A 72,089-nucleotide genomic window follows, 5' to 3' on the forward strand; every position below is an offset into this window, starting at 1 on the left:
GATGAGTATTTGCACCTCACAACAAGGTAAAGGCAAGCACATGAAGCCCGTGGCTCCTGTATCCGACTGACAAGCCTGTCACAAGCTGGGACTGCGGCTGATTGACAAATTGCTCCCTGCTCCCCCTACGCATGCACATGTGCATCCACCTCTCCCTTCACCCCCTGCCCCAAACAGCAAGGAACAAAATGAGCCTCATCTTTCAGGTTTGTTCACGTTTAACATTGGAAAACCCCTCACGAACGTCACTAATGCTAAATAAAGAGATGTGTTAGCATGAAGGGAGAAAAAAAATCCTTAATCTAGACTAAGTTGCATATTCAAAGAGTCTGATAAATACTTCTCCTCCTAACCAGATCTTAAGTACAGTCCTACCTACCAAAAAGACATTTCAAGAAGTCCTCCTTAACTACCTTTCAACGTGGTTAAAGCACACCTTTTTGCCATCATCATTTGCATTAGCTTTGTTTAAAAAGCATTTTAACTACTCTAAGAACTCAGTATTTTAGATTAAAAGATTTTTCTACCATTTCCATCTCATGTTCTTCTCCATCCAGATCTACACTACACATCCAACTGCCGGATGTAACACACTATGGCCATGCTACTCTCTAAACATTCTACGTATTTGCAGTAATAAAGATAAATAGAAAAGAGTTAATATACACGTTATATTTTACAACGTTTGCATCCAAGCTGTAAACTAATGTTCTTTGAACTATTTACCCTCCATATACAAAAAGAATGAAACAACTTTCAAATACTGTGGGCATGTGATTCAAAATCATTAAACGGAAGGCATTGAAGTTCACTCTACAACACTCCTTTGACCTCTTCAGAAGTAGTTATTAACTCAAAAAAAGAAGATTTCCCTCTTCTTCCCCCCCCATTTCCAGACTTTTCTCAATAGAGAGGGATTTAGCCACTGTAACAAAAAAAACAAAACAAAACAACCCCAAATTCTTCATCTTAATGCAAACCAGCAAAGCCCAGAGAATATGAAAAACAGTTGGTTTAAAAATCGGGATCTCTTAGCTTATCAAGTTTACTGCAGTCCTTGGAAACACGTGTGTTAGTCAAGAGGTCCTTGGAAAATGAGTCTGATGTAGCCTTGCTCACCAGCCAGCTGATGTGCACAGAAGGGACAGGCTGCGTGAAAAGTGTGAGTACCGTGAGGAAGAGGAATTTGGGACCAATATGCAGTTGTCTTTTCTGAGCACACGTGTCCACACGGGCTGAACGCATGAGTTGGAGGTCCTGCATCCACATAAAAACCTGCCTCACATCCAAGCCACAGAGGCACGTAGGGGCCCACTGAGCGGCACATGGGGCACTCGCGATCCTTGCCGTCTCTCTCCTCTTTGTTTCCCCAGTTGTGATAGCCGTGGACGTGGCCACAGTTCAGGTACACCCACGGCTGCTTTTCATCTACTACATCTTTTCTCTTCATGCTGGGAAAAGCCAAGGTGTTAAACCCCACAGGACACTGGGGCCTGGCTGCATTTATTTCCTGTCTTAGGGCCTCCAGGTGCTTGACAGTAGGAGTGCGTGAAAGCCCTTCTGCAGTGCGCCACAGCAGTGTTGCTCCACACAGGTCAATCAGAGAGCCATCCTGGAGCTGGTTCGTTTCATTCTCAACCTTGTGATGGACAAAGAGAAGGAGAGGTGTTACCTGAGGAGTACCTAAGGCACTTCCATAATACAAATCTGCCAGACAAAAAGTTTCAAGCAGCTCTTGACTGTCCTGTACAAGATGCCCATAGAAGAGCCCAGTGGCAGCTTCCCTCTGCCCTCTTTTGAAAAGACAACAAACCAAAGCTTCTTAAGAACAGATTAATGTGTACCTTAAAAAAGTAAGGCAAGAAAAGCTGCTCTCAAACCTTAACGTCTCCCAACTCCATCCCTACAGCAGTCCCAACTATGTTACCTGAAACGCATCAAGGAGGAATAGCACAAGTCTTTAGTCCTCCATCACATTTTAGACTGTTCTTTTTCAAACCCACCTTTCCACATGGCCTTCCTCTCCTCCAGAAAAAGTCATCTGTTAGCATTTCCACTTAAGTGTTCATGTAGTATTTCTTTTTGCTAACAGATCCCAAATCCAACCAATTATCTCCTGGTAATGCTGGCAATGCTTTTGTAACAAGGGGAACACTTGGAATGCCAAGGTGGAAAGGGGTATCCAGGTATATAGGCACATGTCAATAAAATTGTGATTATTCTTTATTATTCTATAAAAAGTGGGAAACCTTAAAAGCATGAACTCAAGAGGGAGAATCAGGAAAATATTCTTTAAACATATACATGACTATGACAGATTGCAAAGAGCACAGTAGACTGGCAACTCAACTTAGGAGACCAGTCTAGAGTTCAGGAGAGATCTGCAATTAAGTACTAGTTTGCAGATAAAACATCAGTTATTCAGGTTGAGCAAGACACTTTCATGTAAGAAGTCAGTGTAATTACAGAGGTGACATCTACAATGAATGAGGCAGATCCCAGGCTTTACCCCTTATGGTTGTACCCATTTTGAACAGGGGTTGCACAAAACACCACTCTTACCATTTTTCCCCTCTGCTGAGCTGATCTGGTTTCACGGAGGCTGAACACATTCCCACACACAGATATCTCTCTCCATACCCCTGGCTTGGAGTCTTCTGTAAATCCATTACGAGGATGCATAACAAGAACTCCATTTGTGGTTAGTCCATCCATTTGCCCATCTGATGTCTTCCACTTCGCAGCTTTCTCCTAGGAGAAATTACATCAATGAAAACTTTTAATTTGGCTGAAGTGGAGCTACGAATCAGTTTAAAAACAAGCCTGCACTGAACACAGGGGTAAAAAGAGCGTTCCCTTACCCCAAGAAAGATGTTTTTTGAGGAGTCAAATCCTGCAGCATATATCCTTGCTGTAAAAGGAGGGTTACGTTCACAGATGATTCTGCAGGCAAACCTTGATATAGTGCTCTGCACGGACTGCGTATCTGAGTTACTCTGACTCCCAGGAACCGTATCTGTCACTACAAAGTCTATAGGGCTTTCCGTTGAGCGACCAATCTGGAAAGGAATTAAAGAAACCAAACATAAACAAACCAAAATGTTTAGAAGTTTGCTTTTAAGTCTAGGAATATTCAAGCTCAAAACTTTTAAAAGTGACCAAGAAAAAAAATGCAAGTTTAAAGGATTCCCCTCCACCAATTTTAATTCAGGTTTCTAAAGCCTAATCTGAATCTAAGTGTTATTCCACCTCCATGTGACCAAAACTATTTTGAAGGCTGAGTACAGCCAACTGAAGGAAGGGGAAATAAAATGATGTAATTAAGTCAATTCTGAGACAACCTCCCATTGAAGGCCTTCTCATCAGAAAGGTTACACTCAGGTCAGCTGGAGCAGCTGCAGCAGCAGTACCAAAACAGCTAGGAAAGAGCAGTTAGATGAAAAGAGGTGTGATACTCAGTCACTCAGAATGCCCAGAACACTCTGAACAATGCCAGACTGTGAGGTGTGGATGCAGGAAAATTAGATTACATGAGCTGACTCTCCAGCTCTGGTGGGGCACTAAGGAGCAGCAAATCTGTCAGGAAAGACCAGGTCCAAGATGTTTGTGATGGGAAGGGGTTACATTAATATGCGCAGAATACAATAAGAACGCAACATCTGACTACAATCACGTTTTTTCTAGTAGCTGTACCCTCTTTTCTGACTGCATGGAAGAATGACTTTTGCAGTCCCACACAACTGGCCTGGGTTTGATAGAACTACATGGGTTTCATTGCTGTTCCAGTCAACTCATGTTGTCCTTTTCCTTATAACGTAGGAAGAGAAGTTACACCCCTCTCCCAAACATCAACATAGCCAGGTTTAAAGCCCACTGTGACATTTCTCGCACTTCCAGAGCTCTCAGCCTCTTCTAAAATAGCTGGTCACATTAAGACTGATTAACTGCTGGGCAGGAGACCCAAAAGCCTGAGGTGCTTTTTGGAGAAGGCTGGAGAGTTTTCATGAGACTGAAACTGCTTTGTCAGAATGTATTTTTCTATTGCTCCTTAGTCAGGATAACCCATCAGTAACACAGGGACTGCCACTGGCAATTTTAGAGCAGCATACATGCCACAGCATGCCTGAAGAGACAACGCTCACACAAACAATAGCTTATGCTGCACTTAGGTCATTACAGCCCTTTTGCTCTGTTGTAGGTTCTTGCAGTTGCAGAGCAGCTTCCTCCACCACTTTCCAACACCTCCCATCTCCTTAGATCCTGCAGTGGTGTCACAGCTAAATGCTGTGACAGCAAAACTCCTTACCATAATTTAGTGACAACAACAAGAAAATCAATGCAAGATAGTCTGGGAATCAGAGGGAACAAAGCTCACACAAAGAAACCCTAAAACAAAACCCTTCCTTTTGAGAAAAACAGGAAACAATTATAAGATATGAGCATGCACCACAGCTGCAGATGTGTTTGTGGTTCCTTCTCATACATACAGGAACTGCAGCAAAGTTGCTATGAACTGCCAGCACATCAGAACTGGGCCTCCTCTTGCCACATTTCCCAGCACGTGAGACTTATTTCTGGGTTTGCTTAAAGGAGTTAGGGGTACTTTTCATATTAGTTGTGTCAAAAGCTTTCCTGTCTTTTCACACTGTATTTCTTCTACCCTGTCTCCAGCTGGCTAATCCCAAATCCCTTCGTAAATGCCAGAAGCAAAGTTCCAAGTGCTTGAAGAGAATTGTGCTCTTTATTCTTCATGTTGCAAAGAGGCACTAGGAGACAGGTTATGCGACTTGTAGATTGGCAATCAAAGGCAGAACCATAATCTCATGCGTTAGTCACAAAAAAAACCCAACTTTCACCTCTGACCAAGCCTAAAAGAGATGCTCAGATATACAGCCTTGTTCATGTGATGGCCTGGGAATGAACAGAGTGAGGTATCTCTGAATAGTAAAGTGCAGAAAGTGACACATGCAAACTTTGGGGTCTGAGGGAGAAGGCATGCAGAGAGGATGTCTCGTTAGAAACCACCAAAAGTGAGAATGCTTTTAAATATACTTCCTTTACATACCTGGAACATATCTGTGTTGCTGTCATGTGTATATTCAACTACTACTGTCTGGGCCCGAGACAAAGTGTAAGATATGCTGTGTTGGTCCTTATTACTTATTGCCTGTGGAAAAAGTACCAAATATTATTGAACCAGCGAACAATAACCTTACTGAATACAACAGCAAAGCAGACTATATATATATATAACCAAGCTCCTGTTCTCCTCAATTAATGCATTAAGACAGATGGTCGTTATGACACACCTGTAGTTAAACTCCACAAAAGCCAGTCCTGGCCATTAAAAAAAAGGTGCAGGATTGGTTCAGCAACAGACCAAACTGGTCTCTTCACCACATGCTGCAACAAAATACACCTAACTGAGACATATCATTAGTCATGCTTCATGTTAAAACAACACTGGCCTTAACACAAAATAACAAACAACTGAGTGCGAAGGCTAAAACCGAGTATCATGGCCTCCCCAGCCTGGATTTCAAAAGCAAAGTGAGGACAAAAGAACCTGAGGGACTTCACTCTAAAATCAGGATCTGAGTTCATACCAAAATCAGTTATTAATAACAAGATATATAGACAAAAAACATAACAAGTAGTAGTGGTAAGCCAGGTAAAATGGAGAAACTCAGCATAGGGTGCAGAAGTTGCAGCAATCTAGTTTACAGTTAGTTGAAATTTTCATTCTGCAACTACCCCCTGGGAACTGAGCAAACACTCTTCTACAAGTGCTTCTAAATACCACTTACTTGAAGGCCATAAAGAATTAGTAAAAATAAATGTTCTTCTCACAGATCTATAGATTTAATTCTATTACAAGAATTTTGGTTAGAAAAATGCTTTTGATTTCAGAGTACTTTATGCCATTCCCTGAATTTAGGGATCAATAATATTTTTAAGTGTCAAGGTATTTAGGGAGTCAAACTTAACACTACTGTATTTGGTTAAGGGCCCTGACACTGGTGATCTCTAAACGACCACTAAGCATTCTCAAATTCCATTGGTTTTAGTAGAAATGTTCCATTTGCTGTTGAACATGATTGCACATACACTTGAATCACCACAACACAGAAGTATTTCATGGTAATACTTCAGCTATAATATATTAGTTTTGACATGAAATACAATTCAACTTCAGGACCTAAGCCCTTCCTTTCCTGCTTCATAAGGGGAACTCTGAAACTGATTACAAGCACTATAAACCATGGCCTGCAAAAACCACCTGTCCTCATCCCTGGGGAACAAACTGTTGGATGGAGTAGCAAGCGCACACAGAGCTTTGGCAAAGGATCATTTAAAAGTGAGCTTCACGTGAGGTGAAGTTAGCCCTAAAGCATGAGGGAGAGCGAAAACAGGAAGTCTAGACCAGATGTCTGCAGTGAGTTTGGAAGGAAAACAAAACAGAAAGTGTTTTACATGACTGGCCTGTGCCCTGAACATTCGTGTTTCAAAAATAAACATTTTTCTTTCTGGACACAGCAAGGATTGGGCATTAGTTTTGTTTTGCTGAACAGTTCCTTGTTATCCCTGATGGGTACCAAGAAAACCTTGGATAAACACAAACTATACTTTTCACAGCCAGAGCTTCATGCTTTTTATACCACTTCATCTCAGCATAACAGCACTGACTTCACTCAACTCAGACAGCACCAGGAGAAATGATATTTAACTAGACAAATTGAGCTTACCTTTGCTGCTTGAGGGGTGCAGGCGATATGCACAGTGCTAGGTTTCACCCCATTTGCCTTGGGCCTTTTAAATAAAGCAAACCTACTTTTTCTTCTTCCTCTATCTCCATTTGGTAGAGACCCATTGTACCTATCAAAAAAAGCACAGAAAAAGAACAAAGTCCATCTTCCTGTGTTACTTAGATTCCCATGAGATATAGATGAGAACTTTCATTCTAAGACAATTAATTAGTATGATATTAATAATTATAGATTTCCCATCAGTCACATTTAAATCTGAGAATTGATAAACACAATATTGAAACATGCCCAAAGGATTACAGCATGTACACACAAAGCTTGTAGGGCAAGGAATGCTACCCAGATCAATCTCAAAGCTACTATTGACATGTGAAAGACTCTGGTCCCAAACATGAGAACAAGTATGGTTATATGCCTATCTGCTGCTTTCTCTCTAAATGGCATCATGCTGTAAATGAAAGATTCCCCATACTCACCAACCCTGGTGGAGAGCTAGTATTTTAGAAAATTTTGATTGAAATAAAGACCCATAAGAAATAGATGTGCTGTCCTCTGAGGCTCCAATTTAATCCATTAGAAAAGCCTCAGAGCCTCACTTTGAACATGTCAACATAAACAGGCCAGCTGGCAAGCTTGCTTTATTAACATCTTCTGTTTGAACCTGGATATTCTAGTCAGCTGCTACAGTTTTTAGGAATATAAATAAAACTCTTTTTTATTTTACTTTAAGTCCTAGGGAACCTCTCCTTCCACATAATCACATTAGTCATCTGTTTCAGCCTAGCCTTGAACCAGCTGGGAAACCCTTCACAAATTGGCTGCCTTTCTCACAAAAACACTTACGTGCAATGAACACAAGACCTGAAAATCACCTTGCATCTACTCAGGTCCTACCTGCATGTTCACACTGTCACAAAACAGTATGCCCACTGCAATGCAATTTTGCAGTGTATAACGCCTGGCTGCCACTGAAAAAGGCAGCCTTCCTTCTACTCCCCTCCTTACATGAGTTCAGCTACTGAAGAAAAGCTAATCAGCTTCACTATTCAGTTGCGTGCTCACTAGATACACTGCAAAAGAGGGAGTTCAAGTGGTAGGTTGTGGGACCATCTCACAGCAACCTGCATTTTACCTGCTGGAAGTGCACCCTGAAATCCTACCTTCATTCTCACTTCCAACCAAGACACACTTACCCTAATACGATCAATTCACCATATTTCACTGGTGCTTTTGATGGATGATTTTCTTGATCAGGAGAAAACATGAGCTTAGCTAATGACTTCTTCTCAAATTTCAGGTCTCTGATCAAGAGTTGTGGCACACTTTGTTCATTATTTCCTGTAAAAAAGAAGGATAAAATTAAATGTAAGAGAAAAGACTCAAATCCCTCAGTTACACAAACCTACCCCCTGATACAGTACAATGCCTTGTGTTTTCTATATTTTGGTTATGCCTGAAATAATTTTTAAAACATACATATAAACCCACAATTAAGATTGAATTGCTTAGAAGAACTACCAGGTCACAAAAAACACAAGTTCACTTAGAAATTGATGGTATGGCCTTGATAAAGCATCCACAGTTGTCTTCCTTCATGCTAGTTTTTTAAATGGTATATTGCCATTTAGAATGTTTGGTTCAACCAGCTAACAAGAAGCAGAGCCAGATAGGGATTAAGTTTAAAGAAAACAACAACAAAGCAAGACATTGGCCATAAAAGTATCTGATTCAGAGCTTTAAGAAACTTCTGGATTTGCAGATGGATGGAAAGTGTGTGACAATTCGATATAGCCTATCATACCAGTTTGAGGTGTGCAATGTGACCTTTCATGTTCAACTATGTGGAATTCCTTCAGGAAATATAATTCTTAATGAGAACAGTCTCTTGAAGTACAATTTTTTGTCATGCTTCTACTCTGAGAAACAGTTCGTGTTAGGATTTTCTACAGCTTCTCATTAGTAACATTTCCAGACACCTCTGGCCTACCCAACCCATCACAACCTACTCAACCCATCACAGCCTACCCAGACAGAGCACTTGCTCAATAAAGACCCAAAGCTAATGCTAGCCAGTTTGAGGTTTTCTTGAAAAGAAATAAGAACATTCCCTTGGTACTTCCAGGTAAGATTCACACCAGCTCAAAGAAGATATTAAGCTTTTATAGTACTGATGGTTAATGTTCTGCCTTCTGTGCAAATACACATTTTGGACTACATTTCTTGAATCTTATCATCACTCTGTGTGACTACAATGCTTTATCTCCATTTTCTTCTACCTAAACTAGACCATAGATATTAGCCAAAAAGATACCGACATGCACATTTTACCTACCCCCATCTTATGTTCTAACCACAGAGAAATGGATATGGCAGTGGTTGACAACCTGCTCACATTCATTCAGAAGCCTATGTGAAGATCCCTTTACTGACCTCATCTATACCCTCTCCCAATCCTCTCTGCTCCTTCACAGAGAAGCTTGGCCTTCCACATCTCAATGTGCCTATTTCTTACTCAGCATGGATTTGCTGATTCCCCACCTGCAATCAGCTCACAGTGCTCTCTGAAAATGCAGAACGCTCCTTCATGTTTTCTTACATGCCATCCCATATATGTGGGAGGGCTTCACATAAGCACATGCAAAGACATCTTGCTGTCCTACAGACTTCTGCTGTGATGCCTGCAGAACACAACCATGGGGGCTATATCAAAACCTTTCTTTTCCTTTTCAGTTATCATTATTTTCCAGATCTCTTCTCCTTTGTTCTCAAGTCTGGGTACTGTGGATTTCACAGTGCTTCAAACAAGAAGTTAGCCGAAGACTGTCTCTGTGGTTAGCACACATATGACGTTATCACAACGGTATCCTAACCCACTGCTAAATGTGTGAGCGTGTTGTAATAGGCCCAATCTGCACAACACTACTGCGAAGTTTCTGTCCTGTCAACACAACGGTTACACCAATATGGTTTTGTTGCATAGGAAGCAGTGTGCATTTTCACTGGGCGCTATCCTCGTTCAAGCCTCAGGGTATCCATCATTTAGCTGGTGCAGAAAGTGCCTTATACTGATCCAACAGTCCCCATCAGTCACACAGGAGAGAGCAAAGCAGTGTAGTTTGCTCCAAAGCATTTCTAGACTGCTGACCCAAGGGTAGCAGTAATGTAACTGCTATGGTGAGGGTTCTTACTGTTGTAGTTTGAGCCCAAGGTGTTTTCGTTCTTTAAATTCTCCATTCTAAAATGAAGAATTTAAAGCAAGCTTATAATATGAAAATGTGACCTCAAATTCCTATCATGCCAGTAAGTCATAACACGTCAAAGTGGAGATTATCGCTGATAAACGCAGCCCCACTACACTGCGGTCACCATTTTAATGTTTGCTATGGCCACCTCTGGTCTTTCTTCCCTTCTGGCATCACAACCCCACCTTGTAGTACCACACCAGCAATTTCCTGAAACCATGTGCCTTTGAAGACTATCACCTTCAGCATTTCTCTTCTTGCTTTATTTTAAAATAATCTTCTCACATCATAGTTGCTTATATACTTATTATGTATCTTCTAAAAACAGCTCCTCATGTTTTCATCTCCTCCCCAACTGATTAACCTATTCCCTACTTGAATACTGACCTCCTCAGCAGCCTCCCCTGCAATTCAGTCTTCTCCACATACAACTAATTTTGTCTTGGCCATTGCATTTTGCATGCAATGCTTCACATTTAGAATCACAGAATCGTTAGGGTTGGAAAGGACCTTAAGATCATCAAGTTCCAACACCCCTGCCGTGGGCAGGGACACCTCACACTAAACCATATCACCCAAGGCCTCATCCAACCTGGTCTTGAACACTGCCAGGGATGGAGCATTCACAACCTCCCTGGGCAACCCATTCCAGTGCCTCACCACCCTAACAGGAAAAAATTTCCTTCTTATATCCAACCTAAACTTCCCCTATTTAAGTTTTAACCCGTTACCCCTTGTCCTGTCACTACAGTCCCTAATGAAGAGTCCCTCCCCAGCATCCCTATAGGCCCCCTTCAGATACTGGAAGGCTGCTATGAGGTCTCCACGCAGCCTTCTCTTCTCCAGGCTGAACAGCCCCAACTTCCTCAGCCTGTCTTCATACAGGAGGTGCTCCAGTCCCCTGATCATCCTCGTGGCCCTCCTCTGGACTTGTTCCAACAGTTCCATGTCCTTTTTATGTTGAGGACACCAGAACTGCACACAATACTCCAAGTGAGGTCTCACAAGAGCAGAGTAAAGGGGCAGGATTACCTCCTTCGACCTGCTGGTCACGCTCCTTTTGATGCAGCCCAGGATACAGTTGGCTTTCTGGGCTGTGAGCACACACTGAAGCCGGCTCATGTTCATTTTCTCATTGACCAGCACCCCCAAGTCCTTCTCCGCAGGGCTGCTCTGAATCTCTTCTCTGCCCAGCCTGTAGCTGTGCCTGGGATTGCTCCGACCCAGGTGTAGGACCTTGTACTTGGCATGGTTAAACTTCATGAGGTTGGCATCAGCCCACCTCACAAGTGTGTCGAGGTCCCTCTGGATGGCATTCCTTCCCTCCAGGGTATCAACCCAACCACACAGCTTGGTGTCAAACTTGCTGAGGGCGCACTCAATCTCACTGTCCATGTCAGCGACGAAGATGTTGAACAAGACCGGTGCCAACACCGATCCCTGAGGGACACCACTCGTTACTGGTCTCCAGCCGGACATTGAGCCATTGACCACAACTCTTTGTGTGCGGCCATCCAGCCAGTTCTTTATCCACCGAGTGGTCCATCCATCAAATTGATGTCGCTCCAATTTAGAGACAAGGATGTCATGTGGGACAGTGGACAGTTCTTTGCTAGACTACATAATGGTTGGCTTTCAAATTGACATTAAACAATTCGGAAGAAATACTGATATGAAATCTATTGCACCACTCATTAGGAAATGGTACAGGACTAGGAAATACCATGACAGGGTACAAAAAGATTTGAATGGTATCCACCTAACACTGTGGTGTTTGTAACACCTCCCTCATTCATTTCCAGAGGGTGGGAAGGCAAGCATTAAAAATAACTTTTAACTTTTGCCATTAGTACACGAGAAGGTTTGGTGTAACTTCTCCTCTGTTCACCCAAAAGAACAACTTCATGGGAAGCTGAAAAAATACATATCCCAGTCAGAGCCAGCTTCTGACTCTCATTAAAAGTAATTATACATGAACAGTTAAAGGAGACTCTGCTTTAAAGAGTTACCTGACCAGGTGGCCACTAACCTCCTCTGAAGAGATAAGTGAGCAGAAACCATAAGAGGGGCAAACAGTTCCAAGCAACAGACTTCAGCAATGCAAGAAGGTAACTAGAAAATCTTAGTATAAGGAAAAGCATCCAACATCTAACTCCCCCTTAACACATGTTTTGTTTCATGTTTAATGAAATCCAGCCAAGTTTATTTTGGGACCAGCACATATGATGGAAGCTTACTACTTATTTGACTTAAGGAAGGTTCAAGAGTTAAGAAATCTAGAGCTATCCTTAGTAAAACATCTTGCCTGTAAATTTGCAAAAGCATGGCTTGAATATTTGAACTTGATTTTTTTTTACTATATCTCAACATTTATGAACTGCACACACCACTTTCACAGCTCCTAACACCCAGTTAACTTCAGCCCAAGCACATACCAAATTCAGCACCCTGAAAAAACAACCTAATCAGTGCAATGTACACGCTACTTCTCACCCACTATGATCTACCTGATGCGCTGTCCCCCAAAGAAGGACTTATTTCAGTCCCAGAAATAACAAAGATTATTTATATTCTTCCAATGAGGCTTCACTGGAGTAGTCTCTGAACAATAGACTGTTCTAAACTCCTCCAAGAACCACCTTCAACTGTAATAAGGAGTAAGCTGTTAATGACAAGATCCTGCCCATTCAACATTCTTCCAAAATCACACAACAGTGGCAAATTTCAGGTCAAGAGCTTGGCTTCTGCTACAGAGAAGAGACCAAAGCCCCAAAACCTCTGCTTGTGCATAGTCCTGTATTCTACAATTGAAAAGATAGTGTGAGTAAAGCAACTTACACACAGGAAAGAAAAAAAAAAGTTTTGAAAAGGCATTGCATGGTTGGGAAAGAGGTTAGCACAAAACCACAATGGGGACCAGTTAGTGTCTTTTAGTCTCAAAAACAGGCAACTGCAACAAGAAGAACTCATTTCTAAACAATACCTTTTTATTCTTAAACAGTTCCTCTTGAAATGGGAGAAAGTTCAGTGAAGGTAACCTGCACAATACTGTGTGTCACAGTTGTGTTATCATAGAATGATTGGGTTGGAAGGGACCTTAAAGCTCATCCGGTTTCAAGCCCCTGTCAGTGCCACAGGCACTGACACCTTCCAGTAGACCAGGTTGCTCAAAGCTCCATCCAACCTGGCCTTGGACACTTCCCAGGGATGGGACTTTGACCCACAGCTACTCTGGGGAGAAGAGGTGACATCTAAACTGAAAAAAAGTATTTGTTTAGGAGTGGAAATCCAGTTTCTTACAAGCCTTCTGGCTCTTCAATATTCACTTGAGTCACAGAAGGCAAAAGACTGCTATGGCAGAAAGCAAGCCACAAATTTCTGATTGCATCTTGAATTCCATCATTCAAGGTGAATAGAAGAAAAGAAGGAAAAGCCATATCAATGTACTCCCTCCTGTCACATTCAAACACCAGAGTCTGAACCTAGAGGCAGACTATTCTCCAGGAAGACCTCACAAACCACACTTCAGAGTAGATGGAAGAGTTTGAGAGCCTGCCCACTTTTGCTGAACATGCCGTTTTCAGTGAGGGACAGAGAGGGAATCAATTTTGGTTGGTTTTGAACTACCATCTTTAGCTTACCAGCCACCCTCAAGTATTCAGCTGCCTTTTTGGCTCTTGAGACTCATACACAACTAGTCTTTGGTGGCTTCTACGTAAAATCTTCAGGGCTTGTTTGTGCTAAGGCACAGCACCTTGTGAGTGAGCTCACTATTCAGTAGATCAAGCACAGCTTTTGGAATTGCAGCAAGAATAGCAGTACCTTAATGGTTAAAATGGGCCAGGGGGAGGAGAGAACATGAATTCAATGAGCCCAAGCAGAGATTCATTAAACACTCGGCTGTGAGCTAAAAATACTAGAATAAAAGTCTCTTTGTAATAAATTACCATCATTTTCTAAACACAGAGCCAGCATTATAGGCTGCTAGCAACTGTAGCTAGTGCCAGACTAGCCCTTTTCTAAAATACTGCATTAAAAACCCACTTTCACAGTATAAAAAGGAGTCCTCTGTCAATGAGTATATTAAAATAAAAATATGCTGATTCAGATGCAAAAATGGCATTTTCCCCCCATTTTTATAATATTATCTTTATTCTCTGTATCTACATATTCAAAGGTTTGGAATTTTTTTGGCTTTTGGAAATAAAGCACAAGACAGCTTGTTTACTGATGTTTGTATTTTTTATACAATTTGTTATTTGTAGTTCTCCAATTGCTATCCTTGCAGTTCTCATACCCAGCTCTTCCCTCTGCAATTCTGTGTTAGATCAGGGAGGATACAGACAAAATCTGCTCCTTCTGACAGGTATTCGGTGACAAGATGAGAGGCAACAAACAAGCTACAACACAGAAAATCCTGATTAGCTATTAGAGAGAAAACAATCCAGAGCTGTGATGGAATCTCCATCCTTGGAGATCTTCAGACCTCAGCTGCACATGGCTCTGAACACCCTGACCGAAGGCCGTCCAGTCCAACTTTGAGTAGGGAGCAGGACCGGAAAACCTCACAAGCTCAATTATTCTAAGAATGCCATTTTATCAACACAATTTTATCAAGCAACTGAAATATACACCACAGCTCTATTACCAATGAAACAAAATTTCATCCTTATCCTCCATAAGATTTACATATTACTGTCTATACCTTCATCTTGATTTAAAACCCCATACTGCTCTTCAAACAAAGAAGTCACATTGAATAGTGCAGTTACGTGACAAAAAAACCAAGCAGGACCCAAGTTTGCCACCATCGATTTACACATTTAAGCTCTTTAGCACTCCAGTTTCCACTCAGCAATCTTGCAGCTGTAAGATCAGAAGCCAGATTCCTCTGAACACATGCACAGTATTTCAGTGCTGCATATTGTTTTCTACGGTTAAGTCTCATCCTTTTAAAGGCAAAGTCTTAACTTACAGATTTAAAGGAACAGAATACCAAAGTTAAAGTCACTTTAAGACACAAAGGATCTGTGCATAGTCTGTCAAGATGAAGATATTTACAAGCATGAAAGAAGGAAGAGGCAATAAATAGTAAAAACAGAAAACCAAACCAAACCCCCCAACAAAGTAATTCCCAGCAGAACAACTTCTTGTTTGATTATGAGTGCCCATCAAGTCCAGGTTGCCCGATTTCACAAGCAATACCAATGATGTTACTGCTGATGTCCACTGGTGCCAGCAACAAGGCATCAGCTCCTTGCATCACTATTGTTTCTGAAAGCTAAGACAAAAGATTGAGAAATCACTTCCTTCTACATAATGGTTGAATCACCACTGGAAAGTTACTCTCCTTTAACTGTTTTTCAAACAATCTTTCTGGAAGCTTTTATTAAAATATGTTTTACTGAAGTGATCACCTGGGTAAAAGAGGATGCAGAAGAGCATTTGTTTATCAACCATAGCTCCCACACTGCTCCCAGTTTCCAGTTAAAAACAAGCTCAGTTTTCCTTCATACATACCTGGCACTTTAAGTTCTGCAGGTTTTATATTCCACTTCTGAGATTAGACAGATTCTGTCTACAGCTTACATCCTTCACTGCAGACGTACAGGAAAGGCATAGGGATTAAGATGTTACGTGTTCAAATTGCATTGTCACTTTAGATCAGTAGCCCTGCTTAACCTTTCTAAGGAAACTAGACCATTTTCTCCTTTCTAGAAAAGGGAGTTTTTCAGTACACACACACACAAAAAGTCTTGGGAGTGTGGAAAATCAGCCTAGCCTTTTGCTTTTGTATAGCTTATTCTTTCCTTAGTATATACTGCTCGCCTTTTCTTTTATAACCTCTGAATAAGCTTAGTCATCCACTATACACACAAGACTGTCTTATGATATGAAAACATCAAAAATAAGACAACAAGGCCAAGCTCAGAAATGAGCAAACAGTCTCTCCTGCACAGGATACCAAGCATGAAATAATGCAAACAACTATCTGCTGCTGTGCCTTGAGAACATCTGTAAGGTCTCAGTAAAGGGGGCTTTCATTCTCATGAACAGAACGAAAGCATCTTTTTACCATGAACATTTGTCATTAGTAGGCTGGTCATCCTGGAAACAAGTCATGCAACAGTCACAGCACACACACCAAAAAACCAGCACATTGCCTGTAGATAACTTTCAAAGGGGCATTAACTTGACACACAGGAGCAAACCTACAGCTAACTTTTTCCAGTCTAAGAAACAGCAGCTTCAGCCTGAAACATCCAGTGTCCTGCTTCAAATTCTGTTTCAGCCCCAGAAGCAAGCCTGAGCAGTTCTCCGCAATTTTAGGAAAGTCAGGAACAGTGCTGCGAGGACAAGCAACCTCGTTCAACGAGCAAGGGAAGTGTTTTAGAACAAGACTTCTATTATAGGCACCTATATGAAAATCTCTTCTTTCTGACAGTACTCAAAAATAGCATTTCTTGTTCAGAACATGGGAAAAAACCACCTAAGCACAGGGGCCTGATTTCAATCAGACCTCTGCTAACTTCAGTCCTGCTATTGTGAACTGCTGTTGATGGGTTGAGAAGGTGGCTGGGTGTATTACACCTGGAAGATTTACGTAACATGTAATGATCCACTCCGACAGACTGACAAAAATCAATTCTGAAAATATTCCCCTGGAAAAAAATAATGAAATCCAGCATTTTTTTTCAGTTACAGAAAGTAACAGCTGATCCTCCCCCAAGGAAACCACGATAGCCTCCTACAGATTATACATGATGTAATTCAGACCGCATGTGGGAAGCTGAAAACATTTGTCTTTTAGCACAAGGTGTCTATTTTAAAACTGTCACTGCAATATTATCTCTAACCTTAATTAGCTGAGAAAGTTCTTCACCAGTTACAGAGCTACATTTACATGCAGCCTACACCCCCTTAACCACCCATGTCCTCCACGTCAGCTTTCAGGTAGTACCAATGACGATGCGCACAGCCGCGCACAAGGCACAGCTCCTCCGTTTGCCACCCCTGCAGCACGAGAGCCAAACCCTACAGGTTGTACTTGCTCCATTGGCTGAACTACCCGTGAGAAGTTACTCACACAAGCTGCTCAAGATTGATACGCAGCTTTCTGCATGGGTTTTTGGCTGTACTCACACTTTGGATGTTACTACAAACTGTACGTTTTGTTAAAAAGGGACACTTTTGATTCCATGCTCAGGTTACAAGATTATTTATATAGCCTGTGATGCATGAAGCCTTAAAACAATACAACAAAGGCATGCAAGAACATTAGGCAGTGCTATTGGCTGATGAACACCTATTTGTGTCTTCAGAGAGTGCCTTGCAAAAGTACAAGTAGGAAAACCAAAAAAAAACCCCTTTGTACAATACTGGTACAATGTGGCGAAAGTACAGGTCTGATACTGAGAACTTTGCAGTCAGGATTCCTTTCAAATTACCCTCTTTACTGCCTTCAGACAAATTACACAGTATTACCTTAAAAATAAGCAGCCTCAACTTTCATTGCAAGCCATTGACAGAAGCACAACTTCCACACACAGATGAAGAGTTTATACCGAAACAGAGGCATTTTATTTTTGAAAGGGCCATTACACAAATAGATGGAGCTTTTTATACTTTGATGACTGAGGCCAGGGAGATCTGCTGTCAGATGCACCTGAACTAGAACACAGAGCGGAGGACCCTGTGCCTGCAGAAAACCACAATGACTTCTTGTTCTACTCATCTGAATGTTACCGTTTTGCTTTTCACAAGCCTCCGACTTCCTGATGAGGCAGTTTCTGTACCAAAGCAGCAGCTAAATAGGTGTTTGTATTACACTAAAACCTTTTCACATAGCATACTACATCATATTGCAAAAATAGGGAATTACAATTACATTTAAAGCCTTTTTTTTGTTTAGGCAACCCAAATGTTTAACGGCTCTATGAGAAATTCCCCTTGGTATGATTCTGTTAGGCAATGGTGATGGCTTCAAGGCATCATGCTCTCCACCCTAAAACACGAGAAGCAACTAACACTTCTTACGAATATGAAGCATTTATTATACTGTGCATTTTGAATGTATCTTCCCATTTTAGATGGAAGAGCAGCCTGCAGACACACTGCCTGTGCTCTGATTCCCTTTCGACCACATCACTGAACTATCTTTCAGCTTCTCGCTGAAAAACACTGCAACCGAGCAAGCTTTCAGAAAAGAGGCTGAAACAAAGCAACACTAGAAGGGGAAAATGATGGCATGCAGAGCACTTACCAGTATCTTTTTGTCCCTCCAGCTTGTCAGCGGAGAAGGAAAAAAGCCACCCCTTCGATCTCGTTTAAAACCAGCCGAAATCCACCAACTCCTTTAAATCCCAGCAACTGCCAGACTGAGTGCCTCTGCTCTGTGTGCTTTTACTTAAGCTGTGGGTAGTGCCTTCTGACTAAAGAGGGGCTGGCTCTGCCTTGCGTAAGCTAGGTAAACACCACTGTGCCATGCACCATTGGCTGGAGTCAGAGCCTGCATCCTGCTCCCCGCTCCATAAATTCTCCATCTCTGGCCCCAAAAAGGAAAAAAGGAAGTGGAGGGTGTGTTGAGAATGATCCTGCAGCCCAATTTCCCGACAGCTCTGTAGATGAGGTTCTCTGAGAAACATCGATCTATTTCCTTCTCCGCTTCCCTTACATAACTGTACCCATGCATGCAATACCTTCATTCTTCTTTTATTTTTAATAATCATCGTTTATTAGCCCAACTTGCTTTCCTCACCTCCCACACAAAAAGTGATTTCTTAATGCAGCGAGAATTAAACCAGCACAAATTCTTCAGGCATTGCTATCCCTGTTTTCACTAACGCCATAGAAATGGGCACATGATACACCTGCAGACACCACCTCTGCATACTGGACTCCCATAGCCAACGATCCTGCTACAGCTCATTCCTGTAGGATGCACATTTGGAGAGGCAAATCTGTATGTGCCAGACCAGGCTCTGAGCTCATTTCTTACTCCACTAACATCAAAAATCACTGCATCAGACCAGTGGGTGGGATAATTTAAATGTCTGAGCCATAAAAAAGTGATCAAGTTGCCACAGCTTCTAAGTTACTGCCTTTTAGAACTGATCATGCAAGCATGATACAACACAGTAGCATAACCTTTACATCAAGCATTACATCACAGTTGTAGTGGTCCAAGAAGGTGCGTGTGGTTATGCTGGATCAAGCAACGTATACGCAGGTTGACAATTGGCATTTCCAAGTTCTATAGGTGACTACTGCTCCTGCTGCTCCTTCCTTGGCTTGCCACCTCCATTATTCAAGCACAACTTTATGGACTGGTGTCCCTGATTTGTCCATGTTTTTAAAAGCTGGTTTACCTGCTTGGCTGTTTTCCAGCAGGATGCATTTTCCAGTTCAGCTCACAGCATAGCCATGCAGTAGCACCAGCAGAACCAAAGGCAGGAAGGGGCAGCCACATCAGCTGGCAGCACTCAAAGCTAAGCACTGTGGAGCAAGGTTTTTGTTCATAATGCCATAACACAGTGTAAGCTGCAACTCCACGTAAGTCAGCTTCACTGCTGAGAACACGGTCAACATACACGTTTTTATCTCTCCTCAACCTGTACTCCGCATCAAACTTCCCCTAAGTAATACAATAAAGACGTCCTCATTCAGGATCTTGTCACCTACCTGAAAAACTGCAGCACACTTTGCCATAGGGTATTCTGGATAATAAAACTATACATAGGCTCAAAGACTCTTTTCTCCCTGCTCCTGTCATAGATTCCTAACCATAAAGATATCACTTTGTTCCACAGAAGTGACTGAGCTATAGCTGCTGAACACTGAGAAGTGCTTGGAGAAACACTGATGTACAGGGGCTCCCTTTTTCCTACTCTTCTTCTGGCTACTTCATACAGAGATCTGGTCATTGTCACGGCTATCAGATTACTAAACTGATAAAGGGTTTAGGGAAAAACCAAAACAACACACAAACCCCAACTATTTTAACCCAAATCATGTTGCTCATTTGTTTGTGGGTTTATTCTGTAAACCCACTAGGGCAATGCAAGTGAAAGGGATGGGAACCTTCTGAACCCATCTCATCCATAAAGCCAAAGATCATCAAGCCACATTTTGAGATTAAAGTTGAGCCCTCCTCCCTGCCACAAATCAGCAGCCTCACACTATCGGCACATTGATCAATCTAGCTTTTCCACTTGTAACTTGCAGAACCTTAAAATGGCACTTTTTACTGGTGTGGAAGAGTCATCCAACTCCACCTGCCCCATCACCTTCAAGTATTTTATACTTTGTCCTGGCCTATACAATGTTGGCAGCTTTAATACTGCTTAATCAGGGATAAGGGTTTGGTTATGCGGTTTGCTTTTCAAACAAAAAAACTCCACACACATCAGGACTGTATTAGTATCACTTAACACACAGATAGGGCAATGAGAGTACAAAAGGTGCTCTGTATTCAGGTATTTAGCTGTAGTGATAAGTTACACTGGCATGACCACTTCTAAGTTGCATTACTTTTCTCACACAAGCTGTAACACTTGAGTTGTACTGTACTTTCAAAAGTGTTCATTCTGAAAAGCAGAACTCAACACCAATTTGCTGCTAGAGTTCCTTTATTTTCTCATGTTACAGATGTCACTGCTCAGAGTCCAGGCTGATAAACTTGTGGCTTACTTTATGCTGCAGCCATGTAAGAATCATAGAATGATTAGATTTGGAAGGGATCTTAAAGCTCATCTAGATCCAATGCTCTGATACAGGCAGGGACACCTTCCACTAGACCAGGATGCTCCAAGCCCCATCCAACCTGGCCTTGAACACTGCCAGGGATGGAGCAGCCACAGCTTCTCTGGGCAACCCGTGCCAGAACCTACAGAGTAAACAACTGCAGGTAGGTATGCCTTCTACTGCCCAACCCAGCCTCATGCAGATAACAGTCCTTATCTCTGCATCCCACCTCCCTTCATGTTAGTGACCCACAGTACTCTGGAGCACAGCCTTCTGCTGTCAGAAAAATATACCACATAATGCCCTTGTCACAACTAATCATGCCCCATCCTAAAGCAGGTTTTTGAGGGTTTATTTTGCCCCTAGCCACAGTGCCTCTGAACCTGCAGAATTTGAACCATTTTGGTTCTCTGCATGTGTTTACTCACAGCCATGTTCTACTCATCTGTTCTTGTGTCAGCATTAAACCTTCCTCATAGTGAAAGAAAAGGACAATGATTTCCACTCCACAAAGTGCTCTGCCTTGAGGACTGGAAGCAAACGCCTCAAGCATGCTGTCACTAGGCAAGATATCTGATTTTTCCTGGAGCAGAGATGCTGCCAACCATGCCAGACTAAAACAATGAAATCTGTAGCTCAAGATATTGCTGCTAATTTCATGAAGTGATGCTTAACTGCAGGGGAGGTTCTTTCCTTGAAGTTGTTAGAGAAATAAAGGGCTGTATCGTCATGTTCTTCTATCTGACTCAGAGCAGATGCTGTACAGTTTGATATAATTACGTGATTTCACATGACATTCAAAACAGGCTTTGAAGAGGAATGCATTTCTAGCTGTATCAATTAAAAAGACTGCTTTGCAGATACGGGCAAAGGGCAATGCTATGTCCTCTAGCATGCAGGCAGCTGAGAAGCCTGAATGACAAGCTCCCCATCCTAGAAGTAACCTCATCAGTATATTACTGCTGAATTTGAGATGGACATTTTAAACACGTCTGTTGATAACTTTATTTACCAAAATAGGCAGGGAGCACAATAAAAACCACACACAGAAGTGCTTGAAATAGCTGCACAAGAGGGTGCTGAGGAGTGCAGAGTAAAGGAAACACTGCGAAGAAAGAGTGAAAACATGGAAGACGAGGATCTGTAACGGTCCCAAGGGGGAAATATATTTGTACACTTGATACTGAAGGCTGAGCATGCACTATACACCACCTTCACTATTTCCCATACAGTCAATGGCTGAATTCTGATCAAAGCCAATGAAAGCCAAAAAAGACAACTATTTCATGAGTTGCAAAGCATGAACATATTAGGGGGTTTCCAGAAGTCTAATCCAGGTGCTAAGGGGGAGAAGAAGGAAGATTACTGACTTGCCCTCCCCATTAATCTTTCACTGTGTTATGTCACATGTAATCTCTGTTCAAGGAGCTCCTGAGTTATACAGTTAATAAAGTCATACTACAGTGTTTTAAAGAGATTGAGGGGTGGGGGGGAAAGCAGCCTAAAGCCAGGAACATGTTATTTAGAGTATACAATAGAAATGCTAATCAAATAATCTGCAGGAAGAGGAGGAGGGAAGGAAATGACTTAATCCCCTGCACTACTGTGTGGTGCCTTGTGGCAAGAAGTAAGAAAACTCTTGTAAGGGCCGAGCTATAACAATGGACCTTTGTTTGCTAACAGCTTTCAGAGAAGAACATTTTTCTGCATCTCAAGTTTCTGTAACATGAAGGGTAGATGGTACTTTATGAGCTCTTCCAAACAGACCACTTCTGGAAGGGGTGGGAGAGGCTTACTAGCTTTGCAGGGCAGCTGAGTAAAAGACACAAGTAGAACCTCATGTTCTTAAGGCACAGCAAATTCTCCTTCAGACGGATTTGCCAACTCTAAGATGTCTGTCATCCAACAGCCATGCTGATCCTTAGGCAACTGTGGAGCAATTTGTCTCTGAAGCTGCAGTAGCCTAGTTACAGAGGCAACAAATCATCACACTGCAGAGGCATTTCCCATGACAAGTCATACTCTGCTATTAGACAAACCTAATGAGCATTTCTTACAGAGCCCTATTCCACCCTCGGATCTCTGTGTGCTTGCATCTTGGGTACAACAGGGAAGCCTTTCTTCTACTCAAGGACAGCATGTTAACATCAATGCATATCCCATCCTGCAGACTGGAAAAAAAAAAACAACCAACTGGCCCTCTGTCTTTAGTTTGATCTCTGCTTTAGTAGGCACATGTGGATTACAGCACTGTACCAGCTAAGTATTTTCAACTTCCTAGGGGACAGACCCCATCAAGAAGAGTGCATGCAAAATTCCCGATCCTTGGACTGAGAACGTACTTCAAAGTTAACCTTACATGAGCTGAAGGAATCTCAGGCAGGAATATAGAAATACTTACAGGGCAGTAGGACTACCAACTCTTATGTGCTTGCATGTTTCCAAGAGATTGAGTCAACCCCTTTCCTCATAAGGGACTTGACAGAATCACAGGGTAATTCAAGAGGTCATTTAGTGCAACCTAATGCTCAAAACAGGAGTTGGCTTCCCAGATATCAAGTTATAATTGCAAGAGACTGGGAGCTTTAAGTACGAAACAGCCTCTCAAGATGCTCATTCCCTAACGAAATAGGAAAAGGATACTGAATGCTGGACAAATGTAGATGACAAGCAGTCTTGCAGACCAGTCAGAAGCTTCATGTTTGTTCACAGCCTCCCTATGACTGATTCAGCATTCACTTAAAATAAAACCATTGGCAAAAATGACTGCAAAGAGCTTGCTGTAGCCACACCAAAGATTGTTTGGGCTGATTAAAACTTGAAGAGTGAGACCCAAAGCATACCCTATGCTTTACAACAGCTTCACAAGAGAGATGTGTCCCAGTAAGCAGCTCAGCACTGGCGCTACAGAACTCTATTCACAGCAATCCTTGCCCAAGACATTTGGGAATTAAACTGCTCTTAAGATGGTGTCATGGTTTAACCCCAGCTAGCAACTAAGTACCATACAGCTGCTCACACAATTCTCTTCCCCTGGTGGGATGGGAAGGAGAACCAGAAAAAAAGATAAAACCTATGGGCTGAGATAAGAACAATAGCTGAAATAAAGACATAATACTAATATAGTAATAATTGTTATGAAAAGGGAAACAACAGAAAAAGAGAGAAATAAAACTCAAAAAAGACAAGTGATGCACGCACTGATCAATGCCCATTCCATCCCTGTGCAGCAATCAGTGCCTCCCAGCCAACTCCCTCCAGTTTATATACTGAGCACGATGTGCTGTGGTATGGAATACCCTTTGGACAGTTTGCGTCAGGTGTCCTGTCTTTGCTCCCTCCTGGCTTCTTGTGCCCCTGTCACTGGCAGAGCACGAGAGACTGAAAAGTCCTTGATCAGGGTAAGTGCTACTGAGCAACATCTAAAATACAAGTGTGTTATCAACATTAAATAAAGGCTACATTCAAAAAAACACAGCACTGTACCAGCTAGTAGGAAGAAAATTAACTCTATCCCAGGCAAAAGCAGGACAGATGGTCCTTCGCCTGGCTTCTCAAGAACAGCCTGAAGCATCAGACATGCTGGATTCAGAAAAATCCGAGACTGAAAGGTTGATAGGTAAGGCATCATTCTGAAGAAAACACACTCGTTTCCGAAAGGTCAAGCTGATGGAAGCCATCTGCTCAGTCAGAAACATGCAGATGTAGTTGCACCAGGCTTCCTTCCAAGACAGTAAACTTGAGTTTCCCTGGTACCTGGAAACAGCTATTGTGAAAGGGTTTATTTCTTATTTTTAAGTTCTCCAGGAACATTTTTGGATCTTGAAAACTCTGCATGCCAAATACCATATCTGCAAGTTCAATTAACCTAGGCTACACACCAGCACCTACTTCCTCAAAGAACTGTTTAGCTGTATTTCTGTGTTATTTGAACAGCACACCTCCTGACTCACTGAGCTTCAGGTATTATGGTTTCCCCTAAATAAAGAAAGGGAGGCCCAATTTGAATGAATTTCTAAGATGTAGTTTTCCTGCTTGCAAAACTTTTAAGGTACCTTCTAGCAGAACTAGCTGAACCTGCGTTACCTGAAAGTTCTCGTTCCCACAAAGCTAGGTCGTTTGGCATGGACTTCTTCAAAGTTAAAACAGTCTCTAGTAGTAACACATCTTTGCTTCACTTTCAGTGATGAAAACATTACACATAGACAAGCAAAAAAAGGACAGAAAAACTATTCAGTTATAGTAATTCAACTCTAAGTGGTTGGCTCCTGTCCTCCACACCCTCACATCCTAGGCAAAAAGATATCTTAAGAGAGACAGCTTTAATACTGTTCAGTACCGTTTCAATTCAACTCCCACATCACACAAATGGCTATCTTAAAATAAGGCAAGTACCTTCTTACTCAGAGAAGTCATGAAGCACAAAAGCCAAGTTTATCCAATAGAGTTTCCCTCTGCTTTATCCTAAATTCTGCACCACGCTGTTACTACACTCTCGACACTCACCATTTCGACTGTAGTTTATTTGCAATTCCAATAAAAAAAGCACTGGATAACCTCTACACTGCTCTCTTCACCTCTGCATGTGAATCTTCCAATTCTATAGTTCAGACCTGAATATCTTCTAAGTCACTGCTAATAAATGCACTAGCTTACTATGTTCCTCCTCACTTCAAACTTTGGATAGTCTTCATATAAGGTACAAAACCTGTCCCTTTCTAAACATATCACCTCCAGCATTTACATATAAAAGCATATGACCTACATACTGTGGGATACCTGTCAGAGGTCTGCCTGCTCTCTGCAAGTCAAGTGTCAGGTTTTTATAGTGGCCTGATAGTATATATTACAGCCCTATACATAAGTTAATATATATTAATAACAAATATTTCTGACATTCAAGCATGTCTTTTGGGGAATATTTTAAATAGTGTTGTATAAGCTCCAGTACAGAACAAAGGTTACTTTAGGTAACAACCCAAGAGAACAAGAACTGATTACTTTGCATAAGCAGCAAGTTTCTAATACAGGTACACTGAAATACCTCCAGATACATTAAAAGCTCTCTCTTAAAGAACCAGCTTTCATGCTAATACAACTTGTATTTATACATAAACAGAAGCCAAACTTTTTTTTGCACACTTAAACCTTCCATGTTCATTGCCTCCTACATCCAGCAATTTAGGCAGGACAAAGTTCAACTATCTCCCCCACCTCTTCATGTTAGATCACTTGCCTATTTCCACTTTGTTACTGCTAAGAGAAAGAAAATCCCATGGTATTCAATTATATCTTTTCTTTATAATCCCATGGGCAATACATGATTTAGCATATCTAGAGAGGAGCAACACTTCCTACACTTTAATCCAATTTGGATAAGAGGTTTGCTGCTTATAAAAATAAACCAGCAGTTGCACTTCACCTCTGCATAGAAACTAACACTCAGCAACATAAAGGTCATTCCCAAAGATGATCTAGTTGAAGATGTCCTGCTCATTGCATGGGGGCTGGAACTAGGTGCACCCTTTGAAAGTCCCTTCCAACACAAACTATTCTATGATTCTATAAAGAGTAGTATGAATTCAGGGCTCGAATGACTTCCCTAAATTTTACTCTCCTTGGTTGAGACAAGGATGCAGTTTCTTGTTTACAGGTACAGGAGGGAGCTGCTAGGTACTCTTGGCTTTGCCACATGTGACTTTTGGCATTATTGTGCCAAATACATTCTCACACAAAAAGCCAAGGATAGAATACCTCAACCATGGAGATGGAGCTATACTACTTCTACAGGGACCCAAGAGACTTTGGTCTGACCATGTGGTCCAGTTTTAATTAAGAGCTAAGGAAATCATTACATTTAACATTTGACTTACAGTTGGATGCTTTCAAGGTTTCACTAGTTCCCAATTTGCTATGCATACAGAAAAAAAAAAAAAGTTACCTTGAAATAACAAAGTACCTAGCTGAAAATGGCAACTCTTAAGTTAGTCTGCTCTTCAGTTACAACCAGAAGAACGCCAATGGAAAAATACTTTCAAGTGTGTGGGTCATGTAAAATACATTTTTGAAACACACCAAAAGGTATTTTTGTACCAAGATAGGGGCAGGTTTGTGTTAAAAACAGCCATGATCTCCAGAATCTGTATGGCTTTCTCTCCTCTCAGAGTATGCCACTGAGGAAAGCAAAACCAGACAAAAACCTAGCATATGAAGACAGAATTAATGTTAAATTGGTGGAGTATGGGGATCCCGATGGTCACTGTCAGAATGCTTTCAAACTGTGCACTCAATGCTAGGCAGCATTAAAATGTTCAGCTGTGAGTTTTATGGCTTGCCCTTGCATTTTTAATGATAAGCTGCACCATCGACCCTTAATGAAATTACATTAGCAAGGCAGTTATTTGGCTCTTAGTAATTCTACTAGTGAGGAAAGTGCTCCTGAAGACAAAAATATTCATGTTCTTTCTTGATCCAAAGTCGGTGTGAATACAAACCTTCAAGATTTGGCCTAGAAATTTATAAGATTCCTAAAACTAAGGTTTGGGGACATGTCTTCAACTTATTTCTCCTCATCCAATGCATGCTAAACTTCTTTCCCACATAATATTCTTAAGCAAAATAGCTCAATAATTTCTTCTAAAAACCCTACATGCTTAAAGCTGCATATTGGCTCGACTGGTTCCCTGGAGGTACAGCTCGTATTTCAAAGTTAACTGAAGAAGCCTCAAACCAAGTGTAGTTCAGCATTCACAGATTGGGCTACATTTGTATTGGCACATGCACAAGAAAAATCTACATCTCTTTCCCATTTCAGGCATTTCTCTGAGATGCAAAGATAAATGCAAAATTATCTTTAACACTTGCAAACTCACTTCTACAATTACCCTGGCTTTGCACTTTGTACCTGCATGCACTGAGGGGCAGGCTTTAAGCAGTAAAGAACTATTCATTTTCTCTCAAAGAAAACTTTTTCCATTCAGGAAATAGGAAACACTTTTGGGGAAATATACTGAAAAGAGCATATAGTCACAGGTCTGACAGCACCAAGACTAAGCAATTTTTAAATAGCACCAGACTATTCAGAACACAGCAGTACTTTACACAGTTTCGAAATCAATTTCACATGATTTACAGCATGCACTTATTTATTAACCAAAGTGACTGGTTAATATAATACAGACTTCTATCCTTCTGAATCCTGATAGAGGTTGAGAAGTTTCCACTTTAACTCATGGTGTGCACTCCCAACACCCTACCAATAGACTACTGTTTGGTTATCTTCAAGTCCACCTCTGGGTACCAGAGAAACCTTAAATCCTGTTTTTCTAGCATAGCAAAGTAATAATTAAGGATGAAGGAGCTGTTTCACTTGCCCTTTTTTAGTCAGCTGTTCAGCGCAGACTGATTCATTCCAAGAAATCTGGCTCTTCAGAAGTAGGCTTTGCAAGGTTTAGGGGTAGAGCAGTCCTCTCAGGACTGACATTGTTTATGAACATTTTACTCAATTACTAACAGCTGCTCATCCTGAGCACAGTGGTGCCTCGTTCCACACGCGTTCAGGAAGGTTTGTACACGTCCTGCTCGCATTCAGTTTGCTGCTTGTCATTAGTTAATGTCCTGCTTAAGGATGTTTCACATCACCCGTTTGTGGAGCAGAAAAGCAGCACGCAAAGGGCAACACACTGCAAAGGGCATGAAGAGTCATAGGCAACCAGCTGGCACGTGTTACGAGGTTACAACCCAGACTCAGCAGAGATGTCTGACCACATTCAAGCTCCTGAACCAATGCAAATCCAAAGTACAAAATCACACTTAAGGAAGCCCATACAAGTAATTAACAATACAACAGACATGCTAAATAAACTAAAGAACTACTGGTATGGCAAATTGATACTGAACAACCAGAATGAGTTTATGAAGTGTCAGACGAGTGAAACAAAGTCTGTGAGTCTGTCAAGCTGATCTGCTGAGACAACTAATAGGCAAGTTGCTCCCTTCAGCAGCATGTATTGCCTCCATGCAACTTAGTGGCAGACATTTGGAATTTTGAAAACAAGTTTTCCAAGCATGCTCAGTCTCCCTTCAGCAACTTAGTTGTAGAAGTAGCTATAGAAGTAATGTATATTATCTAAACATGAAAGAAAGACTTTCTCTGGCTTTGCAGCCACTGATGTACTTAAGCACTTCAAAACTCTGACGCCATTCTGTACTTTCAGCATTTCTCCGATGGAAGCGTGTGAATTACATGTCCCCAAAATAAACTCTGAACTACATAAATAAATACAACACTGTCACAAGCTCGCCCTCCTGTAGTCTCTCTTTTATAATACTTATCCCTTGTCCGTAAACATGATTGTTAGGACAAAAACATGTGAGGTCAGCAGCACCAAACAACTCTGAAATGCTATCAATTCTATGAAACATAACACAAGGAGTGCATCAGCTCCAATAATTTTCTTGGCATTTTCCTTTTAGTAACCACATTCAAGCTGAGGCTTTTTTTACTTATTAGAAAGGGGGCACTGCATTATAATGCAGAGAAAAGAAAGAAAAATAGGCAAACACAAAAAAACTGTCTTCTAAAAACAGTCTACACTTTAAAACCAATCTGTGACTTAAGCTGTTTAATTTGAAAGCACAGTTTAATAACATGGTGGGAAAGAACTGGTAACATTAGATGCACAGCTATATAATTTTAATTATATTTAAAAATCTAATGAAGTTACAGTAACTACCTCATATTAGAAATTTTTTTTTTTTAATTACTTGAGAAGGATACAAGCATCACAGCCAAAATACAAGAGCACAAATGTTGACACAAAGCTGCAGTCCTGAAACTCACCCAACAAGAATCGTGAGTTATTGCTCAGCACCTGTGGAGCAAAGCACCACTTCTGGGAATAACTGCATGTTCCCAGTTTTGCAATGAAGAGTTATTTCTTACTGTTTCTGGTATTAAAGCTAAGCATGCTCATATTTGCTGCACTGGGGTTTGCAAAAGTCCAGCTGTGGGAGTAAGCATGTATTAGTTGTTGCAGGTCTTTTTAAGAACAAGATTGAGCTTAACATTGAAGTGTTCAGGAATTCCTGAGCTTCTTTTTATATTCAGACCTGTCTTTCCAGGTCACCCCCCCCACATTCAGCAAAATGAAAAGGTTAATACAATCACAGTAAATGTAATTTCCATCCTAACATCCTCATGTTACCCATTCTTTATGAACAGATTTAAATATCAGTGTTTCCCAAAGTTGCGGCATGGGGCTTATTCCGTAACTTTTGATAAAGAAGTCTACTTAAAATATAAAATTCTGACAAAAAAAGAAAAAGAAAGGCTGCAATCCCTACCCCCAAAACAATACCACTATAGCTGCGCACACTGAAACAGCAAGACCTGTCTTTACCTGCAAAAATAAAGGTCCCCAATACAAAAGTTAAGCAAAAATAGCAGAAGACCTAATACAAAGGGCATTGAAATATTACAAATAACAACTCTCAGTGAAGTGGCAGCCAACTGAAATCAAAGCTTGTAAGAAAATCTTTCTTGTTAATCAGAAGCAACACGGAATCTCTGACCAGAAATGCAGAGAATAATCTAAACCAGCTCCAGCATACAGACAACTGCATCCTTTGACAAAACTTCAGCCTTTCAGATAACTGCTTACAAACTCAACATGCTACAAAGATGGTTTTTACTATGGAACAAATGAAGAATCTCTTAATTTTTTAAAATGAAAATACAAATAAAAATACTCCTCGCAGCCTATAAATTTAGCCAAGACTGGAACACTGCAACAAGATCCTCTTCTTTAAGTGTCTTTTTAAAGCATGCCAAAGCCATTAGTTAGAAGGATAATCTAAATAAAGTCATTGTTAAAAAAATAAAACTACATCATACCATGCCTGAACAGCCAAAGAACTGGTCAGGGAGGAAGGATTATTTCCTGGCACAGTAATGTAGCAACAGACCAAGTTCTCCCTCTCTTTTTATTATTGTATTAAGCCTTCACAATGTTTCACAAAAATAAAACTGAGGTTCGTAGCTCATCTGTTGAGCAGATGATCATTTCTATAGAGCAGCAGGACTTTGTTTCTAGGCGTACAGTGCAAATATCAAAGTAAAAACTTACTTAGCAAGAAAAAGAAACTAAAGTCCAGCTTCTGGTTTTGTTCATCTACCAGGTCACCTCACCAAACCTGATACCTGAGCCTAATTATGCAGGTGCAATTAAGGATTCAGCTGCTTTGAAGGCAACTGAATTAACCAGCGTAAGCGAGATTGCTATCAGCCTACCTAAGCAAGACTGTACTAGAGCAGATCTGGGCTGGACATGTAATTTAATTCACACTCTGATTTCTGGAGAAGCCTCAGACCTTCAGGATAATTACAGTGCATCAGAGACAATGCTCAGTGTCAGTTATAGCATTTAAGTTGTGTACTGTTTGTCTGACAGAGATGAAGCACTCAAATGTGAAGTTACCTTCCAGCTTCTCAAACCATCAGCTTCAACTTCAACTGTGTTCCACAACTCTTAAGGAATGACACTCTTAGTGAGAGGTTTTTTGCTTATACACAAGTATTTGAGCACTCAAGTTCTCTCTGACCCACCATTTTTCATTAGATAGAAACTTCTTCCTAACAGATGAGACTCTTGAGTTGGTAAAACAAACCCCTAACAGCTACACTATTATTAAACCTCTAGACCACACTGTACTATCTGTTGAGCTTCACCTTGAAATGCACTGGCAGAGTTAACGAGTTCTGAAATAAGAATTCACTGATGATAGAAACTTGACAGAAAATTGAGAGGCACAGTGGAATACATAGCTGATCAGAAGCTGAAGTAAATATGCAGCACGAATTCAAGTCAGCAAACTCACATGAAATAAATAATGAAGTGTCTTCTACATTTATAATGTTTTGGGCTGTTAACCACCAATACTGACTGCTCATAGCCAATTTTAGGACGTCGGCAATTGAAACAAAAATAGCAGCCATTGAAGTACTGATACCTTTGATCATGAAAAACATTATTATGATTAGCATCTTACGACTATTTGCTCCAATCCCCTGAGATGTAAAATAAAACTGTAAACATTTTCAAAGTTATATGCCAAAAGACTTCTCACTATTAATCACACCCATTATACTTGAGGTTGTATTCTCAATTTCACTCTCATTAACTTGGTATGAAAACTGGCCCAAGCAAGGAAAAGTTGATGCTCTCGCACCACCACATTACTACCTTGGTACAAGCAATAGCAAGGAGAAAGCAGCTGTTGTCCTCAAACCAGAGGGCTAAGGAAAAAGAACAAGTCACAGATACGTTCACAGACAAAGTTATGGAAAGCAATGCAAGAATTTTAAGCCTACCACATGAGAAAGGTATATAGTCAGTCTAATGACAAACTTAAGACACAGCTCCCTGTTGGAAAACTCCTTGTTTCTCTAAAGTTAGGGAGAAAAGTCAGCTTATGGAAAAACTCTGGCAGGTCTGGAGAAAAGAAGGGTACGGTGCTGCACAACTCAGATCTGGGGTGGGAGTTATATGTATTCACAGCCCAGGGAGATGGGAGAGAGAAGGCATCGCTCTCAGCAGGCAGTAATAACTGGGAAACAACCTTCAGCAGAAATCCAACATTAGGGCATGAGAAAGTACAATTTGGTACAGCTTAGGAGGCCTCTCTCTAATATAATCGTCTGTAGTTTTGTAACAGCTGGGAGTGGTTGCTGTATAGAGATGCTGTCCAATAATCAACTTAAAGCATTCTCTTTCCACTTTACAAAGGACATTGTTTAGAGAACAAATACTGTTACAGACAGTAACAGCAAGACAATACCAACAGCTTGTATTGTTCTACACTTGTACTTCTAGCAACTAAACTCAATCAAAATCTTGAAGAGGTAAATAAAAGGTCTATTTTAAGGGAATTCTAGAATGAGTCATTGAATTTTCTCCACAAATTTTTCATCCAGAGAAGGAAGTTCATGTGCAAGTAGAAAAATGTGTTCTTTTAGAGCAACTGTGTAGTGGGGAAACTCACCGTGTCCAAGAACCGCGAGATTGTAACCGCACTTCCACTTGGATTTACGATACATAATCAAAAGCCACACTTGCAGAGGGAAAATGACCTGTTGATGATGGTGGCTGTCAACAATGGGTTCAGATCAGTTAGCTGCTAGTGCAGACAGGACAACATTTTTCAACACTGCGAGAGAAAGTCAGAGTGAGACCATATGGTTAAGCCCCATCCACATTAGCACCAAGCAGCTAGCATCAGCAATTGAGAACTGTCAGCTGGGAGAGGAGTGGTGAGAAGTATACCTGTTGCTCACAGCCACTGTAAAGAATGGTTTTGTAGAGATTTATCAATGTTAGTTCTGCATCTACTGGAATAAATGCACTTTGAGAAAATACAAACAGGTAATTGCACACAGCATGTCCTTGTGTCCAATCAGTAATCCTAGTGCAGAGCAACTCAAGTACTTGGCTGTTTAAAGTATTCAAGGAATTCAGATACCAGTTGGTTTCAGCATGCTCAAGAACATATTCTGGAATTATACTGGGTAAGTTTTACATTTGCAGAAGATTGACAGTTACAGGTAAGCACCAGACAAGTACTGTCAGCAGATACCCCAGCTGTATGCTACACAAGACCATGCAAAATAAAGGGATGAGATAACTGGCTTTAACTTCAAACTACTTTGAGTAGGGGGAGCAGGACTAGATGATCCCCAGAGTTCCCTTCAAAACAAATTCTTATGATCATTGACAAACCTGGCCACTAATGCAGAGGCACGAGCTTTCATGCAGAGACTGAAGCACTGAATCACACTACTATTATCACCTACTCTCACAACCTGCAGGAATGCCTGCACTTAGTTGTTACGACTAACACAGAGCAGGAGCACATCCTGTAGTTAAACAATTTTAAGACAGCATAAAATACCACTGCAAAAGCAGCAGTCCTGCCTGTCACCCTGCATTTAGATGTAAGGTTTCTGCACAACCACAGTATCAACAGATTCACGCCCCAGTCTGTTCCTCAGTTGGATTTACCTGGTTCCACACATGCATCTGATCATAGACCAGGAACAGAGAGCTGGAACCACCTTTCCCATAGTAGACTTTGTGTTCATTTCCAGGAAAAAAGCAAAATTATGTATTTTTAAATGCATGGACTAATTAATAGTGAGATGTTAGAATCTGTTCCTGAGCAGTACTTAAAAGCTGTGTTTAATCTTGAAGAACAAGGGAACATAGCTACTCCTATTCTTAACTTTGGAGCTAATTCTCTTTTCTTTATAGTCACTCTTCTATTCAACTTACTTTGTCCCTATAAGTAACAAAAGCTACATTCATCAGCAAAACACAGCTTAGTACAACAATAATCTTATTAGCATGCATACCGAGTTAATACCAAGCTTATATGAGGATATTTGAAAATTAAGCTTGAAAACAAGCACAGTAACAGCAATAAACTAAAAATTTCAAATTCTGACTCAATTACACGCAACATTATTCTGCCTTCATCAAGTTTAGTAATTTCCTGTACATTTCTCCATAGGACTATTTTCTATTACTTTTTGCTATGCTTAGGGGTCTAAGACTTGGGACAAATTGAGACAAGAAGAAGGCAAGCACCATTAGTCTACTCGCTTTTGCAGCATAACGTTTCTCATAAGAACTGGTGCTACATCACCAAGATAAAAATGACCAAAGCACTTGTGGGAGGCAAAAACGAGGCGCGGTTTGTCTGCTAACATTAATGCAAGTTACTTCCATAACCAGTTGCTACAATAAAATGTGAGGTATACATTAACACATCTTAGGGTACATTTGCAAAAACTCTTCTACCAATAATTGTTTCAAATCAATCATCTGGTTATACACTGGGAAAGCTAGCACTGTAGAAACTGAATAAGGCCTCAGCAGAGGTTCCAGAACATGTGTGCCAAGTTGGAAGGGAGACAGGTGGAGGACAGAAAATGGGGTCTCTGAAGACTGTGGGATGGTACCTGAAGATTGTCAAAGCTGAAGTGATGCTTCTGAAGACTGATCACCACCCTTACGGAGTAAAGTCTGAACTATAAATTATGGCTGAGGACTAGACAACTAAAGATAAACTTAAAACCCCACTCAATCCTTTGGCATAAGAGCTAGGCCAAAGAAAAACTGCTGAGTGCCATGGTTAAGCCTACAGTGAAGACCAACTAGGAATTCCCACTTACTTCAATTACAGTAGTGACTATTAATATGGAGTGTAGAACTGCTTGTGATTTTAAGCGTCTGTATCAAGAGACACCTCTCTTCCCCACTTACATACATGTCTTTGAAGAGCTGAGCGACTTTAGTGACACTAGTAGAAGGTAAAGTTGCAAAGCAGAAACCACAACAGGCTATACCTTAATAGAAGGAAGCTCAGCAGGAGCAAAAGAGTCAAAGGGGGAAAACCCAGGCTTCACTGAGTGCCATGCTGTCCCACACCAGCACAATGGAGGGGAATCCTGCTCTACTCTGAGGGCTGTGAGCCACCTGGGCAGAAGCCATACTTTTGCACAGCTACTTGGCCCTGAGGGTTGAAAATAAAAGATGAACAGCCAAAATACAAGGCCAACAGACACAGCTCTCAGGCAGGGATCAGCAGACCTGCAGTATTATGAACACTGCAGCCCATGCTGGCTGGCTGTTTTGCACTATACCCTATCCTTTCCCTCAGCTATTTCCTTCCTTTCTTTGTCCACCTACCATAGCTCCTATTTGTGCTGTTTCTCACCCCTATCTCTTCCTTTTTTTGTCTCTACAGAGTCCAAGGTCTTAAAAGCAGGCTTTAATTCATACAGCCTACAAGCACTGCAAAATTAAAGTTTGCAATTTTTTGTATGTTTAGTTGATTGTAACATTAATTTCCCATCTCAGCTTTTGATTAAATTGCAGTTTCTTGAAAGACACTCAATGGACTGTGTGTATACTACTACCCATAGTCACAGTAGACCAGTCAGTATTAAAGACAAGAGTTCACAAATAATGTAGTGTGCTGATGTAGCTTCTATAAATGGAGAGTTTGGCCACTGCAGAGACGTCTGATCTACGGCTCTCACTCACATAAACAGTCTGCAGCCACACAAATAAAGACTGTCAAGATCCTTCCCCAAATTCCTGCAGGGAAAAGAAATTAGAATGATAGCAGATTGGATGGAACAGTTCTAAGAAAAATCAATAATGGTAGCTGTAAAATCTAAAATTAACGTAAGTCTGGTTTTGATGCTTTCAGTACAAACAGTACATTAAATTTGGCATAAGCCCAATGGAACATGAAGTTCTTGTGGACAATGTCTGCCAAGAGCTAGAAATATAGCACTTAAGTCTTTAAAGAACAATCAGAAAGGCACAGACCATTTCTACTTTATGCATCTGAAAAAAAATTAAATCAAGGTGATCTTTCTGAGGGAACATTTGTATTAAATCTAATTGGTGTGCTTTGTGCAATACTGAATTGAGTGAATGCCAACCGGCAGAGAATCAGTATTTGTCATTTTATAATCCATCCCACTTGTGACAAAGGTTACAAATAACCTCCCCATATCCCAAATCACTGTGCTTTCCTCCTCAACATCAGGCTTGAGTCTCAAGGTAAATTCTGTACCTGGTCCGTGGTCATGCTGACACATCTAAACATCTGACACAGTGGAAGCAGAAGAAAGAATGTGAAGAATGAACTCGGGGAACTCACACTGCACTATCATTTTTTTTCACCCACCTTCACATTTTCTGGTACTTCATTAGTTTACATGCCTCAGAGCAGAGCAAGATTTGATTAGTAACTGAATATTAATTCTCATTTCTGTGGCAACCTCCAAACATTAGCAAATTACACATCAACACACCTGTGAGTTTCTAACCTTTATTAAAAATAAGGACAAAAATAAAGCAGAGGAGAGGGGGGCAGACAAGCCTAACATCCATCTGGGGCTTTGGAGACATCATCCATCATCCCAACACACAAGTTCCTCTCCCCACCACCTCCCACACACTGAGCTCTTAATTGGACAGGAGGGTGTAGGGCACTTCTAGCTTTGCTAGGTTTTCTGCTATTACACATGGGAAAGCTTACACATCCTTTCCCCACATCTCCCAGGGATTCAGAAGGGAACACACCCCTCCTGTCTTTAAGGCAAATACAAGCTGCTTGCATAGAAGGATCGCAGCACCAGCTCTGCCTTGGGAAACTGGAGAGCAAGAGAAGGGAAAACAGGCAATGTTACACTTAACATCTGCCCAGAGTGAGGCAAGAGTGAGTGCCCTCTCACTCTATACGTAAGCCAAGCACTATCTAGATCTCTAAAACTGCTATTTCTTGATGACTGAGGTTTTGAAACATGTAACAAAACAGCCAGATAAATCTGACTGCTAATCCTCTTCATTAATAGCTATAAAGTAGCAGCAGCATGCCTGCAATACTTGCTGTTGTGGACGCTAAGAGACTGAAAGACACCAGACACTTGCTACCCTTGCTTACTGACAGGATTAATAAGCTCTTCTCCCTACAACCAGTCCCTCTTGGCTTTAAGGTAAAGGTTAATTCTTCCCTCATCTTTTGGATCAGGCTCCTATCTCTGCTGCTGTTTAGACACTGCCAACTTGAACTCGCGCCTCCCCAAAGTTACAGTAAATGAAAGACACCAAGAAATAAGCTTGTAACACTTTCCCTCTAGAGGTAGGAGTTTCTCTTGCTAACTACGCGTATCTCAAAACAGTGAAATATGCATAGTTATTTCAATGAGAAAAAAATAAATAGTGTATAAATAGGCATAGAAATTCAAAAGCAGTTGCTACATCTAAGTCACAAGTGGCTTATAAGCCCCCACATTTTACTACAGCATCCTGGCCTTTCTTAGTCAGTAGTGAGGTACAAGGCCCTACTTTGTTTTCACATCTGCTGCTCAGAAAGCCCCAGACAAAGCTAATACACTGGCCACAACACTGATGAAGTTGTGTTACATCTGTATAAGTGTGTTTATATAAAATATATATATACTGGTTTAACTCTTTAATAGGTGCTGAGACAGGAGATTGGAGCAGGAAGCAGTCCTTATCTGAAGTGTCAGCACTACCATCACTCTGGTTTCCCATACATGAATAGCCACAAATTTCCTACACATGAGGAACTCTATGTAGTTTGTCAGAAGATTTTGACATCCTTGGTAGCCTGTTACGTTTCCTTTCCTAAACTCAGAGTACTTGCCCAGCAGAAAGCAGCCAGACCCAAGAGAAAGCAGATATCCTACCTGTGATATTAGCTAAGGGTTGAGGCCACTGTAGTCCCTTTCACTGTAGAACAGATGTTCAAAGTCATCATGAAAACCAGCAGCAATGTAAATACAGCAAATCAAACACCTATGTGCATTTACTTCTTCCATGTTGAGCATTCCTCAGAGCATTTAAAGTGGCTCAGGGAAAAAGCAAACCAAGCCAAACAAAGAAAAAAAGTGTATTAGTGGGATATGGCGGAACTGACATATTTTTAGAATTAGCAGTTTCTCCCAAGAGGTGCATTACAGAAGGAAAATAAGCAACAAGTTCTTTAAAAGGAAGCAAATTACTTTACAGTAATCCTCCATGTGCTATGAATTTTGGATTTTTCCCTTATCCTCATACCAAATAAATAGTTGAGCTACATGACAAAAGAACCATTACTTGTTTTCCCAGCTGAATCTTGTGTCAAACCATGATTAAGGCAATATTTATTCTTGTAAAAATATTGTGCTGAGCTGCAACTGCTTCATGAAAGCGGAAGGAATATCAAGGTGGCATCAGCCAAAAATCCCAGTATACATATTAACACTTCAGGAAGAGGAGCCTTGAGATTCTTAGCAGGAGTTCCTCAGGAACCACTTAACATTATTTAACATGACTAATTTGTCTTAGGACAAAGAAAATACATATGAAGTACTCAAGTTTGCATGAGTTTAAAATCAAGTCTTTACTAGTTAATACTGCTTGACCATCAGAAGCAGAAGGAACTGAGGACAGGGAAAGCAAGCACTCTGAGGCAGATCTGTAACCATCACAGAGGCATGATCCTAACACTAGAAAAGGAGCTACAAATACATAACCTTAAGCCTAGTTTTCCTATTAGTTTAATGCTGCCTTAAAGCATTCCAATGGACATGATGGTTAAGGGGGCCATATGTGCAGGCTACACAGACATGCTATTTCCCTCACCAAGAGCCCACAGTTCCACGCAGGTACTTTGTGTGCTGCCCCAGCCATTGCTGATCACTTCTTAGACAAAGATGACTGTCTGGATGAAAGCATTTCAAGCTAGATCTAACATGGAGATACCAGTGTGGTTGCCCTGACCCAACAAACAATTCAGACAACACGAATCAACAATATGAATGATTGTGAATCAAAGAAATTCTTCATTTTAAGGCTGGTGAGACATTGGAAAGGGTTGCCCAAAGAAAATGTGGATAATCCATCCTTGGAGGTGTTCAAGGCCAGGTTGGATGGGACTTGGAGCAACCTGCTCTAGCAGAAGGTGTCCCTGCCTGTGGCAGGGGTTTAGAACTGTATGACCTTTAAGGTCTCTTCTAACCCAAACCATTCTGTCATTCTATGATCCAGGTCTAGGGGTTACCATCCTAGAGGACAAGCTGGCAGAAAGAAGGGGGAAACTAACTCAACAGCTGCTACTTTCCAGTTGCAAACTACTCCAGATGAGCCATCAGACAATTAAAAATAGAAATAGTGCTTCAGAAGCACTGAAGAGGCAAGCAGGACAGGGCAAGATGCTCAAATCAGATCACTAAGTTTGCTCTTGCTATGCCTCCAGAAACTCTTGGGAGGCCTTGAGTTCCACTGATGCTAATGGCAGATCTTAACAGTCATCTTAAGGAAAATAAATCAGTCCCTTTGAATTTGATGTCTACCCCCCCAGACTTTGCACATGAATTAAGGAAAAGAGGTATTCCAGCTCAGGAAAAAGTATTTTTAAACATTTGTAATGAAGTTCAAATGGTTATATAGCTGCAGAAACACTGCATACAAGCAACTAAGTACATCCAGGCAGATGAATTAGTTGGCAATGGAAGAAAAAACTCATTGATGGTGGTCTACTTAAGGACAATTTTGTCTAGGCAGGTTTTTGTGTTTTCTTTATAGTGTGGGTTTTTTTCTCTTTTGTGGTTTTGGTCGGGTTTGTTCGGTTTTCTTTCCCATCTTCAAGTCCTAGCTCAAATAAACTATTCCCCAAAGAATCTCAACCAAGCAACTTGCTTCAATCCCATATCTTGCAAGCATCTACAAAATATTTTTGATACATCCCACGCAAAACCTCAATCAATCCACAGAGCAGCATTCTCTAGTAGCTATTCATATTATGATCTATCCTAATAACAAAAATATTTTCTGTATCACTTCTAGTCTTTCTAACTTCAGCTTTTTCTTACTTTCCTTGCTGTTCATTTCCCTGCTGTCTACAACACGGAGTTTCAGCCACTACAACAAATGTTACAGACCCACAAATGGAAATGCAGTGTTTAGTGACCAAAGCTTTTCTGCCAAAACCACCACACTTACCTCCCTGAACACTTAATATGTAAACTAACAGGCTGACAAAAGCACTTTATCAGCAAAAAGCTTGTCTACATCTGGGATTTTGATTAACTTTTGCAATTAGATTGTGCAATTGCTCCCCTGAACACATACATGCCCACCCTAATATAGCCAGACCAGCACCCCTCTGGCCCAAGTATCTCTGTACTATTAAAAAAAAAATAGCTTTTCCCAAAAGGAACACTCTTCTCCCTTCTAAAAACACATTTATGCAATAGATCTGCTACAAACAGGGTCAGCATAGAAAAACATCTGGTTGACATAGCTGCACAGACAACATCAAGAAGGATCAAAAGTGTTTTGAGCCAGCATGATACATATCCAAAGTCTTCTATAACATACTCTACTGGTGAACAAGGAAAGTACTGCAATGTGTCAACTGAATGAATCCTCTTCTCAACAGGAATATAATTACAGGACCAGAGTAAGAGGTTTTGACTGCTCCTACTCTGACAACTACCATATACCTTCAATTAGAAGAGTAAAATTATAGGACACTCCCAATCCTGAAACCGCAGCCAGAACTGCAATGCCAGGTTCAGTCCACTGTGCTCTCGAGTAAATGAGATTCAAGTACAAAATTCAGCATTTATAGCAGTAAGTACCATGGGTAGCAGTCAAGTCAATATCATTGAATTCATCAGCATGGATTAAGAGACAAGGTTAGCAGATTAACTTTTATTACCTGTTCATGAACTGAACCGTGCTCCTGCATGGCAGGGACTGAAGGATACTGTCAATCCTTAACCAAACACTTCCACCCAGGCACTGAGCTCACTCTGAATCAAACAAGCTGCAGAACAGTTCACACTTGAGCCCACATCCCAAAACACCACCTCTCAACATTTACACCTAGTATGCCAACCGGGAGACATTGGTGGAGCAAGACTGGTATTGATAACCACCTACCTTCAGTACAAAGTGCCAGCAGAGGACAACAGACTTTCCCTGCAGAGCTTTGCAGTCAACTGTTTCACATCCATTCATGACTACAGGGTTATTCCAGAAAGGTAATTTTGAACAGCTAGCAACATTTGGTGCTCCAAATCACATGACACAGGTCAGCAATAGAAGTCTACAACACAGGGCTCACCTAGGTATCCCATAAGCTGTGCAAACTGACTTGTGCAAAGCACCTCTTCCTACTTGAAACAAGATCTCCTTTTCAATCAATAGAAATACAGAATACTTGGAAAAGAACATATTCATAGTTCAAGGCTGTAATTTTTCTGCAAATCAAGTTATTGTCAATAGATTTACTGCTCTTAGGAAAATGCTGCAACAGCATACAAGCTTGCCTTTCTTTAAGTTGCAGGATGATTTCTAGCATGCCAAAGAGCTTTTGTCTTACCTGGATTTTGAATCTATTGATTCAAACATTTTAAACAAGAAACACGATCACTTGTGAGTATTAATTGCCATATCCATTACAAAACATAAAGAACACACCACGATGCCTCAGCTACACAATGGAGAGCCTACAGCAGCATAGGGAGAGGGAGATCCATCCCAGGCTGCCTATGGGCCTCCAGAGAGGCATAGAGCCACTTCAGCTTTGCCCAGCTGACATGATTTGCACTTCATGGGATCAGACCTAAGCTGCTATTTTACCTTCTTTCCCATGAATCTTCCCATCCAGGCAGGCTAACTAGGCCCAGTTAGGGATGCAGTATTAATTTCATGAGAATTGAGGGACTATAGTAGGAGTATGAGATATACTGGTGCATCCTGTTAACCTCTAGATTGAAAGGAAACAATGCAGATCAGATGGAAACACGCTTACTTTTTCCACTGAAACTCAGCAGCATTTAGCTGTGCTCGACCTACTTCCTACACCATCTCTTTGCTGTCACTTCCTTTGACAGTTTGTCAGCATGCTTTTGAACCTGGAGATTAAGGAATGAACGTCTGGGAAGCAAAAGAGCTAGGCTTTTTCCTCTTGATGTACAGTCAAAACTTTTACAGTAGAACCAGCCAGCCGCACAGTGACCAGCTAGCAACAAGTACCTCCAATTACTGGCATCCTGCAGGAATTCCTAATCAACTGTGTAATTTTGCTTACAAGTACGCACTTAAATGTGACTGATTTCTCATGAAACACCCTCATTCTTCCTTTTTTAGCTCAGGGTATAGATTAGCATCTACAATCAGCTTTGGGTTTTCTGCTTTCCTGTATTCCAGAGTTCCTGTCTGAGAAGACATTTTATACCAAGATATACTTCCAATTAGTTCCTTCCAAATGAATAAGTGTCTTAAATACTACTGGCTCCAAGCAGATGATGCTCTATTTTGCATCTACAAACACAATCGCTAACCACAAATCCTGAAGTGAAAGGATCCTGTTTTCCATGCCTACTTTCTTAATAGAAACCAGCATTGACACCAAAGTGTACAAAACAGAGCAGGCAGACTTTATACTAATATGTAAATTCTGCTTTAACTGAAATACTAGTAGTTACTTAAAACCTTAATTTCCAAGGTGAACACTAGCATGGCGACCTGAGGTGTTGAGAAATACTGTGTTTAGTAAGAACAGAAACATTATGCACACTTCACAAGACTACACAGCGTAACATAGGTGCTCCTACAAGTTTAATTCATTTGAAATAGGAGACGTTTAAGCTTAAGGTAGCTGCCTATATACAAGCAAAACGCATTCCTAAAGCTTCCTGCCAGGCCATTCATACGTCTTCAAAAGAGTTAGGACACTTAATCTCACACAGCACTAAACGGGTCTATTTTTCCAACTAGGAGTGCTCCATTTTCTACATACTGGGGGTTTTCTTGTGGGGAACGAGGCCAGGGAGAGGAGAGGCACAAGTGTCCCGTGCAGACGCCTGAACTACATTACTCACTTCAAAACTGTCGGCCTAAAACATTACAAAGCCACACGGACCGCACAACACATCTGGGTAGCCTGTTCAAGCTGAAGCTTTCATCTCCAACTAACCTAACTGGCACAAAAAGCAACAGGAGATGTATCATCAACAGGTCATCTGGCCGCTTCTTTGTAACAAAAAAAAAAGCCACGAAAAGCTGCTGAACAGAAACCGGAAACAGCCTTTTTTCTCCCCCCGACTCCCCCCAACGCGTGTTCAAAATGGAAAATATAAACCCATCGTTCTCCTAACGCTCTAGCTGAAATGCTTTGTAATTTTACTTGCCGAGTGCTGTTTTCAAGGCAGGGGAGTCCCAGCAAACACGAATGGGTGGCCTTTAAAAGGCCAGGAACAGGAGAGCAGTACAGCTAGGCTGCTTTTTGCTTGCATGTATTCTAGAAGCTGCATTCTGCAGAGATGAAGTAGCTGCAGGTTTTGAGGGGGTAGTTTAAACAAAAACAAAGGGGAAAGGAAAACCAGCGCAGCTTTCAGTATAAAAACATAGCGATTGCTTTAAATATCCTCTTTAAGAGGCAAGAAATATTCAGCTGAAAACACAACCACTCCTCCTCTCCCCAGCCTTTTAAAAACCCTTTTTTCCACGGCTGTTAGAGGCAGAAATGTTCCCCTTCTATCAGCTCCTCCTGAAACTGCGTTATTTAACTATTTTTTTTGGAAAAAAAAAAAGGCAGAAAGAGTGAAAAGAAAAACCCGACCAAAGTTGCGCTGGATGCCAGGGTGCTCACAAAAGAGCCGAGCCTGAAGATCTGAAAGAAACATTCCAAATCCCTCCAGAAGCTTAAAATTAAAAAGGACACAACTTACCTACCAGCTATCTGGATTCCTCCGGACTGAAACAACATCAAATTCGGGCGAACTAGGGGATAAAAAATAAAGAAGGAAGCTCTCCCACCACGATTTTGTAGGGTAACAACAGCAAAACAAAACCCCCCTTTGTTTTGTTTTCACCCGCCTGCGTGCAGCTCCCATTGAGCGCTCCGGCACAGGGGGCTGCGATAAATGGAGCCTGGACTGGGGCGGGGGGGACTCATTCCCCACCGAAAACAAATATATCGCCCCCACCGCCCCCAAAACCCATCCCCGATCCCGGCAAAGCCGCGGAGCGCGAACACAGAGCGAGTTCTTGGTCTGTTTTCCTTTCAAAGTGGTGTTCTTCCCGAGGGCAGGCGGCTCGGCAGCCGCTCCATGACAAAGAGCTTCCCCAGCACATCCAGCCCCGGAGCGGGGCTCTGCCAACTCCGGGTGGGTGGGACGGGAAAAAGGACCAAGGAAAAAGGGGGGGAAATAAAGAATAAAAGAAAAAGAGAACAAACTCCCCAAACCCCGGATAATAAAAAAATAGAGAATTAAGGTAAAGACTGTAACAAAAAGGCAGCCCCGCCGAGGCGCAGCACAAAGCGGCAGAGAAAGAGGGTGAAGGGGGGGAAGCAACCCGAGGAAGCGGCCCCCAACCAGCCCTCACGATACAGGCTCTGTCGCGACAGGCGCGATACTCACCCTCGGTAGGAAGGAAGCTGGAGAAAGAGGCACCCCACGCCAGCAGCAGCAAATCCCCCGGGGAGGCCCAGAGCAAGGGGGAAAGGAAAACCCGCGGCATGACGGGAGTTGTAGTTCCCCGGCCGCGAGGGTCTTCGCTATGCTTCGGTGTGTGTAGGGGTGGGTACTTGGGTATGTATATACACGTGTGAATATGTATATGTGAATATGTATATATGTGTACCTATGTGTATATGTCTGTATATGTGTGTCTATGTCTGTCTATGTATGTATAATACGTGTGTATACATAGAAACATAGAATTATAGAATGGTTTGGGTTGGAAGGGACCTTAAAACTCATCCAGTTCCAACCCCCTGCCATGGGCAGGGACACCTTCCACTAGAGCAGGCTGCTCCAAGCCCCATCCAGCCTGGCCTTGAACACCGCCAGGGATGGGGCAGCCACAGCTTCTCTGGGCACTCTGTGCCAGGGCCTCAGCACCCTCACAGGGAAGAATTTACTCCTAATGTCTAATCTCAGTCTCCCCTCTTTAAGTTTAAAACCGTTCCCCTTTGTCCTGTCACATGTATGGCCGTGTACAAAGTCTCTCTCCAGATTTCTTGTAGTCCATTTAGGCACTGGAAGCTGCTCTAAGGTCTCTCCGGACCCTTCTCATCTCCAGGCTGAACAACCCCAGCTCTCTCATCCTGTCTCCAGAGCAGAGCTGCTCCAGCCCTCAGAGCATCTGTATGGCCTCCTCTGGGCTTGCTCAAGCATGTCCATGTCCCTCTTGTGTTGGGCACCCCAGGATTGCAAAGGGAGGATCTCATGAGAGTGGAGTAGAGAGGGAGAATCCTCTCCCTTGACCTGCTGCTCATGCTGCTGGGGATGCAGTCCAGGTCACGATTGGTTTCTGGGCTGCAAGCATACACTGACAGGTCATGTTGAGCTTCTCATCAACCAACACACAGAGGTCCTCCTCAGGGCTGCTGTCCACTCAGTTTCCTCCCAGCCTGTATTTGTGCTTGGGATTACCCGGACGCAGGTGCAGGACCTTTATGAACCTTGTTGAACTTCATGAGGTTCGCATTGGCTCACCTCTACGCGCACATATGTATACATCTATGTGTGTGTATGTGTGTATATATATGTATATGTATGTATATATGCATGTGCATATATTCGTATATATATGTGTGCACATGCATACACTTATCCATAAATATGCATGTGTTTCTATATAATACATGCATGTATATATGCACATATCATGTCTGTGGTGGGTTCGCAGGGATTCCTGCCAGCAGTGAGCCCAGCCCCAGCAGCCAAAATCCAGACCACAGCCTCCCAGTTCCCTGAACGTGGCTTGGCCATGCAGGGAGCTGGGTACCAGCGGGGCTGCAGGGCTGCAGCACACCCTGGGGCAGGCATGCAGTGAGCATTCTCCCTTCCTCTGTTGGCTTTCCAAACATCTGTGCACACCCGTGGATCTCAGTCCTGGCCTTCTGGTAGGGTGGAACACTGGGGCAATATACTGAGGATAGATGGCGGGGCAGCAATCCCCACCTGTGGGGATCCAGGGGCAGCAGCCACAGCTACACACGTGTTTAACCTTGGGAGCCTTACATTGTTTGGAAAAATTGAATGAGGGACTGATGGATCCTTTACAGATACAACAAACCCCTCAAAATTCTTTGTTACAGAAACGTTTCTGCATGAGCAAACCTCCCCATCTCCGCAAACCAAAGCCTCCCACTTTTTAATAACACAAAGAAACACACTTGCTAGGAGTCAGGGGTGATGCTCAAAGGCTGTTACACAGGCTCAGGACTGAATATGAACTGAATGGAGCTGCTGATGCCTGGTGTGCAAGCCTGACACCACTCGGGCTCACACTCAGTGCTGCTTTGTGGAGTTTTAGCCTCATTTCTTTGGCAGAGTGAAATAAGTAATCCTGGACGTTATAGTCTGTGGTGTGCTGCCCTGATCCTGTCAAGATAAGTCTTGCTCTGTGTGTGTTTAAATAAATATAAAAAAACATATTCTGAGCAAGGCAGGGAGATTGCTCCATTTCACAGGCTGCTCTGGCAGTGCTGCTGCTGATGACTGTTGTAGTGGTTCTTCAAGAGCATTTGTTTGAACAAAATATTTTCTTGTAATAGACACCTTGAAATACTAGTTCAGCTGAAAGACTCTTCTAGCAATGGAAGAAGGAGTAAATTAACTTAAACAGGCGAAGTTTGGATTGGATATAAGGAAGAAGCTCTTTACTGTGAGGGTGGTGAGGCACTGGAATGGGTTGCCCAGGGAAGTTGTGAATGCTCCATCCGTGGCAGTGTTCAAGGCCAGGTTGGACAGAGCCTTGGATGATATGGTTTAGTGTGAGGTGATGATCTTTAAGGATGATGGATGATCTTTAAGGTCCTTTCCAACGCAAACTGTTCTATGGTTCTATGATTCTATATGACTTTTTTCTGTTCTCCATAGCTCAATGGAAATCACAGGCTGTGACCTTCAAATTTATTTTTGTTTTCTTGTACTTAGTGACAAACAAATAAATTGATTTTTCAGGGAAAAGGGCCTTTTGCTGCTGCATCTCTCAGAAAACAACATTGTCCTGCCCTAGCATGACACACAAAGTCATAGAGTCATCAAATCATAGAATGGTTTGGGTTGGAAAGGACCTTAAAGATCATTCAGTTCCAGCCCCCTGCCATGGGCAAGGACGGAAGTTAATGATCATGCTTCTGTGGCTGTCACACTGAGAGCTACTGAGGAGTTAGTAAGGGTTAGAGATAGTGGTGCCGAGCTGTGTAAGCACAGCTCTACTCATCCTTAACCTGAGTTTCACTGGCCTGGGATTTTAAAAGAGAGATTAAGAGATATAACTTGCAGCTCCCAGATTACGAGAACAAAAGGGTCAGGGTGATCATCCCTTCTGACCTCTGGTGCACAACCCGGGCATCCCAAAAATAGCTTTTGCCTCAAAGGCGGTTTTTCTTTCAAAGAAGCATTGACACCTGAGATTTAAATAGCCCGGGTGGTAAACCCACCCCCTCTTTTGGTGACTGCTGCAAACAAAGCCCCATGTTAAAACTGAGCTCTCCATGGAGTGTTTATTGATTTGCCGTTGGATTTGCTGTGGCTTTGTTCTTGCACTCGGCAGCCCATTATCTCTGCTTTATTTCCAACCTAGGTATTTATAGCCCTCTGATCGAGGTATCCTTTAATCCCCTCTTTTCTGAGCTACCAATACCAGCATCCCCTAATCCTTTGCTACAGGGCAAGTCATACCCTCATCCTTGAGCTGGAGGAACACAACCCGCATCTCCCCATAGCTGGATGTGTTGCTTCCCATGGGATTTGGCCATGAGGGTGTAAGGAACATGCATGCAGGCACATGGGAGATGGGTGGCAGGTGGTGGCAGCAAGAAAGTGTGGTGGAGAAGCTCCTGGCATGATCCCCAGCACCAAAAGCCCTCTGGGTCCCACCTGGAAAGAAGCCACATCTCCCAGGGTCCAGCTGTTTCCTTCCCTAGGATGGGAGGCGAAAAGCTGGGGGAGATGGGATGGAGAAGAAGGTGAGGGATAGGTGGAAAGCCACCTCATTCATGGACACGCATCACGCTGGGATGAGCCTGGTGCTGCCTGACCCCTGTGTGTTGCCGTACGTGCTTGGAGCTTTGCATGTAATGAATCACTTGCCACACGTGTGATGTAACATGACAGTGTTAATAGATCTCATTATTATCCAATTTACTAAGGGAAACTGAGGTGTGGAGAGGTGAATATTACGCCTGGGGCATACCGGGGCTAGATTGCTAGACCTCACGCTGCTGTCCCATGCTCACTTTACTAAGCCATATTGGAATTAGATGCAGCCAGCAGAAGCACCAGAAGAGGATACTGAAGAAAGCCCAGGGGCAGAGGATGAGCTCAGCATTCACTGTACAGAGCTTTGCCTCTATCATTCATGTCCTGACACAGCAAACAGTCCCTCTTGCCATGTTGAATGGGGTCCTATTCAGCTCCCAAAAGATACTGCAGACTGCTGTCATCCGCTATACTCTTCTGTAGTAGCTGATGGGCTTATCACTTTGACCCCTGGGAGGCTCTTTCTTTATTTTACTCAGCCATGCCACCCTGAGAAGCCTCAGAAGCCAAAGCACAGATGAGGGGTTTCCATTATCCCAGCATCCCTGCTGCCTTGCCAGCCACTGGCTCCAGGGGTGCTGCAGCTGAGCCTGGCCCTGACCCATGATAATATCTACAGCATCCACAGCGGGGCCAGGGCCAGTGTCCCATTGCGGACCCTCTTTTATTTAACTCTGAATTAGCACCTTTGTTCTGAATAGCCTTTGGCTTCCAGGAAAGTGATGAAATTGCCATCCCTGGAAGTGTTCAAAAACCGTGTAGGTGAGGCCCTCAGTGACATGGTTTAGTGGTGGTCTTGGCATTCCTGGGTTAATGATGGTTGGACATGATGATCTTAAAGGTCTTTTCCATTCTATTCGATTGTATGATTCTACAATGGACTTCTGCTTCATGAATTGGTCCAATCCCTTCTTAAGTCTGTGCAAGCATTTATCCTTCTCACAAGCGCCTGGCTTAGCCCTGCTCGCAGTTCCTTTTCTGATCTCCATCCTGCCTCAGGGTTCATTTCTTTCTCAAATACAGTTCAGAGGAAGCTCGAGAGACAAATCATCATTACAAAGCATTCCTCTTGTAGGAGGAACAGTTTTCAAAAAGCTTTTCTTTCCCCACTTTAAAAAACACAAGAGAGGAAACGGCTGAGTTTAGTGGCTTCTTTTGGTATTTCCTTATATTTAACACATGCCTCTTGCTATGGAAAAAGAGCCACCACCACTTGGGGCTGACAGTCTTCTGTGACATGCCCAGAGGCCTGGAGAAGCTAGTACTAAAACCTGGACTTCATAACACAGCTAGCTGCCAGCAGCAAGCCTGGGGGCTGGTTTTCCCTCTGATCCTGACACATTCCCCTGTCCCGTAAGCTTGTACCACTCCATGGTGAGACAGCAGGGAGCTGAAACATTAAAGACCCATTTATGGGGGGAGCCAAGCTGGCCTGAGGTAACCCAGCACCATGGATAATTGATTGGAGAAGGAAGGGTGGGTACGTGGAGCATCGTCTCTGCTGATCCATCTCATTTCAGACCATTTTTCCCCTCTTTTCCCCTCCCAGAACTGAAACATGGAGCTGCTGCCCAACAAAGTGGAGCTCTGAAATCATCTTTGATATTTAAACAACTATCTTCTGTTTTCTGACAGCCACTGTTCCAGTATTTGTGCTGAACAGGCTTTCTGAGCCAGACATAAAATAAATTGACACATGGTCCCCTCTAATGTTCCCATCAGAGCACGCATGGTCCTGTGATCTCACTGCAGCGATGAAGAAATCGTAAAGGCTCTTAGCCAGGTTTCTGTGCTGCTCTAAGCTGCATATGGCCCCAACTGCAATAGCTCATTCACACTGCACTGCTCCTGTCTATCTTATTAAATAAAACAACCCCAAGCCAAAGTGGCTTGGCTGGGCTTGTGGCTATGCTGCTAAACACCCTGCACCCCCGAAAGCAGAGGGCTGGCCCAAAATTCCCCTTCTGGCTCCGGTGCATCTCCTGACCATGCCCAGATCATCTTCTAGACCTGGGATGCCAAGTTCAGCCTGCTAGGATACTTCACCAAGTCCTTCCCAAAACCTCACTCCTCTCTAAACCAGCTGCCATCCCAAGCTGTGAAACAGAGGTTAGCATCACCTTTCTCATCCAGCCCCTGAGATTTGGAGGGTTTCAAACCTACACCTGAACAAATCTCACCAGGGACAGAAGGAACCAAGCATGATGACAGGACCCTGAGTGTCTGCTGGTGCCACAACGTGCTGCTGTGCATGCCTGTGTGGGTAACGACCATGGCTCGGTGCCATGAGCTGTGATTAAGTCATTAGTCAGACTTTGGTCACGTGAAGATATTTGAGATTACAAGTCAATGCTGAATTCCTTCTTGGAAGGGTTAAGCAAATTAATATTTAGCTCCAGCTGACAGGAGGTCAGAGTTTGTCAAACATATAACATGATGCTGTAACCCAGGGTGCAGACATCACCCTGATCAGCAGGTTTTTGGGTTCTTCAAAAGGAACATGCTAATTCCTCTGTCTCATTACAAACTCAGGCTTTGGTCCATCAAGGCTTACTATCAGATGATGGTTTAAAAATGAACCATCCTGGCAGCCTGTTCATACTTTTCCATGCCCAGTGATGTGGGTGTGTGCTTGTACTCAGTTGCTCTGTGCTGAGGCAGAGTAAAGGGGTGGCTGTGTAACTATTCACAATCAATCAGACTGATCGTGTGTGCCAATTAAATTATTTTCTTCCAACAGTTCTTAGAAATGTAATTTGCTTTAAGTTAATAAGCAAACATCTATCCTTTCAAAGTGTATTTGCAGAGATGTAAAATCAAGGGGCACTTCATAATGGCAGAGAAGAAGGAGGCATGGAACTGTTGCACCAGCGCAGTGTTTGGATGCTGCTGGCAGTCAGCCACCCAGATGGCCATGTATCAACCCCACTGAACTACATCAATTGATGATGAGAGACCAAAAATGAAGTGCTTCCAGAGGACCTCCCTTTGAAGATAACAGTAAAAAAGGAGGTTAGCAGCCCATAAAGACTCCCACTGTCCCTCCACCGAGGACAGAACTGCATCCCATAGGCTCTGGTGTGAATTTCATTGCTCTTCCTTGCACATGGGTCTAGATTGTTCAGCCTCTGCAGTGATTTCTTTACCAGCTGTACCACACTAGGTGCAGTCAGCCCTCCACCAGCAGCACCCCAGAAGCATCTCATGGGTGGTTCAGATGGAGGAAGGTACTAAGCTGCTGCTCAGTGGTCCTCCCATGGACCATGCAAACAGACATCTCAGCTTTCCCAGCCACCCACTCCCAAAATTAAAGTCTTTTTTTTCCCTTCTTTTGTTCTCTAAAGCACAGTCTCTGAAGCTGTCCTTGGAAGGACATCAGCCCCATGCATTTTCCCAGAGAGGAGGACATGGTAGCACCTCCCCCTCACACAACCCATGACTCAACCAGCTAAACGGAGGAGGCAGGTGTTACTTGAGCAAGGCATATTTAAATGCATGATTAGGTGAAATGAAAACACCATGCGTTGCTCACTAGAGCTGGTGTATCAGTCTAGAGGGTGAAGTAATAAGAAGACCAGTACATAAACATCAGCTTGTGAGTGCTCCTGGTCCCCGAAGGATGGGTTCACTTCATAGGTGACCTCCACAGCCCCTTTTACACTTGAGGAAACTGATGTAGAGAAAAATGAAGGGGCTTGGCCCAGAACATCATCAGAACTGGGGCCAGTATGGGAGCATGAGCAATGGACATGCTGAGATGGTACCTTACTGTATTTTAAAAGCACTGGCAAGCAGTGAGAACACCCATAGCACCCACTTTCTATCCAGATGTTTCAGCCTCCCCCCCCCATACCCTCCTTGGAGAGGAGCATCCACTGTCCCCTTCCCAATTTACTACTTAAAGTTCAGTCCACAACACATCCAAGTCCGTGCTGTTTAACCAAGGGTTAGCTGAAGAAACAAAGCAACTTGTAAGTCCTTGAAAACACACAAACCCACAGATGTCTCTATATTTTTGTTTGCATTCAATATATGCAGGCAAAGCTCTTTTTCTTTTTTCTTTTCTTTTTTTTTTCCCCTTTTTTCCACATGTCATGAAAAAAAAAAATCCCATGCTTTCTGCCTGGCAACTCATATGCCAGAAGTCCTGTTGTAGCTATGATTTAAGCTGCATGACCTGGCTGCATGGTAACAGAATAATACCCTTTCCTTGGCTTTCCCACTCAAAAAATATGATGGGCATGGTGTCTTCTGGCTGGTTGAAGGCTGGCAGACCAGGAAGAAGCTAAAGGGAAGGAGGCCACCTTGGGCTCTGTTAAAACAGGGTTTGTTTAATCATTGCACAAGGGGGATTTGCAGTCAAGACCTGACTGAAAGTCCTGGCAGGGCCAGGCTGGCACAGCCACCTTCAACATTTCCACTCACGCTGAGGAGGATGACATGCCCACAGCAAGACCCAGGGTGGCCTGTCTGTGGCTGCACCCACCAGGTCTCCTCTGGCTATGTCCAGCACTACCCAAACAGAGTCTCAGATGCCCCTGGTGATGTGAGTAAGGTCTCTTGGGGTGGAACTGAAAGGCTCCTACTGACTGCAGATGCTATGAGCTTCCAGGGTTGTATGCCAAGTGTCTCAAATTTCTCATGTTCTCAATTCAATTGAAGGCTCTGTTGGATAGGGCTAGCAGCAGCTCTTGATCTTTCTGCTCTAGACCAGCCAGTACCCACTGAGTTTGTTCCTTCCTTGGGGTTTGCACCTGGATCCTACCATTGGTTTGGCATTTCTTTTTGCTTTTAGGGGTACTGCTGGATTTTGAAGTCAAGACTTTGCCATTCAAAGCTGTGTTTCATTCCCAAGCTGTTACAACCAATACCGAATCCCCTTTCTTTCACCTAAAAGATCAAAATGTTTCTTGCCATTGCACTTTAGTTTGCATTTACTGTCACTGAACTTCATTTGACACGACCTTGTCCTTTCCCATGGGAAAACTCCCCTTCCGCATACCAGCCCCTCAGTTTTACTAGGGCTATCCTGAAATAAATCCCGGCAATATTGGTGAGGAAAAACGCTTTGAATATTATCCAGACAATAAAGAACACCACGTCCTGGGCTGGTGTCTGCAGACTCCAAGTATGGCAGCTTGCTGCAACCCAGAATGAATCAGAGCTGTGAAAGCATAGGCTCACTATCAGGAGCCAGCTTCCCACCTTCCTAGCAAATGCTCACCTTCCCTGCCCACCAGTCTGGGCTCTGGTGGCTCCATTGGATCCTGTTTGATCCTGAGGAAGATGCGACATTGCTCCACTGACCACTGGTGGTCTCTGCCGTCACCGAATGGCCTCTAACTGTTTGGTGATAAATGGCCCACAGAATCAGTTGGCTGTGTCTGCCACAATAAAATAATCCATGCCAGAGCCTCAGCATTGTTTTGGACCAGGCCAATGAGCCAGAGCACTGCGTGGTTAGGAATTGCATGAGCTGGACACCACTCAGAGGAGGCAGTTTTGATGGGACCACCTTGTCTGGGGCTGCAGGAGACTTTGACAGCAGTAGGACATTGCTAGCTACCCTCAGGACTAGCAACTGTTGAGGACATACTTTATTTATTAATATATCTGTTGTCTTCGAGGCTCGATGGTCTGAGAGCCACTGGCATAACCCAAGCTCACGCTACTTCCTCCATGGCGGCAACACTGGTGGTCCTCAGTGTGAATGACCAGTGTGATGTTCATGCAGCCAGGGACCACAGCCATGGGAAACAAGGCTTTCCCAGTAAGAAAAGTAGGAAATGGAGGGAGAAACATGCTAATTTTTAAACACACATATCTCCATTGTGCAAAAAGGGGAAGGGAAATGAAACCATCCGCTCATGGAGCACCCCATGAGTCACTCAGATACTAAGGTGTGGTATCGCAGCCTGCATTGCTTGGCAGGTCCACCCTTGCTTCACTGCTGCCATGGTAGGAGCTGAGCAGTTTTTCAGGGCTGGATGTTGGTGCTGGTTTTGGGTATGGCAAATCACCCTGGGAAGACAGGCTTGCTCTGGGGCCTCCCAGCATCGACAGCCCAGCAAATCCCGACGGAAGCGAGCCATGCTCTGACACAGCCCGGCCATGCCAAGAACAGTTGCTGCCCTTGATGCTGCCAGAAACCATCGCTTACGTTGCTTTGGGATGGGGCACACAGCTATTGATTGTATTGCCTTGCACCGCCCAATGTACCAAAGGGAATAACAAAAGCTGCAGAAGCAAAGTATTGGAGAGGCCAAAAGGAGGATTTTTCTGGCTGCATGCTCATAGCAAAACTGGGATTTGACCTCTGAGAGGCCAGGAAACATAGGTGCGGTGTCCGCACCTGGATCCAGTGGCAGGAATTTTCCCTACATAGCAACAGTTGTTATATAGCAATAATACTTGTCAATTTTCAAGGCACTTGAGAAATATTAATTAATCTGCACATCAGCCTTGTCAGGTAAGAAGCAAAATATTTTCATCTGTGCTTTACAGCTTGGGGAAGCAAGACCAAAATCAGTGGAGCAGCTGGTCCATGGTCACAGCAAGAGAAGCTGCCAAGATGTAGGCAGTGCTCAGTGACTGTGTCAGGACAAGAGGGCTGATGCAAAGGAAAACCTGCACAACTACAGGTAGTGCATCAGGAGATTCAAAGGAAGCACCTAGTTTTCAATCTAGTGAAGCAAACCTTCCATCAGAGCAACTTTGCTAATGCTTGCACTGGTATTTCACAGCTCGGTTTAATTATACTAATCACTTCGATGATGACTCCTGACATTCACCTTCATTAGCCACTGGTGGCTGCACTCAGCTGCCTCGACTTCAGAGCTATCAATGTCTGCTTTAAATAACCCATGAGTAAAATCAGCTGGGAGACAGTGTGTCTGGGCTCTCCTCTGGCATATCCTGCATGGAGGTGGCTGGGAATGCAAGGCAGAAGCCAAAACTAGAGTTTAATGTTGGCTGAGCATGGGCATGACCTTTTTCTGGATGTCTTGGGATGGGGAGAGTTTTTTCTTTGGCACTGAGGGTAATGACTAAGTGGGAGATGGAATGATGTGCAGGGAGGACCAGGTGAAGTCAAGAAGTTCAGTCCATGGCACCATTTTCCCAGTTGGCTCAGGGATGGTGTCATTGCTACACCTCCTGTTGCATAAACACATAGCTGATGCCATAACCAGGCTTCAGCCAAAGGGTATTTTTGACCCAGCACCCATTTTCCCCAGACAAACAGGAATTTAGGTCACGCTGGGGGTAGTCACATCCTAAAAGCTGCAAGGGCAAAGCAAAAGGCAAGGGGACACATGCTGCCACAGCCACCTCTCAAAGCATAGGGCTGCATGACCAGAAGGCAAAGCTGGGCCTTGTTCCCAATCCATGAAGAAGATGGTGATTCCAGCCTGTTAGCAAACAATTTCCCCAATACTGCCCACAGTCCCAAAGCCTTTCCCTGAAATGTTTCTTTATGAAGGTATTATTCTGCAAACTAATGCCCATAATAAACCCACTTGTGCAGTTTTTATTAACAGAGACCAGTCATCCATTAACCATTATGGCATGCAATGCCTGCTTTAAACATAGGAAAGTACCTGTTTATAATTAAGAATAAATGAAAAGCATAAGGCTTTTATGTTGTAAAAGCAGCATCATTTTAGCATGAGTAGAGCTGGTCAAGATACCGGGTATGAATAACGTTCTTTGTGCCCATGGCTCTCCTGAATGCCTGGTGGGATGCTGCGTTTATGAATGACTGCCGTGGGGTAGTTGGACACTTAACTCTCATTGTATCATTTGTACTTTACCATGAGATGACTGATGCTTAAAAAAAGAAAAGAAACTAAGGAAGAAGTGAAACGGTTTCACTGTGAAGGATGTGGTTTAAGTATTCCTGCATTTTATTCAACCTTTATAACTGTCATTCGCCTGACTGAAAGGGCATGGAAGAAAAGGTAATGTTGAGACCGTATTCTTTGGGAAAGAGATGGGCCACAGCAGAGTGCTTATCTTTACACTGAAAATCCTTGCTTTGCATCAAGTTCAGTTTCTTGGTTCTGGCTCTAAAGTCCTGTATTCTGCTGTATATTTTGGCTGGCTTCTCTGCTGTACGCCTTGGTTTCTGCTATGACACTCAACACACGGTCTCTTAGGACTGCAATGGACTTTTGCACTCTCATCAAGAAGGATGTTGTCATTGCAAATCCTTCCCATGGAGCCACAGGCGTGTTTCTGAAGGGTCCTCTTGGGAAGTACACACCCTCCTTCCCAGAAAGGCCATTCACCACCTTTTTCCTGCTGTAAAACCACATGAACATAGTGCCCTCTGCTTCAAAGGCAACTCTGAGTTGCTGGAGCAGATGCTGCCAGTGCAAAAGCCACCCTAGAAAGGCCAGGCTGGCCATGTGAGGAGGCAGTTCTACCCCCATCAGGGTCCTGCTTCACAGAGCAACCAGCTTTCTGAGCTTGTTTAAATGCTGTTTCAAAGGCAAGAGAAAACTTCTCCAAGTCCTAAACTCAATTGAGTCTGCACCCTGTTGCCACTGCCCTTCCCACACTCTGCTGCAGTGACGGCCAGGACTGCACCTCACTTTGCACCCTGCCTCACTGCAGGAAGGGAGGGGGTACGTGGTGTACATGATGTGTGCCATGTACTCAAGCCTTTCAGTGCTGCCAGTAAAAGCCAGCAGTTCTACTGGTTTCCAGGCGGCAGCAGAGGCAATGGCAGAGCAGTGGGCATGCGCAGGCATCGCTTGCAACCAGGCAACGATGAGGACAGAAGAGAGGAGAAAACTGGGTTTCTCTTTGACCTATGGCCAGTGGGTCTGTTTATGCCAGGGCAGGGAGGAGAGAACACAGCATCCTCCCAGCTTGGTCCTGGCTGGGAAGGACCAGGGGGGCAACAGACAGCATCGGGCTCATCCGTCCCCACTCTCTGCTGCTTAATCCAGCACTCTTCTCCCAGGTCCCCCTTCAGAAAAGGGGAAAAAAGTGGGGGGAAAAGAAGCAGATGGAAGCTCACAAAATCCTAGTTTCTGTATGTCTTCTCGAATACGTATACAGATTTTGATACAACAGACACACTATTTTTAGTTTCCTTTGGGGTATGTTTGGGAGCAAGCCCTTAACTGTTGCTGTGCTGCTATAGAAACCGTATCCATGTACACTGACATGTTTACAATTGTTTTAAACACCATAAACTTCCAAGGGCAAAGTCAAGCAGCTTATTTCCATTAAAGTCACTGCCCTGGTGTGGGTTTCTTGTACTATTACGTTTATTAATTTAGGACCCTTCTCAGCTTCATCCGGCCCCATGTAGCTTTCGTTTTCAGAAAGGCTTGCCAGCTCCTGCTGCCACGGTGCTTGGCAAACCTGGAGCAGAGCAGTTGCAAATCTGACATGGGGAAGAGAAAATGCTTTTGCTATCATCTCCCGTCGAGCTCAGGTGTAAGGGGGGTGCTTAGCAGAGAGCAGGGCACCCATGCAAAGCTTGCTCTGCAAGCAGAGCTGCCTGCCTGCTGCCTCCCCATGTTCCGTTCTGGAGCTGGGCAGTTGCTGCTAAAGGTCGCTCAGTCCTTGTGGCCAGCTCATGTCTATGTCAGACAGCAGAACAGTGGCCTAACTTTATTGGTTTTGTTTTTTTTTTAAAGCACAACACAATCATTTATTTCAGACTTTGGGAAGAGGAAAGCTTGTCTTGATTTATTCTGTAAGGATTCCTAAAGTTAGGTTTCCCCCTCCCCTTTTGCTTTGAAGTCACAATCTTTCTCCTACAACAATTAGAAAAGGGCAGAGAAAAACGTGTGGGGTTTCTTCCAGCATGCCAGGTGGGCAGCAGATGTGTGAGAGAGGAATAACACATCCTTTCCTGAACATGAGATAATACGTATCATTTGAGATGGACAGGGAGTGCAGTTCTCACCTCATCCTTGAAGTGATAGTTATCATCTGCAAGGTGGGTTGAGATTGCAAGTGAACCTTCCCCTGGAGCACCAGTCCCATAATGACCATGCCAGGACAAAGGAGCTTCATTCATGACCAGGCAGGGACGTATGGCAGGGAGCACCCTGGGGTGGCTCAGCCCCCATTGGAGCACCCAAGCACACATCCTCTCCCTCTTGCACACTGTCTGAGCCATACTGTTTTGCTGCATGGAGCTGGACACTCCAGCAAAGAGAGACACAGGTTCAACCACACCAAACTGGTTTTCCCTGTCCAGAAGCATCGGGAGCAAAGCCCAAGGCAGGATTTGGCTTTCAGGGTCTGTGTCTGAATTGAATGCTGCCTGGTGTTGGAGGTGTGAGCTTTTGAAATTGGTCCTGTAAGGCTCTGTAAGTGCTTTGTGAAGCTTAAGCTGGGCTTCCCTGAGTTCCCTGAGATCAGTGGGAACTGGGTCTACATTGAGGTAAAGGGAACAAACGGGGCTTTGTGCTGAGTTTGCTCCTAACCCGATTTAACGTGTCCACCTACTTTGTCTCTTTCTTGTGCAAATATGTCTGCACTTACCTGGTTATTATTTGTCATTTCATCCCTGCCATGGTCAATTATTTGTTTGCTAGGTCATGCAATACAGAACAAAAATGACAACCAAATAAGTAGCATCTGCAGTAACACCCAAACAGGTAAATAGAGGCCAATGTCGATGGTTAGCTGTGGGTCACTATTTGCCTGAGCCAGCAGTTTCACCCTCTGTGTGTCTGCAGAGAATGAGAAAGTGGCTATGTGACCAAACATCTACCTTGGTGGAGGATACTGTGCAATGCTATGCAGAAAACACCAAGTAAGGTAACTGACTCCCATGTGATGCTCATGGGGCTGAGAGACTAATGGGTATGATGCTCTGACCCCTTGCAAGTTAAAATCCACAGTAGCCAAACCCCAGGTATTGTCCCAATGGCCCATTTCTGTCAGATTATCTCTTATTGATGTGCTCACTACAAAGCAATTAGAAGCTGGCACTCAAAAAAGAGCGTGTTGCCTACTGAACACATTTGCCTGCAGCTGGAGTTGGTGCTCCCACAAAAGTCCAGGCCAAAGAGGCTTGTAAAGTCTTTTAGATCATGGGATGTGCCACCAAATTCATCTTGGGTGCTGCTCAGGGAGGGACAAAAAGCCATGCAGAAGGGAATGTTCCTGAAGGCCCCGTTCCCCGCTGTCATGCTGCAGGAGCCCCCTTGCACAGCAAACCAGGCAATGATCCCAGTGTCACCATCAGGGCAAAACCTGTTCCTGCTTCCTTCTTTCTAGCCCACTTCCATGTCCCAGCAACAGGTCCTAAGTGATGCTGCACTGCTGCCACATGAGCAGGGCTCAGTAGTGCTGCAGGTAAAACTGTCTCCACCTGGAGAGTTTTGACTCCATTTCTTTCACTGCCAGGTCACACAAACTTCTCATCACCCTTTTGGATATAGAACCGTTTGGGTGCTCAGGCGGGACCCAGTTGGGTGATCATGCAGTAATTAATCTGGTGCTCCTGCATTAATTAATTGAGTGCCCGTGCATGAGCTAATCAGGCACTCATGCATGAGTCATTTGGGTACTCATGCATGAACAGAAAGAGTACTCGTGTAAATTAATCAGGTACTCATGGGTGCATTAATCTGTTGCTCAGGCATGGATTATCTGGGTTCTCATGCAGGCACTACCTGGGTGCTCATACCCAAATTAATGGGGTGCTCATGCACGCTCTAATAGGTTGATCATTCATGAACCCATTGGGTGCTCCTGTGTGAACTACTTAGTGCCAGTGGGTGAATGCAGTAATCCCTGCAGTTCTTGCCCAACTCGTTCCTCTCCTTGAAGCTTACCCTTAAGAGCTGCTTGAACACAAATCCATTATACTATCAACATTGTTATAGTCTAACACACGTCAGTTACAAGCTCCGCTCTTCTTTCCTGCAGACCAAGCAGAGGGATCAACACTGAAGCAACGTGTTCCTACACCCAATAGAATTTCACTCCTTGCCCCCTGGAACCAGAGTCCAGGGGTTATCAGCATCACAGCCCCCAGTTTTATCTGTTATGAGCTCCACCTCTTTCACCATGGACTAGATTATCAGGATCAATATTATCACATGTGCTTTCCATGACCTCACCTCTTGTCCCTAGGACCAGGTTGGAGAAGTTAATGTAAAAACCCGAATTCAATACTTCTTGTAAACTCCATGCCTTGCCCCTGCAAAACACCCAGGAAGGCTACAATGGTCTGAACACATGTCCATTGCAAACCTCACCCTTGCATTTATTACAAACATCAGGCCTTGCCCATGCAAGACAAAACCGAGGTCATTACAGCAGTTTGAATATATGCCCATTACAAATGCAACACTTTTTCCCTCTGTGTCCCCAGAGATCTGGTCTCCCAAGTCACCAATATAATTTATCCTGCTCCAGCTCCCCAGCTCAGTATTGAGCTGACTGTTGCCCACCAAGGTCTGTCCTCTTGCATGGAGCACTTACTGACACCTCTTTGTGCTCGTGTGTAAGTTGTTCTGCTGCTCATGTGTAAATTAACAGGTCACTCAGGCATGAACTATTCTGGATGTGAAAGCACAAACTCACTGGGTGCTCATGTGTAAGTGAATTGTGTGCTGTTCATGGACACAGGAGAGCTGTCCATTTACACACAGCATGCATGGAGGTTGCATGGCAGCTGGTACTGCACAGCTGACCACGAGGTCTGCTTTCCACTTTGGCTTGTTTGGCTTCTTCTCCCCACACCTTGCAGCGCTGTGTCTGTAAGCACATCCCTCAGCCTGTGCTTTAGGTCATGCTATTGGTGTTTCAACAGCTGCTTTTGAGCCTCAGATCTCCTGTAACCCTCATAGGCAGGTGACGGAGGGACAAAAGGGGATTGAGGTACCAGATCTTGAGTGATATTTTCCATGGACACGTGATGTGAGTGAAAAACAGTACGTGTTTCTAGTCAAAGGCAGAGATTTGGCAATCCCAGGGCTAACTTTGGGTTTTTTTAGTCATGCTAGTTAGCACCTTGCTTGGCAGAAGTCAATGCAGACACTTGAGGAGTCACGACGTGGCCCCTTGTCGGAAGAACAAGGGTGTTGAAGGAATGCCAAGAAGCTGGAAGGGGATGGGAGCTGGGTCTGTCTGCAGTGGGCTGCAGCGCTTATGCACTGCTTCCTTCTGGAGCCTATCCTCCAGCCTGGACCAGAGCCAACACACCATCTGAGGGGCCTGAATCTGAGCCTCTGTCAGTGTGACCTGAGGACACTGACCTTTGGTGGCTCCCCAGCTGCTGACTGCCCAAGGATGGGAGTGCTTGGATGGGGATGCATGGTGCTCAAGTCTCCACTGGGCTTCAAAGATGAGGAAATGTTGCTGATTCAATGGCATCTCTGGTCCAGATCTGCTTAGTTTAGGAGGTTGAGAGACCTGGAGACTTGGTTTGTCAACAAAAAGCTGGTGTCCTTGCAGAAGGACAAGCCAGCTAAATTCAGGCAGGTAGTCACTGGTACCAAACAAACTTGGGGCTGCAGGGTAGAAAGGCTTGGTCCTCATCTTGTGACCTGTGCGTGATGCTCAACACGTTATTCTTAGAGAACGGTGCAACACAATTCTAATTCTCTCGATCCTTCGGGGCTGAGTATGAGCTAAGCCTTTCTCCAAAGGGCAGAATTCAGTCAGCATTGCAAATGGATGTGCAACACAGCTTCCAGATTTGTACATCTGGTGACAACAGCGTCGGGAGACGCCCAATCCACCCTAATGCAGATACAAACACAGGGGGCCTGTATCTGAAAACCAGAATTATTTCAAAGCCAGGATCAACCGAGCACAGCAGGAGCATGAAATTATCACCATGGAGAAGTAGCCTTCAGCACAAAGCATCCCAAAATAATTTCTTCTATGCCTCTGAAAATGGTTTACAGAAGCTGTAAACACATCACATACATAAACACATCTCGTGGCTGGGTTATTCCATGTGAATATCCAGGACTGAATTCCTCCATATGTGAATTGCTCAACAAGCTGCACGTCCTCATCTCAGCAGCATCCACAAAACCTGCATTTGGATGTGCTCCTGTCTGATGCCACTGGCACCCTGTCTCCAAGCCCATTTAAACAAAATGGGGGCTTTGGTCAGTTTCCGAAAGCCTCCCCATGACCCTGCTGAAGAAAGCCATCAACCAGCTTCAGACGAGCCTTGAGGACCACCTGGTGCCCCATGGATACAGCTCATCGCTTGTCCCCTGCCACCGCATTCCGCACAAAGAGCCTCTTGCTGCCCAGGAATGGGCACATGGGGAAAGCTGAGCATTAGGGATGGGTAAGCCAAAAATAAAATGGGGTTTTCATGGTATTGAGAGGAAACAGCTCTAATGAGAAGAGAAAGTTATGGGAATAGAGGGAAGTTTGAGGGCAGGCTTCCCATTGCAAAGTGGGAGGGGGTTGCTTTGCCTGAAGACAGGATTAGCTGGCATTTCAGGAAGATGTTGCTGAGGGAAGTCTTCAGTAGGAAAATTCACATGCTTCAATCATGTTCTGAAGTTCAGGGACGACTTTTATGTGCTTCTGAAGTATTTCCTGCCTGACAAAGCCACAGCGAGTCTCAACAATAACCAGAGGAAGAGGCTGATGCTGCCTCATGTGGCATCCCTCCAAGTAGCCTGTGAGCGCTCTAGGGGAAGGACTCAGGTTGCCAGAACAGGTATTTCTTGCTGCACTTTCTTCTCGAAGCAAGGACACCTCTTCATATATGTTGGTGCACACAAATATCTGGAGACCAGGCAGGCCTGGTGATACTGCATACTGAAAAAGCATGATGGGTGTAAAGAGCATGAAAGCCTTGCAAGGTGGTGGTGGTTGTGGCTATTAACTCAGAAGCCACTGAAAGCTAGGAAGTAATAGGGCTGTGAATGCCAAAATAACTCAAGAGGTGGGAAGAGGAAAACTTAAATACTCTGAAGCCAACTTAGCCACTGAGGGAGGACTGAAGAGCCCTGTAATAAAACAATGAGACTTAAAAAGTTGATGGTCCCTGTGCAAGTCCTGACTCATTGCTGGTCCAACACCGTATTTCAAGCTCATGCCATTGGGTTGATCTCAGCTGCAATAGCAAGAGAGAGACTCCAAGAGGTTACTACTCTTAGCCTCCTTGACTCTACCCATCATTTCACTGTGGAGAGGGCGTGATTGATTTTCATCCTTTCCTTAGGGAGGGCAGGGATCAAGATGCACTTTGCACTTGCTCTTAGATCTTAATAGACCTTCAATAGATCTATCCTGCCCTGGGGTGTCCACGTGTTCAAAGGCAACTCTCCCTTTCCTCCTGCCTTTGCTGGAGACTCTGAAACAAAGGAGTATTCCCAGAGGACAAGCTGCCATTTCTTATTGATTTCGGGGGGTGTGTGAGCATGTTTCCACCTTTGTCAAAGGTGAACCACTGAACCGCTCAACTGGGGATCCCCTCAGCAGAACAGGCTTCAAAACATGTTTACAAGAGCTCTGGCAATAGAAGATGCATGTCAGGACAGCAGATAAAACACTTGAAAGGGATCAGAGCTGAGCTGAGATTGCAGCCACTGGAGTTTATTGCACCAGAAAACAGCCATATGTGGCTGGGTGAAAACTCCCTGACAGCAGGAAAAAGGATGCTCAGAGTCTCTTCTTCCTCCTCTTCCTCTGGTGCTGTGGGACAAGAACTCCCAACCCCGTCTCAGGCTTGGTTTAAATTTTTTGATGCAAAAAAAACTCCAAAAACCTATTTTTTTTTTTGTTTTGGCTCAGGCGTTTGTGTATAACTGGGAGCAAAGTTACTTCACTCTGTTTCCAAGTCATTTAACCCCTGAAAACCAACTTTTCCATTGTTTTCAATTAGGATTGTAGTGATTTTTAAAAGCAAACATCATTTTGAAAGAAAAGGTATTTGAAAGGATTTTAAAAATGTTTTAATTGTCTTAAAAGGCTGGAATTTTTTTTTCAAAATTGATTTATTATGGAAAATATCAATATAAGCCATGTAGCATGAACAAGAAGGCAAAATGGCACATTTTGATCATTTGGGGATTTCTCATCCTTTGCATGGAAACTATTTGCTGGCCATGGCCCTGTTCCTCACACGATTTTATGTCTGGAATACTGAGTTTCACCCTGACTTTATGTTTCCCTGAAACTCTCATTTCAGCCAGCCTCTAGCACGGCAGCCACTGTGCCTGTGCAGCACAAGTGTCAAGGGGGGGGCATAAGGAGTTTATGGGGAGCCCTGTGCAGTGAATACCTGCTCCTGCAGCCCAACGAGCCCAGATGGGTTCCTCTCCTTGAGTGCTTGTGTGCAGGTGGGACAGCACTTTGCTGCTTTCCCAGGGTGAGAAAAAAAGATCTATCTGCAGAAAGCGTTTCTGAAGATCAGGATTAAATCCTGCATCCTGCCCCCAGCATCCCTTTGGCTGACAACGGAGGAATTTCATCACTTAGTGGGGTCCAGGCACTACATACATTTGCCTATTTAAGGAGCCCCACCTATATGAAAGTACACCTTTGCTACAGGGTCACCTTTGCATCTCCTCATATGCAGCCCGAAAAAGATGCTTTTTGTTGCTGCGATGCAGGTGAGAGTCCCATTTCCCCCAGATGAAAGAGCAAACATCAGGAACTAAAGATTTCAACGTGTGTGATACAGACATAGCACCTGCAGCACAGGTTTGCTTGTGCTTTCCTTGTCCAGAGGGGAAAACCCAACCCAATTAATGCTGAAGGGAATTCATGAAAGCCACATTACAGATGCAGGAAACTTCTGTGTCTGCTCGGCTGCTCGCACTGGACCATGACAATCCCATAAAGGCTGGGTAATACAATAACATCAGTCCCTCAGGCCCTGGTTCAGGGAAGCACTTAAGCACCTGTTAAACCTTAGGTGTATACTTAAATCCCTGAGGTTTTATTCCCTTAAGCCCTGTACACTTTCTCCATGTGCTGAGCCAGGGTGCTAATGTGTTGGGTGGGAAAATGTTGTTTCAACCAGCTTATAACTTTGATACGGGATCAATACCTGAATGGAGCATCTCTTACAGAGGACACCAGCATAGGTTTTCTACATGAAAGAGAGCAAAGCAGGTTCAGCTCAGTCCTTCCACTATCACAATCCATCACGTAAGATCAGACCACAAACAGCTGCATGTACAGATGCTATATTATTTATTAGAGCAGGCTACTGATATTAGATATGGGGCCAAGAAAGAGGTGGAGTAGACAGCAAAGAAGATGAAAATATAGTATTTCTTGACCTCTAGAATAAATGGACATGAGAAAGAGGGATCAGAGAGTCTGAAGAATTTATGCTTACAGGAAAGACACCAGACATATGTTTTTTATAAGTGCTTTCCTACTTCTTAGTGAAGGAGATCACATTTTGCAGCATTTCCCCACTCAGAGATGCTGGGACTCCTCAAGAGACAAGCAGGTCCCTGAGCACTGCTGGACCAGTGCCTGCATTTGCCAAGTGAGCAGCTAGGGCTTTCTTGCTGAGTTTTCAGATACAATGACAAGATGGGAGGTAAAACCCCTGCCTCTGCCATTCAAAGTCAAAAGGAAGCCAACAGTAAAGCTTTCTTCTTGATGCCCCACTCATGCTGTGGTCACTGGTGCATCTTAAACCCCAGTGCAGGTGAATCACCCCATGGGGACCCTGGAGGCAGCAGCCTGTCCCCAAGAAGCACCACAGCAAATCAGTGCCCAGACAGCTCTGCTCAAAGCTCCACCAGCTCTTAGCTTAGACACCCCAAAATCAGCTGCTTCGATCCGTCAGCTGCAGCACAGGAGGTCCTTAAGAGCGGGACAAGGGATGCCTGCAACACCAAGATGCTGCGAGGTGAAAGACACTGTGGTGAAGTGACATTACCCTTAGGCTTATAAGTGTATAATATTAATAATTATTAATAATACATAATCACGATTATAGCTGACTGAAGCATTCAAGCAGGGGGAGCAAATTCTCCATCTCAGAAGAGAATCTGCTCTTCTTTCATGAACACAGCAGCTGCTGCTGCCACCCTGCTGCCACTGCTGCTGCAGAGCTTGGCTTCTTGTGCTGCAGCCGGGCTGAGGAGGTGCTGGGTGAGAAGCTGGGGACTGCAACGGGTGCTGCATCCTCCCAGTAGTTCTGGGTGCATGGCTGTGGTGCAGCAACGCTGAGGTTCATCCCACTGCTGAGCTGCAGAAATAGGCCACCAGACAGAAAAGATGTGAATACAAGGAAAAGGCAGCACCAGGAGGTCTTGGTGTATGATTTCAAACAGCTTCGGAGTAGCTGGAAATAACCAGAGGGGTCTGTTTCTAAACAGCTTTGTGCAGCATTTTTCTTGCATCAATGCAAACCAGATTGGGTTGGAGCAGGCGAAGCTGGTGGAGGTGAAGGGGAGCTGTGCTCTGCTCACTGGTGTTGAGGTGAGGTTGAGCAGGGGAAAAGCCTTGAGGGCTGATGAATGAATTAACTGCTGGGGGCTGATGAAATACCCACTGGGCGCTGGAAACCGGGGCAGTTTCCCAGCTCTGCTGCAGGCACGAGGAGCAGCAGAAAAGAGAGGTGATCATGGACCTCACTTGTTTTTTTTGACCCAGGCAGCTGTCTGCACACCAGGAGTCTCAGCACTGCCAGCGAGGGAAGGACTTGGTACAATTTATGGTTTTAGAGGGATAAGCTAAAGTCCTTCTTTCCCCAAGGCTGACAGCTCCTCCAGAGCACTCCCCCAAGCAGTGATGGGTTCCCTGCCTCTTCCTCCACCAGAATCCTTCCTCAGACAATGACTTCTTCATTTCTCATTGAATTTGTCCCCATCCAGTTCTTTTCATCCAATAGTTTGCTCATTCTCCTCCTTCCTCTGCATGTTCCTCTTCTCCCCTGCCCAATAAGCACAAGTGCCATGGTCTAATCATGCTTACGGTTGTCTCAAGGACAGTATTTATGCCACCAACACAACCACAGGACTGTGTTCACCCCACCTGGAGCATCAACCACTCAGGTCCCTAAATCTGCCTTGTAAGATGCTATTATCTCACCATGTCGCTGTTGTCCTCCCTCTTCCTCCTCCCATTACAGTCACATCACCTCCTTCTACATCAGGTTATGAGCTGTGGCCATGGGCCCATGGGTCCCATGTCCCCTTGGACACTCACAGCTCACTTTCCTCATGGTCAAAGAAATTATCACTTCAGTTACCACATATCTATTTCACTTTCCAACTCTGCTGGGTGAAAAAATGAGTGGTCTCCTGTAATGAGTGCATCATGTAGATAGAGCTGACATTGCTACACACCCTTTTCCCAAGGGTGTCACCCCCAAAAGTCACATGAAGAGATAGGACCAGTGTTTGAGAGTAGAAACAGCAGACAGAAACGTTGCAAGGATGGGTTGGTAGAAAGGGAACAGGGATGGTGCAGCCTTGGGTTGAGGGTACTTCAGCTGCGATTATGTGCTCCTCCATACATGAAAGCACAACCTCACCCCAGATTCCCATTGGGTACCCAGGGCTGGTCATCACCAACCCATTGTGCAGGAGGACTCGTACCCATTACCCTCTTTAACCAAGGGGGGGCCCTTTTGGATACTGGAGGTATTCTTCTTCCCTGGGTCTCCTCTCACCTTGCCTGGACTCACATAAGGGCAGTGGGAGCTGCCACTGCCACTGCAGACATGTCCAGGCACAATCGAAGTGCTGCAACGTGGAGTTATGTCTGTGCACATTAAGGACCAGACAGGCCTATTGCGTTAAAACAGTGCAAGCAAATTTTGGGGCTTTAATTTGCCTGAGCAGGGAAATGCAGCTTTATCTTTGAAACTATCTATATATGTTTAAAGGGGAAAAAAGGGCTTTGAAATCAGACTCTTCGAAAGAATAAGAGAAAACAGAGCTCAAACCCATTCTATTGCTTAGTGGTATTGTATTGAGCCAAAAACAGATGTGGAAAAACAAATCCATCCCTACTGTCCCTCCTCTAAAATTCAGATCAGAACGTGTTAGGGGTCACATTCATGGCAGGCTCCTGCTTGCCAGGCATTAGGAATTGCAGATCAGGTAGGTAGGCAGGAAGCAACATCCCTCAAAGGAAAACTTCCTGGGTGGTGCTGGACCACTGCTTCCATCACCTCCTGTGCTCTTCAACACCATCAGGTCTTACACCAGAGCCATGACCCACATTGAGACTGTCCCTCCAATGTCACAAGTGTCACACAAGTGCCTCAGGAAAGGCTTTCATCCTTGTTTTGATACCTTCTCAGGGCTGGGCTCTTTTTAGTGCAGAATTTCATTTATTCATATGTTCCTCATAAATTTATTAGTGACTGAGGACCCCGTTGTGCCATACAGCATAATTAAATGTATCAAAATCAAATCTCATCTGTTATTACAGAGGAGGCAGGTGAGATTTCTTTTCTTTCTGCATCAAGCACATACGAAAATCACTACATTAACCCAACAAGATGCACACCTGAAGCTGAAGGCTGCACTGCAGAGAGGCTGAGGAGATCAAAGGTTTTTCTACCTTGCTTGAAGCTGTGCTTGAAACAAACAACTATTTTTTTTTCAAAACCCTTCATTTTATTTAAAGCTCAATGGGAGCTGATATCTTGCCTGTTTACTTTCAGTTGCTAGTGGCTTGTCTGCAACCAAATCAGTCTTTTCTTAACCCCTTCTTCACAACATCACTCAAGGGATGGGAGCTGTATAAGTCTCCAAGCCAGACTCTCGTGATGCCCTGGACAGCCCTTGAGTCTTTCATGCAAATTCTGACACTGTGTTTTGGGGATGTGCTTTGAGCTTTTACCCCTGCAAAGTCTCATTGCTGTTGCTGAGCAGAATTTCCTCTGCTCTCAAGGCTCTGCTGAGGGAGCCCGGCCCTCGCTGTAACCTGGTACAGTTGGAGTGCAAGCACCAAGTCCTATTTTAAGCAGAACCCATTAGAATTATTACATGTTACCATATAAATCTCCATCAGCTATGTCACACGGTGAGTGACATTTCCTGACAGTGTGCTCCATCATCACGGGACCTATTTTCAAAGCACTTCTTTAAAGTTACAGTGAGCATCGGGAATCAGCATTTGGCTGAAGCTGCCTCTACCCCCAAAACCCAAAGGTTTTGGCTCTTTTATTCTATCTGTCTTGGGAGGGGCTACACAACTCATTTTGCAGGGCTTCAAGCGCAGGGAAACATGGGCCTCAGCCTTCAGTTTTGGTTGTAAAGGCTTCTTCTAAGAGTTATGGTTTCCCTGGCGTGCACCGTCTGGCATGGTCCTGGTGTCCCATTAAGCTGGGACAATTCTTGCCTACATTCAGCAATCCGCTGCAGAGGGTTGCACTCTCCAAGACTGTAATTAAGGCTCCACAGGTTTGCACAGAGAGCAGTGGGTGGTTATTACATTAAAAAAATAACCCTACTAGTAGCTCCACTGTGGATGAGGCCTTAGGTTAGCTCAGCCTGTATCAGGCATCAGAGAATCCACATGAGAGAGCTGTTTAAAACCAGGCTTTTAGGTGCACTGAGCAGCTTGCTGCTGGAAAGCACCTCAACATCACATATGCACTTTACTCCATTTTGTGTCCAGGATGACTAATAAAAGTTATGGAGGATAAACAGAGAAAGGCTGAAATGGAATTTTATCCCAGTGTGCCATGTTCCTCCAGCACTTAACTCCAGATCCTTCTATTGTTTCCTTACTTCTCCTCTTCCTCCTTCTTGTCCTCTGCCTCCTCCTCATTTTTCTTGGTCTTTTTTCTTCTTCTTCTTCCTCTCTTACTTTTTCTTCTTCTTTTCCTCCTCCTTCTCCTTCTTCTTCTTCTTCTTATTATTATTATTATTAGTCTTTGTCTTCTTCTTCTTTCTCCCCTCCTTTTTTTCCTCCTCCTCCTTCTTTTTGTTCTTCTTTAATAGTATCAGTATTAGTATTAATGTTAGTGTCAGTGTTAATGTTAATATTGGTGTTGGTATTGGTATTATTTATTTCCATTTCAGACAAACAGCCATGCTGGAGCCATGGTACTATCCCCAGGTGCCCTTGTGGAGCAGGGGTGCAGCACGAATGCAACAGGGGGGGAAAAGATGGAAAGGCGGAGGGTTACCTGGTGTCCCCACCAGATACAGTGGGGCAAAGCTTGGGGGCTGCTCTATGCTCCATGCACTCCACTGCCTGGGATCTGGTGCATTCCAGCAGGACTCGTTTTACATGAAGCACGTGTAAGAGTGGGAAGCAGTAAATGAAAGTTTCCTCCTATGCAGGGAGCAGGGTGAGTCATGGAGCGCTCACGGCTTTTATCCAGACAGCTGAAAATGAGGACTAGCTGCATGTGTGGGTCCCAGCCCTGTCTAGACTCCATCAATGTTCACAGAAGGAGGATAACAGGCAAAGGAGTTGAAGGGACAGGCTCCTCTCCCTGTAAGCAGCCCAGTAATTAAACAGAGATATGGTTAATCCATGGTGCTCTGGTACCTCAAATCCACACCAGTACCTTGCACCGACCTGCCCAGATGGGAAGCAACACTCCTCTGGCATAACCCACGCTGCCTTTCCCTTCAGTCTCCACAGGACACAGCCAAAAGACTTCCTTGATGATGTGCTAAAATCAGAAGACACCCAATAACACTGCTGGTGTGGCCTGAGGTGCTGCACGGAAGCCAAGTGCCCAAGTAGGCACCAAGATTCCACCAATTTCAGTGCAAGTGCTCAGATGGCTGGATAAAGCTCAGCCCTCTTGTTTGGAAAAGACACATGGAAATCACATTTCATGCATGACAGCACAAAGAAGTAAAACCGACCCATGAGAGGGAGAGAAAAGAAATGAGCCAGGCTTAAGAGAAAAAAGAAATGAGCCAGGCTTAAGAGTCTTAAACACTTCTTTGACCGCCACATGCAAGTCCAACAATGTCTCCTGAAAGGCTTGCACAGGAGTCCTGACTGCTACCAGGTGTTGGTGGATGAGAGCTAGGAATGGGATGGAACCTGCTGCCTTTGTAGTTTTGGCTATAACCAAGGAAAATGTCAAGAGCAGCAAGTTCAGTGTGGTAGCATGACTGGCCAAGGCAGAGGTTGGGGTAAGGGTGCTGTAGTGGCTCCCTACCAACCTGTTCCAGCCATAAGGAGACAGTGTGGGGTAAGGAGAAGAGGTAAGATCTTATATCCAGCACACTTAAGAGTTTTTGTCAATGAAGAAAATGAGGGAATGTTGCTTTTTAATTCTGTCAAAACACATTTCTTGCTCTCTTAGCAGATTCCTGTTGACATATGGGATACAGATATCAAATAGCCCAGTTTAAGAGAAAAATGAAGTAAATCTTTTACTGTTTTCTAACATGAGAGACCTTTCTGTAATCACCTGGCTTCAAACTGGCATCTTTGTAAGCAGGAGCAGAAAACACCCAATCTAAAGAGGAAAGCAGCCTCTACGTCATTACTGACCAGTGAGAGTTATCGTGCTCTGAATAAGAACTTGCAGGCAAGCTCAGCGACTGCCTGCTTACGTGAAGAATCCTGTGGCTGCTTCAAGCTATGATGCCATTTAAAAATAAATCATTTTTGCTAGAGGAATCAGTTGGTTTTGGATCACAAGGCCGCATATCTGCGCTGCCATAAGACTTCCTCTGCGTAAAACAGGCAGCCCTCTTGACCCCAGGGACTTTGCTTCCTACGGAGGAAATCAAGAAGGAGCAAAGTTCACTGGGATCAAAATAACCC

The 72,089-nt window shown here is 43.6% G+C and overlaps 1 protein-coding gene across 4 annotated transcripts; it reads right to left on the bottom strand.

The window, feature by feature from the left end:
* Positions 1-886: 886 nt before the first annotated feature.
* Positions 887-44,853, bottom strand: PELI1 (pellino E3 ubiquitin protein ligase 1). 4 transcript variants are annotated; one of them, XM_057423368.1, is made up of 8 exons: positions 44,769-44,853; positions 44,076-44,127; positions 7,961-8,105; positions 6,747-6,876; positions 5,066-5,167; positions 2,862-3,059; positions 2,563-2,751; positions 887-1,639 (listed from the first exon to the last, which is right to left on the bottom strand). In XM_057423368.1, the coding sequence occupies exons 3-8, from the start codon at positions 8,029-8,031 to the stop codon at positions 1,073-1,075; spliced, it is 1,257 nt and encodes a 418-aa protein (XP_057279351.1). In that variant the 5' UTR covers positions 8,032-8,105; positions 44,076-44,127; positions 44,769-44,853; the 3' UTR covers positions 887-1,072. The 4 variants fall into 4 exon arrangements, with proteins under 4 accessions (XP_057279351.1, XP_057279350.1, XP_057279349.1 ...); XM_057423367.1 differs by having other exon boundaries at positions 44,080-44,127; positions 44,769-44,851; XM_057423366.1 differs by lacking the exons at positions 44,076-44,127; positions 44,769-44,853 and adding an exon at positions 32,795-32,959.
* Positions 44,854-72,089: the final 27,236 nt, after the last annotated feature.

Source organism: Pezoporus wallicus, unplaced genomic scaffold, assembly GCF_028554395.1.
Source record: "Pezoporus wallicus isolate ANWC-B61680 ecotype Strahan unplaced genomic scaffold, APGP_CSIRO_Pwel_v1 contig_4191, whole genome shotgun sequence".
Lineage (NCBI taxonomy): Eukaryota > Metazoa > Chordata > Aves > Psittaciformes > Psittacidae > Pezoporus > Pezoporus wallicus.

What these genes read in the sequence shown, in the direction of transcription:
- PELI1 (XM_057423366.1), bottom strand. Translation starts at nt 32,849, where the DNA reads ATGTATCGTAAATCCAAGTGGAAGTGCGGTTACAATCTCGCGGTTCTT. An exon ending in GCACCCCTCAAGCAGCAAAG is followed by an intron (nt 5,168 to 6,746) that starts GTAAGCTCAATT and finishes CTTTTTCCACAG; the next exon opens with GCAATAAGTAATAAGGACCA. An exon ending in GCAACACAGATATGTTCCAG is followed by an intron (nt 3,060 to 5,065) that starts GTATGTAAAGGA and finishes ATTCCTTTCCAG; the next exon opens with ATTGGTCGCTCAACGGAAAG.